Genomic DNA, 72,089 nt, shown 5'->3' on the forward strand with positions numbered 1-72,089 from the left:
AATAGATTAATGGAGTAACTGTACACTACAACGTCGAACCGATTATATAGCTGTTTGCGCTAAGAACTGTACTACACATGACAGCTACGAACTTGTCAATCAAAGTAAGTAAGCCATGAAATCACGAGACTAACCAATGCAATGAACCAAAGTCAATAGCTAGCCATTCTCGCGAGCCTGTGTATTATCAGCTCCCGCGAGAATGTAAAGTTGCCGTAAAGAGGACTGGTGGTTTTACGGCACGGCCACCAAAATTTTGCATCTTCACCATTTTTTCTTACTTAAAATCAAATCGAGTGTTGGAGATTCTTATCGTATTTCTAATCAGCAAGGATACCTATCACAAAATTGATATTTAAAAAAAGAAAAGTGACAGACTCTGATGATAAAAAGGTGACAATAATGACATCAATTACCAATAAACAATGGTTAATGATGATGGCATTGTGGAAAACGGTGGTGGTGGTGGTGGTGGTGGTGGTGGTGGTGGTGGTGGTGGTGATGATGATGATGATGATGATGATGATGATGATGATGATGATGATGATGATGATGAGGAGGAGGAGGAGGAGGAGGAGAACGATGGACAACACAGTAATGGTACCCAACTACATCGCATGTATTACGACCTATAACAGGCTACATGATGCATTAGATTTTCGGAATGTTTTCGAATTAAATTTGCCAGACCCTTGGAAGACAGTCATTTCTCCAGATTCCATTAATCGACATTTGTGTCATTCTACAGTATGTCGCCTACATTATGACAGATTACGTGTTTGTCAGCTGACGAATGATCTTCATAATTTGAATATCTCAAATGCTTGACTAAGGAGTGAATAGGCAGCAACCAAACTGCCGAATACTTGGGTCTCAGAGCTCTAGTACAGCAAACTCGTGGGTGGACCAAGTGTCATAGGTCATAGGCTGGGGTCAGACTTTTCGGCGGGGGGGGGGGAGAAATTGCGGGCCATGAAAAAATTGAGGGTTCAAGGGGGGGGGGGGCATTGAAATTCTGGTGGTCTGAAATATGTTGCTCATGATTTAAGCTAAATTAAACCTAAGGAGCGGTCGTTTAGTTAATAAAAAATATTCTCGCGGCTTCCCCGAAATACCTTCTAAAAGTTATATTCACTGATGAGTTGGGTGACAACCATGCGAATGTATTTGTGCATGCCTTCCTATGTCTGTCTGTCTGTCTGTCTGTGTCTGTCTGTATCTCTATCTCTATCTCTCTCTGTCTCTGTCTCTGTCTCTGTCTCCCTTTCACGTTCGCTCTCTCTGTCTGTCTCTCTCTTGCTCTGTGGAGACTTTTTTTGAACATTCAAACCTCAGGAGCAGTCGTTTACACCCCTCGACACCCCCTCCCCACTAGCTATCATGGGGGTGCTGTTTCTGCCCAGAATCAATTATATTGAAAGAGAAAACCCTGCTGACTAAGTATCTCCAAGTATATTTTAAAGCCTAATGTGAGACCTTTTTCGCCAATCCCACATATACTTGTAAAGAAATCTCTCATTGTTAAGTATGGACGCTGAAGTTGATTTCCACTGTTAGGTTAATGTAGTGTACCATACTGTACATCTCCGACATGGAGGAGGGGGAGAGGTTATATTGTATAATTACTGTGTAGCCGGGAGGGGTGGCTACGAAAATTCTTGGGTTCATTTCGGGGGGGGGGGGGGCATGAAATTTTTGAGAGCATGAAGGGGGGTTGCGAAAATTGTTTTGACCAAAATAATCCCCCCCCCCACTCCCGCCGTTAATTCTGACCCCAGCCTTATATATGTTCCAGCATCATATTAATCGCCCTCGAGCGCCATAACTCCCTCTTCATTGATCTATCAAACAAACAAGTGGTTCAACCTGAACAGGTTCTTATTGGCATACATCCTGACGTGGAAATATTCCTAAAATTCACATGGGTACCAATACTCAGTTGGTGTTCTATAGAGAAATATGATTATTGTTGATGTACGACTGACACGTGTTCCTAAGAAGGTAACAACCCGACAGTGATCCAAATAAGCCAACCCCAAGTTTTGACCCACAAAGATTATGATCTTGACCTAGGATGACGAATAAGAACAGCTGTTACCATAGTGACTATGAAGACATTTCAGGGTAGCATATATGAAAATTATGTCTTATATACGTTGCAACTATTCCTTCTAACGTCCACGAGAAATTGATTTCTCTAATAAAAATATATCTGTATATCTGGAATCTAGCTTTCCTCTTCAAAGTGTGAAGATGGCTTCTTATTTATATCTAATCAATCATCCTAAATATTTATGACCCTCGTGGATTTGTTCTTTTCTCTCTATCTAATTGTATTCTCTCGCTGACCATGATTTGTAGATTGAAGACATGACCTTGGTGCAGATCAGATTACTGCTACATGCTTTATTTACCACTACAACCATGGCAGCAACAATGCTGAGAATAAGTCATTTAATAGGTCAAACATGCATAGGCTGATATCACCAAATAAAAAAGTTGTACATTTAAGAAAACATGTCTGTCTATAAACTGCTTATTTTTCCTTGAGAGCCAGGATGACATGATTGGTTACATTCACATGTGAGCGATAATAAAGTTGTCACTAGTTTACTATTTGAGTTGGGAATGTCTTGATCAATATTCACAGTGACATTCAAATCCATAAAACATGGAAATTGACACTTGTGTTTGAAAAGAAAGGCGCCATTCAGTTTTTACATGTGCCCTTCAAAGCGAAGGTCAAGGTCAATAGCTACGAGAAAGGCAAACTGTGAAGTACAATTCTATATTATGACACTAGTTCTTTAACAAACTATAAATCGTTTGACCTTGACTTTGAATGTACGTCTGAGTGCAAAGTAAAGTAATTTCTTGAAGATTGACCAATGAAAGTCCTTGATGTTGCATCGATTATAATCGCTGAGTAGTCGATAGTCATACGATATGTTACAATCGCACCAGTAGACGAGATGTACTTGCATTGGCATTGGGATTTGAAACTACTTTCTTTAAGTGATAGAGCCCATAGTATGTGTTATGTTCATAAATCTACATTTAAGTCTTGCGCTGGTATTTAAAGTGTCAACAAAATTCAAACATTAAGCCCAATAATTGATAAACAGAGACTTTCTTATGGCTTTATTTATGCGGTTTCACATCACAATTGTTCGAGTATAGTTTGATGCGAGGATGAATCACTCCATAGTAAACGTCAAACACATTTAGAAACAATCCAAATAACTTGTTAGACAACTTATATGGAGTCGTAACTTGTGAATTACAGCTGACTACACCTTGATCAAACAATTCTTTAACCATGAATTAATGAGGCAAAATTTTTTTTTAAAATGAAATGTTTCCTGTAACCCGACCGACCCTACTTTAAGGTGTCAACCCTAAACAATTTTTATATTTAAAAGAGGTAACTAGTGAGACTTTACTTCTTTTTCCGTGCAAAACGTTTTTACACATTCAAAAAAGGTAAAAATGGCGAGAATGTAAATTAACACTTCTTTATCTAAAAAGGTCAAGATTTACATCTTTACATCAGCTATTCTTTCGTTCAAAAATGTAAGTTGGAATTATACAAGACAGTCTTCATATTGTGTTCGTCTACTTCACGTCTTCATTGACTTTTTTTACACCTTGTCCTTGCCCAACTATCATAAAAGTATTGCGACAAATGAGTATCTTGTCTTTGTGTCGGAAGCAATTTCTCAACAATAAAAATAGAAAATAAATAAATAAAACTCCGGCTTACCCTACCCTATTTTCTGAAGTCATGTTATCGGAAGCAAATTTTGTCTATGCCTGATGAGGTATACTTAACCTCCAATATTGCTAATATGTCTTAGTTTTGAACTGAAAATGATAGACTGCTAAAATTGATTTATTCAATATACCTTAAGAGAAAGGGGGATGTTATGTTCAAATGATATCCCAAAGTCGTACAAATAAAGCAATACCAACAACCAGGAACCTATGTAATACCAACAACCAGGAACCTATGTAATACCAACAACCAAGAACCTATGTAATACCAACAACCAAGAACCTATGTAATACCAATAACCAGGAACCTATGTAATACCAACAACCAGGAACCTATGTAATACCAACAACCAGGAACCTATGTAATACCAACAACCAGGAACCTATGTAATACCAACAACCAGGAACCTATGTAATACCAACAACCAGGAACCTATGTAATACCAACAACCAGGAACCTATGTAATACCAACAACCAGGAACCTATGTAATACCAACAACCAGGAACCTATGTACATGTACAGATGATATAACACTTGGTCAAAGACTACAATGTTAGGTGTATACATCCTCCGCAATCTTAATAAACGGGTACAACAAGGATACTTTTTCGTTTGCATTCATTGCGAAGGTTGTTTAAATAATTGGTATTAGAGCTAGCTACTGCTATTGATAATGTAGGAAGTCATGCAAACTACCTTTTCTTAGTGAGACAGGAAAGGGCCACTTGCTTCCAAAATTCTCCTTTGGTTAGTCATAACCTTTTTTTAAAAAAGAAGCAAAACAAAATTGTTTTTTTTTGCTGATTACGTAATGTCAATAAATATTTAGCCAATCGAACATTCACTATTTACAGACTTGATTAAAAGTAAACGTTGACAAAGCAAAGCACAGAGATAACTTACGAGATAATATGTCCTGTTGCAATGATTAACATGGTAACACTTTAAGATGTCCAACGGCCCAAATCAAAACACATGATGTTGAACATTATCGTGTGGAATGATAATGAAATAAACTACATAGCACGATATCCATCATAGCAGCTTGACATTTATTAGTGATGAGTAGACGTATTAATGAGATCTTTTAAGGCCTGAGATATGGCATAGATGTATATAACAGACAACTGTGAAGATGTTAGATGGGAAGCTGAACCCTTAACTCTCAAGGCGTTATGAGACATAACACAAACGCATACAACTTTGATGTTATATATATATATATATATATATATATATATATATATATATATATTTGCAATTTAATGTGGTGTTTAATGTGATATATATATATATATATATATATATATATATATATATATATATATATATATATATATATATATATATATATATATATATATATATATATATATATATATATATATATTGTTATGAAAGCGATCCTAATAACTTTAACCACACCCTTGGTTGATGGGGTCAGTCTCAACTTTAGGTTGCAAGTCAATGGCTTCGTTGGTTACATAACTTACGAGACACATGTATAATAACATGAATTAGTTTTACTTTTAACTTACAGTTTAAGCTTTAACTAATTGGTTGATTTGACTTGTTAGTGTCTGTAATTACTTAAAGTACTGTCTGACTTAGTCGATAACAATGTCTGAGTGTGTTTTTTCAATCAAAATGTCATTGTCTGTTACGGTACAATGGATTTTTAAAAGAAAGCTAGTGTGCATGCCCTGGAGATGCCAGTGGCTGCAAATTGTGACTTTTGTGTTTAGGAGGAAAGTGGTTTCGATTTTCGTTTGAAAAGCAGCCATTATTGTCCAATATGAGTTGTTGTTAAAGCAATTTAGTTCAATATTACCAAAGCAAATAATACAAATTATAAAAACAGATATGATTTCAACATTTCTAAAGGGTGTTTAACTGAAGCTGGTTATAGAATTTTAGTACCATGACTTGCGTTGGTCAGCTCTGGTATTTGTATGTCGGTCAACAAAAAAAATCGCCCTGGTCAACCGATGAAACTACATTGTTGGTGGTTTTTGTTTCAGTTGTTATCATGTTTGTTTTTTGTTTGTTGCTTTTCCTTTGTGGGCAAATTCTCTTGGGGCATGTTCGACCACTATTAAGGGCAATAGCTGGGGTATTCTTCTTTTGTAAAACAGAGAAAACTGTTTGTCACGGATCTCAACAATAAACGTGCCTTGTGGTGTACTTGGGAAAAGTTGTACAAAAGACATTGAAAAAATAAAGCCTCTCCAGGTTGTGTGGTCCAATGTACCCAGTTATCCTCTATTGACTCATTGAACGGTGTACAATTGATTTTATTTCACTCTTCGATGCTCGAAACGGATAGGAAAAACACACCAATTAACAGGGGAGATGTAACAGAAGAGACATTTAGCCAACATGTACGGATCATGAATTCGTTTTTTACAATGTAAAGGCCGACGAAAACAGTAGTTGATTTGTTACCGGCTTAGTTTACATGGGCTCGGAAGAGGTAGTGTTTGCCCAAGGCGGCTTCGTTGAATTGCCAGCGTTGGATTACTATGCCAAAGGAATTAACCCTGGGCTTAAGTTGACTTCTACTTCCTAACTGTAAGGACATACTACTATAAACTATCGCACATAGAATGGCATGTCTTGTAGCCGATGTAATGGACCACTACAATACCCTTATTGTGCACACAAAGTATAGACACACCGGTGTTGATCAAGTCCGGTCCTTGCTATTCCTAGAATAAGCACACAGCCACATGCAATTTAAGCGTCAATTGATACGCATACGTCCTCCTGCGCATAATGCAAGTCAAAAAACACATGTACACTTGTAGTGGCATTTTAATAGCAGTCAATTGTCAAGTTTAGAGGCAATAAAATTTTAAACTTAAACTTAAGTTCCACTTAAATCAGTCGGACAATTTTCGAAGCACCAGATTGATGAACACTCTTTTGCAATAAAAATCACGAGACCTGAAACAAGAAATCTGTCTGGCTAGACACAAATCTTACTAACAATGCAGCATTTTATCGGCTGGCTAAACAATCTCACCGACAGCGCTACATTTTATCGTCTGTTGGTAAGATTTTGTTGAGCCAGACGATAAAATGTAGCAGTGTTAGTAAGATTTTTGTTGAGCCAGACAAATGTTTGTTTCAAGCCTCGTGGTTTTTATTAAAAGATGGCCCACAATGGGAACTGTGGGGATTGTGAACTGTCTATCTGTCCACAGCCATTCCTAGATCCTGGGCCATTTCGATTTATATCCAAACATGGCACAAAGACGAAACATTATGGTGAGCATGCGCACACAGTATGGACCTCATCAAATCTTAGTGACCGTCATATTTGGCAGCAATATTTTGTTAATTCACTCACTATCTCAACGTTTGAAATGCATTTGAAATTCAAATTTGCTCAACTACATTTATCACATGTGAACTTTTTAATGACCTTGACCTTCAAATTCACAGTGAGGTCATTATTGAGGCGTTGTGCAAAGGGAAAAACACTATGCGCAAGATATCAGACATCGAAAAACGGCTGTAGTCTACAAATTGCACATCTTAGAATTGATACTAAATTCACCCTGACTTTGACCTTCATGGAATATTTTCAGAATCATGACTTGTGTAGTAGCAAAAAGAAAGCGTTTAATACAATCGCGTCCTGTCTACAATCGACTATTATTGTTCAATCATATACAGCTGCAGACGGGCAAGTGAATGGATCGCCTATGCTAACTAGTTCAACTGAACTAATTGTATAGATAGATTTCATTCATAAACTTGACACAATGTTTTCAAAACAACAGGACACCACTTCCTTTTAAAAGTAGTTTCAAAGTCAAGGTGGTCCTCAGCCAACTCTGTTATAGTGAATAATTAGTCTTATATACTCATTGAATGTACATAATGAAAGTGGGATAAAGAGATCTTTCAGTGAAGTCACGGCTATACTACTTGGTCCAAGTTAGTGCAAAATCTAGGCTATTCAACAAGGCAAGTGTACTAAAAGTGGGTCAGATGTTCATGGGATCAGGAATAAACTATACAGTCATGTATATCTAATGTGAAAGTCTTCAACTGTCAAAAAAAAGCTAGTTGACACAGATTTGATTACAGTGTAACCATCGTGACCCAGTTTGGTGTCGACTGAATAGCCTTAGTATGTTTATGATAAGAATACACCTTGATGCAATCAATTTAGTAAAACATGGGATTCACACACTTGGATGTCCACAGCTGTAATTCGAATACCGATATTTCTACCCTAGCTGTGTACAGTTTAAATAAAAGTTAACATACACCTACATGTTTAACGTTTTTGTCACAAAGATTTTGTCACAAATCGTGCAACTTCTAAAGCAGGCTAGAGGAATTCATTTAAGGGTTATGTGAGGAAGTAATGGTCATAAGATAATTCGGACTATTAATTAATATGACTTAGTGGAATGACATGATGAGAACGGTTTTCTTTACATTTTCAGTACGTTGTAAAAATTTGTCTTCAAGTTGCTATAACTTTTTTGGGAACTTTTAGCCAGAGGACCAACCATTATCATGGAAGAAATTTTGTGTACAGTTGAGCTGTGATCGAAGTGGAATGATCATACGAGAACGGTTGTAGTTGCATCATGCATTTGTTTTGTCGTTACGAAACATTCAACCCGGGGTCATATAACGATGTGTTACAAACACTGGCAACGTTTGTCTCGAATAAAAGGTAGGGTTGACTTTCCAAGTTTATTATGTGGGAGAAACGCAGACTGGTTCTTTTAAATCATATGATGATGGATGGGGCATATAATCCTTGATTTACTTCGGTGTCTATTATATTGTGCGGGGATGTTTAAAGGTCAAATTGTAACTTAATATTTCAAAGTCAAACAATTGACCTGCTGTGACCCTAAATCTTGCGAACGTTATATGTTCTTTGTGTAAACTTGGAAGATGCACGCTGTACTTGTATCGATATAGTCTTTACGAAGGTCCATTACACACACATGGCTTAGCGCGGTTCAAGATTACAACCCTATGTCTAAATAGTTACAAATAAATCGTGTCAAAATGGCGTCAAGAAGACACATTAGAAGTAGCGCGACGAAACCTATTTATTTCACGTTTAAGAACAAAGTTGTAAAATGCTTGATAACGCCCACGTGTTGATAATGCTATCACGACCCGAACCATCGAATAGGTTCAGTGGAGACAATTAAACATACTACACCATCAAATCTTTTCCGCCGAATAAAATACAACATTCTCCTTTTAAGGTAAGTAGTTTTGGCATATACGTTTCACTTTAGACGTAAATCATACTGAACTATCTCAATTTCTATATTTGTACCTAAATTTCGGTTCGAAGAAGAACATTTTCCGTCTTTTTTCAACTAGTAACTTTGTTCGTTGATCACGCACAGTCAAGTGAAAAATCAAAGTGGGTCAAATGAAGTGGAAGCACAGATCATCGAGCATTAAAAGGAACTTTCATAGTACTTGTGGTCACAGTAGCAACTTTAAAGACGACGAAAGGGGGGGGTAGGAATGAAAACACAATCATTGAATCAAAGAGACAGGGGGAGAAGGAGACAAAAACAGATAGAGACAAATGAGCAGAAGTGAACACAGGCAGATGAGAGAAGGATAGACACAGAAACAGACAGACATATAGGCAGGCAGACAGACAGACAGACAGACAGACAGACAGACAGACAGACAGACAGACAGACAGACAGACAGACAGACAGACAGAAAGACAGAAAGACAGACAGACAGACAGACGTGTTGAAAATATACAACGATTAGTCGACACTGTGACCCTGTCTTTACTCAGAGTTTCACGTTCTTGCGATCAGCAAACAACTGAGGATTGAACGTTACTTGATGAGGTGACGTGAAAGGTCATACCATCGCTGCGCTGGTTGCTTTTAATGAAGTTTGTACTGTAAATAACTGAATTAGTTCTGCCTTGTTTATCTCATCTTACTAGCCTTCAAACATAGATGGAAACCAGTGAAGTATGTATACTAGGAGCACACACTTACGTAATCATAGGCAAGTCATGGTCATCCAGAGGTTACCTAAGACCATTTCAAATTACATTTCTTCAAATTTAGTCGAATTAGCTGTTTTGACCAGTATACGGCTATTAACAAATCACCGTGAATACTACAGAAATGTATGTATGCACATTGGTTACCCTAGTAGTAACGTAATCTAAAACTCTCCACCCCAAAGATTCTTAAAAATTCACTTGTTTACGCATTTTCTCGTGTCTGTGTGACCTTATATGTCCCCTTATGAATAATAAGCTTATTCTGGAAAAGTTCTTCTGGTAAAAGTAAAATAACAGACATTCTGTTTCTATTCATCAGCGGCACATCACATCATAACACTATCCGTGCCAAGTATGTTCACAGTGCAACATGTATATATTCGGTTACAGTGGAACAATCTATATATCGATTTTCCATGGAGATAACCAGGGTGTATTGATAGGACGGGTCAATGAACTCTTTAAGAAATCGTCAGTTTTAGGTTCAGTTTCATTATGGTTAATATATAATAACACACACACACACACACACACACACACACACACACACACACACACACACACACACACACACATATATATATATATATATATATATATATATATATATATATATATATATATATATATATATATATATATATATATATAACTCGGTGAGTATCAATCTGCTAAGACAGTGCTCTATACCGCAGTGGCAGAGCGTAATAGTTTTGCTATGTATATATATATATATATATATATATATATATATATATATATATATATATATATATATATATATATATATATATATACAACCTGGTTGAATTTTGTCTATGTTCGGAACCCCATTCCCCTCATACATTTTATGTATATATAAATAATGTGTGTGTGTGTGTGTGTGTGTGTGTGTGTGTGTGAGAGAGAGAGAGAGAGAGAGAGAGAGAGAGAGAAATAGTGTATGTGTATGTATGTGTATGTGTGTGTGTGTGTGTGTGTATATACATACATACATTAACATCTGGCATGTCAACTAATTAACATGCAGGGTCTCACTTCAATAGCGACTGCCTCATCGTCAGCAAAAACTAGTTTTTGTAGGCAACAGCTGCAAAGAGCTGCCTGGTTGACTTAACCTTGAAAACAATTCTATGTGTGCTGTATGTCCATTTGATATTATAATAACCTTAAATCCGACGTATGCATTCACTACCATGATTACATTCAGTAAGGATTTTTTGCCAATAGATAACATTGGCGGCCATAGCATAGCAAATGTTACAACCTCTGGCACATTAAAAAGCAAACAAATACGTAATTAAACAACAATAGAAAAAACAACAAACAGATAACCAAGTAGGCCCTGTCACAGACGACAAAACAATGATTGTGTCTATGCAATACGTACACGTCAAATTACCACGTGATTTGGTGCATGCGGTAGGGGATGGGGCGCGATCTTTTCTGTAATTTCCTGGTAAAACACATCGACTTAACTACGGGAGATTACCGAAATTCACTGACTTTCTCAAGCCTAATTCTATTTTAATGAAAGTCATTAAATTCTGAATGGTCGGAACTATCTCAAGGGAGGAATTGGCCAAAGAATGAGTTGCATGGCCATATTAATGGTCTTTTCAGTAGCTCTGTACTATACAGCTTCAATCAACATTATTATCGCATTAAACACCCCGGGAGAAATGTGCTAACTCCGCGGGAACCAATGTCACAACAAGGTAGTGTGTCCTTGTAAAAGGCGATCTCCTCAGAGGAGTCTCCTGTAGTATTATTCAGCCGTGTCGGGATGAGTACTCAGTCACGCGGAACAGCAAAACAAGTGGCTGAAAACAATGTGGGTCTATTACACCTACGTTTTTACAGGAAGCAGGGAGGCCGAATCTTGCTTAAATCAATACAGTCACATCCTTCAAACTAACAGTTACAAAACCATCAATCATAAAAGTTTGTCAAGAAGTCAAGGTAGTTTAATTAGATATTGTTACGTTATCCAAACTCTTTGATCAGTTAACCTTACTGAAAAAGTCAAGTGTTTTAGCACTTAGTAAATCTCTTATCGGTTATCCCTTTGAAATTCCGAGACATGTTTCAACAAAGTATACCAAATGTTGGCTGAAAATAATTCGCTAGATAAGTTCACAGTTAAAGGGGGTACATGGAAAAACATTCATCAAACGTGTGGTTGGCTGCATATTGTCCGATAATGGAGGTATAAGGTCTCCCTTTATACCGCTATAGTTCGATAAAATATAACCAATGAACTGAAACCGAATGTCTGGCTTCTTGTATCATTTACCAAACTTTCCTTTTTTTGTAATTAACCTGCACATACCTCGACACAACGGTTGTTCTGTAAACGGCAGTCCTACCAAATTCCATGACTCCATTCTAAAATACAAAAATCCACTGCCTCGAGTGCACTTCTCAATGAAATAGACCACATGTGCAACTTCGAAGTTACACTTGCTAGTACACATGTAACTCTGACAAAATGGCCGAAAGGGTCATTGGACACGGACAGGAAATGTCTGTGCCATAAAATGCACCCCACAACTTGGGTTGAGACTCTTCCTACGGGCATCTACGACTGCTATCTAAATCGCGTGATTAATGCATCAACGTTCATGATCGCAGGAAGTGTGCACGTCCCCACCGCAACACTTAACATGTAACTGGTGACTGGCCGTGGCTCGGCGTCGGGTGAATGAATGGATTGATGGAAGAATGCATAAATGACATATTATTATACTTACGAAGATGGGTTCCATCGCCTTTGATTGAAAACCAACATTCGTCTTATCTGATCACTTGGTTAAAATTCATCCGAGTTCCGTTACAAGGTTAAGAAAACTTCAAGGCACAGTTAGTTAGCTGCAAATGGCATTCCTCGCGGACCTTCGATCTGGACGATGTTAATAGACACCCAGTAGGAACGTTAACATACTGACAGAATAGTCCAGGCGTACGGGCCATCGGTCATACTATTTTAAGATCACCGAGTCCACTCGGTACCATAAATCACGGCGGAACCACAACGTAAACAGACCGAGTGCGATCGATGGTTGCTGTGACAGACACGTTAACAGTACAACCGTGTGTCTTGTAATAGGAGACACCTTAAACTAGGGGTAGTCTGACCTACGCAAGCTTCTCCCGCGCTGTTCGTGTCCCGCCGGGGTCAAATCCCGGTGGCTCGTGAAGGGAAGGGTACTAGAAAAAGTAAATACGGTCGATTTCCCAGCCCACCTCTTCTGCTTACGTCTATAACTTCTTGGATGACAGCGATGATTATTGCTGGCTACTACTGATCCTGTCAGTGTACACACAACTGGTGAATCCTCCGTTCGTAGTAGTATTCCATGTTTTTTCTGTATGCTTTGGTGACCACAAGACTAAACTGTAGAGGCAGTGAAGCAAATCGGCGATACCGGAACCGAAGATTCGATATTGTGTCTGTCAAATGTCACGTGCATCAGAACCTCCGTTCCAGACACAGTGCCCAAGGCCAATTTTATCAAATGCTGCAAATTTCCGGAATAGAGGGTATTTTATCCCTTTTGTAGGTTGAGGGAGTATTGAAGTGAGGGGCGGGATTTATCACCGGTGTATCACAACTCTCAATGACGAGAAGACGTATTTCACAACTGCCAACGAAGGTAGATTGGGTCCCCGGTACACAGAGGCCCGCACAGAGGTGACATTATTGACGTAACAAGTAACACCACGTGTGGAAATCTAATGAAAATAATGTTTCCTCCGAACGATATAGTTACGCTTTTTGTTCGCTAATCTATTGCTGCATGTACGCCTCGTTTGGCCTTTGCAAGTCAAATACAAAGTCCGTGAAAAGGGTTGCAGAGAATGACCCCTGCTTAACATCAACATAACACGCGCCTAAACTCCCTTTGATCACCTCGGATGGGAGACGAAGACAAAGATTTTATTGTCTAGTTTTACATGACAATAGAAAATAACAAAGGTGAAAGAGTATTTGCAAAAAACCTATGAACGGAAAAGATGCAGTTGCACAATTGAAACAAAACAACTGTTTCGTCAGTATCGTCAAACTCTTTCCAAATTGAGCTTTTAGGATGATTCCATCTCAATGTGTCCTCCGATGCGTTATTAATCACCCAGTATCTCGGAAAAGTTCGTCCGTCTTCGGTTTGCTTTACAAATGTTACATAATCCTTACTGAATTTCAAATTTAATCTCCTCCTACGACCATTAACACGATTAAGTTCAATAAGAAGGGAAACAAGTGAATTAACGAACATTGTTGTGTGTCAAAGAATGAATGACATTCGTTTAACTCCACTAAATTTATGTACTGTTATGTATCTTGATTTGGGGGAAATGAAACCATGGCTTACTACTAATAAAATGGTGGGGTGACAGACAGGTTTTGACGGTACGGGCCCACCCAGTGTTGTAGGGATGGTATAGAGACATGCAAATTACATTCACGCACATTTATTTAGTGAACATTGTTGTATACAATCCACTCCACAAATTTAAGATAGTCACGAGAGAGTTGAACAAAAAACTCTCATTACACTACATGAATCTAATGGGGATCCCAGGGTTGTTGGCAAAGAAAGGTTTTCTTTATATTTCCACCGTTTTGAATACTGCTGAGACACATCGAACAATTGATCTAAAAGCATCTACAGCTATCCATACTGTGCTATGAGGTCTACGAATTTGTTTCACTAACAATGTATTAACTTGATTAGGAGAATTACTAAGAATGGATAGTTGGTGAATCCGGGAGTGAATGGTTGAGGGGGAGGGGGCAAGGAAGACCAAGAAGGGAGAGTGAGTGAGTGAGTGAGTGAGTGAGTGAGTGAGTGAGTGAGTGAGTGAGTGAGTGAGTGAGTGAGTGAGTGAGTGAGTGAGTGAGTGAGTGAGTGAGTGAGTGAGTGAGTGAGTGAGTGAGTGAGTAAAATGTAATTGGGTAAATTGATTAATTGTCTTGACCACTGTAATATGAGCGTCCACATACAAGTTCACCTTTCTAGCTTTGAGAATATATATGGGATAGTTTTATTTATTTAGAATCACGAATAAAGACATACTTTGATTGCATATCGTCGTCAAAAGCTCGAGTTGTGCGCTAATAGACAATTGAGGGCGCTGTCACTGATAGTAGCACTTCTCTCTGTCATTGAAGTGTGCGTATTCTTCAGAAGCTGTAGTCCCACTTTGTGATGTTCAAGTTTACCCTGTGTGTGTCACCAATTCCTTGATGTAATGTTAAGTTCAATCTTTTTTTCTAAATTTCTTCATGATCATGAATATTTGTAAATAATAATTCTTTTGTAGTGGAGTTTGGCGCCATATAAATCTCATTGATTGGTTGGTTGATTGATTGATTGATTGATTGATTGATTGATTGATTGATTGATTGATTGATTGATTGATTGATTGATTTGTCGTAATAGGAAGTTTCCTTACTCTACGTCAATTCAAATGTAACGACCGATCTCCAGTTACCTGGCTCCAATAACTCGTTGAGTTAGATAATTTGTAGATAATTTGCCAGCAAAACCAGTGAATCAACTCATATATGAACTAATACAGGAATCGAAGCTCAATGAGTACCCCAATCAAAAGTCAGGGAGGCAGGCAGTAAATCGATAGATCGAACGGTCAATCAATCAATTAATCAATCAATCAATCAATCAATCAATCAATCAATCAATCAATCAATCAGCTAGTTATTCCTTCATTCAGTCAACCAATAACTTTATCAATCAATAGATCGATCAATTGATAAGGTAAACTTGACCAAAAGCGAGCCTGATTTTATAATCGCTGCACAAGCTTGAATTTTTTACCACACAATGTCATTTTTATCAACCCTGCAGCTGAGCTCGCACCCTCTCTAAAATATGAGTTATAAGAATTAGCTATCATTGATAGTCTATACTAAGTACGTCAGGCAACTGTCCATCCGTCACCCAAAAAGAAAGAAACACGTTTTGAGAAAGTAAATGATTTGATTCGACGATCAATCTGAGTCTTGGTATATACCGATCGTTCACTTTGTGTACCATGACACGGCTGTAAATATTCAATCACCAAATAACCTGGCAACTTGACAGGCAAGCAGACAATTTATACCACGGTATCCGGACTGTTCACAATAGATGTTTACGATTGATACACCCATGGGACATAAAATGTAAAAGCCTGAGAACGCAAAGCTGGATTTGACGTGACACGGCAACAGGTAGTTCTATTTGACTAGACAAGGGACACAAATTTACTTAAATCAGCGAACGTGCATGTGCATAATGTTTGTACTTGTTTTCAAACGTTTCGGGTCATTCACATTGCCTTTTAAACTCTTGCTGCTCATCATTAATGTACCATAAGCAAGGCGACGAATTCGCAGGAAAACTCGAACACTTTAAAAAGATAAAACTCAACAACTTGAACACTAGGTCTATCGCACGGTAAGAATATGCAGATACACGTAAACTATCGTCAGTACAATAGAGGTGTCAAATTCTCTACCTTGACCATAGTGGAGGGTCTACGCCTTGGCGTAGTTTCAACTTTCTGCAAACACAATTCAACTATTCTTTCTACTTGCTCCCCTATACCGTTTATGAAATCATTACCTATTGGTAACATGGGAATGGACTCCAAACAAAACAAAATGTGTTCCGCTCAGTTTGACTTTATTGTATTTGTTGTTCGTGATTGTTTGAATGGTTGAACGAGTTCTGATGCCACAGCTATGTCTATACCACCACGAACATGCCGAGGTGTGTAACCTGATACACAGGCGTGGTATTACATTCAGATTGACCACGTTAGCAGTAATTATCGTTTTGTAACACCTTTACACTCTGGGTGTCAATTCCGTGACAGGTTTGGAAAGAAGAAAGTTAAACACTTGACGTGAGAGGAGAGACAATATTTACTACTGCGATCCAGTGTCATAGAAAGCTATTGAAAGTAGAAGAAAGCAAAGTGCATGGTAATTGAAAGTTGAAGTGTTTTTGACTGGGCCATTTCCTCTACTTAGGTGACTTAATCGGTTTTTGTTTCATCGTACATTCTGTACAAACGGCACCTACGGAACCTAAAATGATATGTTACCCATCATGCATGTGGCCAGCGCAAATCGCAACACGCATGCACGCACACACGCACGTTTCCATCCATCCATCCATCCATCCATCCATCCATCCATCCATCCATCCACACCCACCCACCCACCCACATACATACATACATACATACATACATACATACATACATACATACATACATACATACATACATACATACATACATACATACGTACATACGTACATACATACATACATACATACATACATACATACATACATACATACATACATACATACATACATACATACATACATGGCCATTATCTGATGATTGATAAAGTGACAGGAAACATGCATTGGAAATGAAGACGAAGTGCTCTTTATTACGGATTATCCTTTTAATACTAAAAAATACTGTTCATTTTTTCCTAACACTGTTTAGCTTCAAGACAGATTTTCAGACCATGAACCCCGATACAAAATTCCACTACATTACATTACATTACATTATGAGCAATAATCCCTTTCGCACTACTTGATGTGTATATCGCTGAAACACTCAGCTGAATTCGAAACAACCGTTGTTTTTGAATGTCCATATATTTTACTTCTGATTTGTAACTAAATGCCTGTAATTTCCGGTATTGTAACTAATACGTTGTCCGGCGTTTGTTGTTCGTTTGTTTTGTTCGTTCGTTCATTCGTTTATTTTTGCTGTTTTAGTTCAACCTAATAGAAGAATGATATTCCTGAGTTGTCAAGTAAAGCATAAACTGAACATAAAGTCAACAACGAAAAAAAATAAGAAATAAATAAAAGGCTTTGTTGCTTGCATTTTGGTTGCAATATGTAATAATAAGTTTTGTTTTCACATTAGGAAATTGTATCAAATTGTGTATACTTTGAGTAACAACAAACACAAAATAGCATGAATAAATAAAAACAAATGATTTAATCATTTATGAATTATATCGTCTGTGGCGCTCTAATACATCGTTTTCAGGAGTAAAGAACAACCGAACAACCAAAACATTAAACATGGCGGCTTTAGCAGATGAGCCAAGTGCAGGCGGATTTGTTTTTGACAACTGCAGACGGTAAGCCTTAAAATCTAACTCTCCAAATGTTGCGATATGTAATCTACAGACGATGAACTTTCTTTTGACCACCAAATTATTTCGTACGGTTGGATAACTTCAGCAGTGGGTGTGCTGAACCATGCCATCATCTCGCATGATGAGTTGCACTTTTGTTTGTGATAGACGCATGTAGTAATACTACTAGTATGTATTGCTACTGGGTACCATCGATGTATTAAACTTTGTCACTTGCACTGCTAAATTTGCAATTTTGCAAGATTAATAAGTTAGACTTCATACATTTTAGAACTTCATTACCATATATTTTTGAATATTGTTAGTTCTCGTGTGTTTTATTTCATGAATTAGAAATGCATTTGTTGAGAAAAAAGGAAACCATCTACCAAAAGCCAGGAAAACGGGAACAACTATAGTTGGTATAGTTTTTAAGGTAAGAAAATGTAAAATGTAAATTTTAAGACTGACAAAAAGTGTATACTGTTTTTGCCTCAATGCTAGGGAGTAGAACCCGTAAAAAAAATACATTGTGAACCTAATGTTGATGATGAATGGCATTTGTACTGCAGCTGACATTTCCACAGTAATGCAGCTCTGGATGTATGCACTGCGTCTTCTCCCCACTGCTCTCCGCTATGGTTCTTTCCTATCTCAAACGGCGAGACTGCAAACACATTTCATTTGCACCGATTTTGGGAATGAAAACCACCCATACCCTTGCTAATGACTATATAAAATACAGAAATGAACTTTAAATCATTAAATTCAACCTGCATCTTGTCTATTCTGTCAATTATTGTCTTACATTTGCTCGAGCCACAAAGTGGACAACGATAAGTCATGCAAACAGATTAGCTCAATATTGCACATGCGCACAACCTTGTACATGTTTAAAGCACCTATCATATCATACGTTTTGCAGCTCACACAAATGTAAGACAAGAATTGACCGAATAGACAAGACATAGATAGAATTTAATGATCCGAAGTTGCTTCCTGTACATTTTAGCTAACAGTAATGCTCTATTCTTGGTTCATATACTAGAAATTTGAATATTTCTTAGAAAGTCCCTGAAATTATTAACTTTATTTACCCCATGGGGGAAAATGAAAAATGAGAAATAATCAGTCAGAAAACTTCTGAATTCCCACTGTCATACTAGTGAACTTTCTATCCCAAGGATTTGTATTTGTGAAATGGAACTTTATAAAGTTAACACAGAACTCAGTACAGTGGCCATTCATAGTTTCCCATTAATTGTTACAAAAGATATGATGAACATCTCATGACATTCTGTGATTTCCTCAGCAATTAATCTGTTTTGATTATCTGTTCTACATGATTTTAGGATGGGATTGTACTTGGAGCTGATACCAGGGCCACAGAGGATACAATTGTAGCTGATAAGAATTGCTCCAAGATTCATTACATTGCACCAAATATTTAGTAAGTACAGTACAGTGTCACTGAAATCTTTAAAAACGGTCATCAAGTTGGTAAATCATATGAAATAGTTCTTGTTTCACAACCAAGACTTCTAATTATTGGCAACCCTTACTGGGTGTGCTGTCAAGTATTCTATGAAACTGTTAAACTAAAACAAATGTACTAGGTTTCTTCAAACAGTTATCCTTGTACTTTTGTAGATAACAAATATGTTATATTGTCATCACTGATATTGTGTTGTGTTTTTAACTTATAGTTGCTGTGGAGCTGGTACAGCAGCAGACACAGAAATGACAACCCTACTAATATCTTCAAATCTTGAACTTCATCGCCTGTCAACTGGAAGAACAGCTAGAGTTTGTGTAGCCAACAGAATGCTTAAACAAATGTTATTCAGGTGAGAGAATGTCTAGTGTAATCCAATCGGATTAAAATCCGATGTAGTGTACATGTCGCGATTTCTTTTTGGCTATTACGTTTACTATTGTTTGTTCTTTTGTGAGCACAATACCATAGGTTTTCCCAGCCATACGAGAGCAATGAGTGAATTCACTCAACCAATCAAAATGCGTAATGCGCCAAAACATACAGGTACAGTTCTTCAAAGAACTGTGTTCGAAAAGAGCATGATCACAGAGCACAGTCAACAATGTTATCGATATTGTTTGGTGGTTCTCTTTCTTTAATTTCAAAGGTGGAGTGTTATATTGTAAGATGGATTCTGGTTGGCTACTCATAAGTACAAGATTGGGTTTGAGGGAAACCTATGGTATTGTGTTAGATGTATGTAACAAGCGCTCACAAAAGAACAAATGACAGTAAACATAACAGCCAAAAAGAAATCGCGATGTGTACACTACATCAGATTTTAATCAGATTGAGTGCAGTCCAAAGCCATGTCATGACAAAATATTGGTTATATGTTGTAATCAACATATTTATATACCCCCATTTGTTTACCAACAGTTTCATACTGTAGAGTAACACATGTGATTTTGGTCATGCCTGTTACCAGAAAGTATGGTAGACAGACAAGTAATATGAGTGATGTAACATAAAAAAGTCTCCTTTCCAGGCATTGCCATTGTAATCTATAGTGTTTCATTAACAGCGCTGACGTGAAGGTGTTTTGGGAATCCTGAATATACCACATACAATGTATCATTCTACTTATGTTGTCAGAATAACTGTTGGAACTGCAATACAAAATATACATCTCATGATATCTCTCTTTATTTCTTATAAGGCTAGGTATAAAGGTTATCTACTTCTTGGTACAAAGGGTATATATCAACTGCCATAGTACTGGGTGGTGTAGAACCAACAAATACTTACATATCTTTGTATTTCTTGTATCCCTAGGTACAAGGGGTATATATCAACTGCCTTGGTACTGGGAGGTGTAGATCCCACAAATTTGTATTTCTTATACCCCTAGGTACAAGGGGTATATATCAGATGCCTTGGTACTGGGTGGTGAAGATCCCACAAATACTTACATATCTTTATATTCCATATATCCCTAGGTACAAAGGGTATATATCAGCTGCCTTGGTACTGGGTGGTGTAGATCCAACAGGTCCTCATCTATACAGCATTCATCCACATGGTTCTACTGATAAACTTCCCTATGTTACTATGGGGTCTGGTTCACTAGCTGCCATGTCTGTCTTTGAAAGCAGATATAAACCAAATATGGAGGTAGGAGAGAAAACTTGTATATGATTGTGTGTGTGTGTGTGTGTGTGTGTGTGTGCGTGTGTCTGCCTGCGTGTGGGTGTATGTGTCACTGTATGTTGAGATGTGGGAGTTTGTTGCAGTGTACACTATTGTTCCTGTGCTTATATGCACACATACTTACACCAGTTAGTATCAGTGATATTCTAATATGTGCAAAAACCTCTTGGAGTCAGTTTGAAGATGAAGTGCTTTGAAATGTTGGCCTGTTCAAGATTGAGGTCTTATTACAGCATCCTACATTATTCGTATTGATAGTTTAATAGCATATAATATCTGTTGACCAACAAGATCCACGGATAACAGTGTTAGGTAATACTGTAAATTCTGAAGAATCTTGAAATCAGACTTAGTATAAAAAAAAACAGCATACATTATCTATATCATAGCAAACATGGTGTGTATATTTCTGATTTACAATTCCAGAGGGACGAAGCTGTAAAAATGGTTCGTGATGCAGTAGCAGCTGGTGTATTCAATGATTTAGGATCAGGTAGTAACATAGATATCACTGTTATCACTAAGGACAAGGTGGATTATATCAGACCATATGATGAAGCCAACAAGAAGGGAGTTAGGTATGTAGCAATCAATGTCATGTCATTGTTAAAGGGTTATACTTTCCATGTATTGTTTTTGATAATTATTATAACCACCTATGTTTATCAATGACATCATTGTAGATGCTAGGCTGGTACGATTTTGCAACTTTTTGAGGGTGATTTTACCGATTACTTGATGAATGCAGACATTCCTTGAGTATTGAATAGGTATATGTCTATATCGATCCTGTGTTTAGGGAACTTTCAGATAGAATAGTGGGCCTATGTTTAGAGATTTTTTGTGAAAAATTAACGTAACTTATTAGGGGTGTACCTTCACTTTTTGCTTTCACCTTCATATGGGAGTACAACCTCCCAGGATTGAATCCATTCTGATTATCGCATTATAATACAACCTACGTACAACAATCTGTATGGTTATGGAAGTTGCTTGGTCCTTGTGTAGTCAAACATGTGCGTATAAACAGTGCCCTCAAGTGACTCAAAAGTATAATCTTAGGTGCCCTCATATGATGCTTCTTTTGAAAATTGCCAATGTTGGTAACCGGAATATGGTGTATTGTGTCAAGCATGTTAACCACCATATTAACAGATACCTGCATAATCTACTGTCAATCTTACTTTTGGTACATGTAAATGATGTTGCTGTTTCTATGGAAACAATATTGAAGAAATGGCATTGTGTACTTTCTTTATGATTGTGGTTTTCAGCCAAAAAACTAAACTGGACTAGTTTGAAGTTCTCACTAGTTAAAAGAGTCAGTTTATAACATTTCAAAAGTGTGTGAAATTTTTTAAATGTCAAAAATCACCACATTTTGTGCACCTCTCCCCCATCAGTAAATTTAAAGTAAAATTTTGCAAAAGTTGTTAGTCAATATGTCAATGTTTCTACCTTTCTTTTACCTATTACAGACAAGGTGACTACAGATACAAAAAGGGTACCACAGCAGTCTTATCAGAAACAGTCAAGAAGATCAACTTTGAAGTCACCAGTGAATCTGTTGAAGCCATGGAAACCTAGAACAAATTATTACATTAGTACATTTGAATATTTTCCCCCCCATTTGTTTTTTACCCAAACGTGAACAGCTTTTGTATGGTCTGGTCTGTATGCAAGTATGCATGCTGACAACCTTGCAGTTTTCATTTCCTGTATTTCAGTTAGTGTCAAATCCTGAAAATTTGAATTTAATTAGAATATAACAAGCTATTTTGTATGTACATGTCTGAAAACCAAATATACAAAGGAATCATTGCAAAAAGACACATGTCAGTGTAGCTACTCCTGCATAAATAAAATGTTCTGTGAAATATTCTGTCGCCAAGACCTTTTCAGTTTATTTTTTCCAGAAACAGGTACTTATACCATTAGATGAAGTACTTCAATATCTCAGCATATTCTAAGCTCAGGTCAATGGTCTTTCTTTCAATGTTCTTTTACATCATATGCACATATGGTATCAAGAAGTGAAGCATATAAACATATGGAAATGAATGGACAATACTGGGTCTTACTGTTTTTTCGGTTACCGAGCTACTGTACTCGTCAACGTTGTATTCGTTTCTTTCAAATAAGACTTTATTGTACACAAACTGAACATGTATAGTCATGTAGAGTTGTCAGAAATAAATCTGTTTAAAATGTCAAAGTGAGTTACAGCAAATGTTTCATTTTCATGGTTGGTTGAATGACCTCAAATGTTATGAATTATGAAAGTTATAATGCATAATCAGAACAGCATATAATGTTTGGCCTATGGCTGAGCCTCCTGATAGCAAATTGCACAAAATTTGTAAAGAGATTTGCAGCATTTTAGGCAATGGTATCTCATTCTCCAAATCTGACCTTATTTTTCTGCTGTGACTGGACAGTGCTGTAAACAAGGCTGGTGTTTATGACAATGTGGTCTCTTCATCAGCATGCAAGCTTATCCACACAATGTACATGGATCAGTCCCTAGTCAATCTGATTAAAATCTGTTATATTAAGTTTGGTAGTTGATTGATTATAAATCGTATTACCTTAATTTTGTTTGCATAGTCCTATACAATAGTAAGTTTCACTTTCATCATGATCACAGCCCTACATATATCAACAAATAGATGATAGCTCAAATGAAAGTATAAATTTATACATTAGCCAAAAAGGATTGTTTCTGGTCAGGACACTTTAAAAATGGTGTGACAATGTAAAATTGTTATACAAACCTGTCCTTCAGTCTACTCTTTTTGACAGTTACTGTTCTTTTTATTTAGTACTTTAGAGCAAGTGTGTATGTGTGGCAGATGTCATTTGCTTGTTCATGATTGGCTGTCTTCACTGAAGTAGGGAAGGTTACTGAAATGAAATGAAATTAATTTCTACATCTGTTGAAATACAAATAATTTTGCGTAAACTTGTCATAATACATAACACTTTGTCATGTATGGTGGGTACATATGTCAAACACCAAGCCACTGAACCCCGACCCTTACAACACACACACACACACACACACACACACACACACACACACACACACACACATATGTACTCCCCTCAGGATAATGGTAGATAAATGCAATTGTGATATATGCAAAATTAAGTAATTATTTCTTACACCTAGACAAAAAATGGTTACTGCTATAAAGGCCTAATAAAAAATTGTGTGATTCCAATTACGCTCAATTTTAGAATAGGTGGGGGTAGGTAGATTTTTTTTCATGTGCGAGTGTCTAGTTCAGGTAGTTGTGTTTTCCGTTGTTTTTTCATATGGTCTCTGTACGTGTTATTGGTTTCTTCCCATCAGATGTACAGCCATTACAGATTGGGAGAACAGTTTTATATTGTCTTCTTAAGTTGATGTCAGTTTTCGCATCCACTATTTCTGGCAAAACTTCACAATTGTCGTGATTTTATCATTTTTTTCTCAAATACGTAAAAAAAAGGTTTAGGGTCGACAGTGAAAAACAAGGTGGTGTCGGGTAACCGGAACTACACAATATTTGTATTAGGTCTAAACAGAATAAGCTATCAACCATGATATCAATATGTTGAACACCATTGTCCATTTCAAATTCTAGCCAACATGTTCTGATGGAAAATAACAGAAGTAAACCTTATTTCAGTGCTTAACTTTATTATTTAATTTGACCCGTAATACTTAAGTAGGTGTCGATTTCCTGCTAGTTTCGACAGTTCTACCCATCAATAAATTGTCTTTTAGTCCAAGTATTTATTGGACATTTTTCAGAGAATTGATAACTGGTTCTGCAATTTAAAATAAAATGTCCATGTTTTAGGCGTAAAAAAAATTGTGTTGACTGTTGTTCCAATTACATTCAATTTTAAAATAGATGGGGTAGGTAGATTTTTTTATTTTATTTTATTATATATTTTTTTCATGTGTGAGTGTCTAGTTCAGGTTTTCCATTGTTTTCCAAATGGTATCTGTGTTGTCTATGTCTTCCTATCAGATGCACAGCCATTACAGATTTTGAAGAATACTTTTATAAGTTGTCTTTTTAAGTTGATGTCACCCGCACCCACTGTTTCATGCGAGACTTCACACGATTTTCGCGATTTTATTATTATTTTTCTCGAATACGTAAAAAAAAGTTTAGGGTCGGCGTGAAAATCTAGGTGCGGTCGGGTAACCGGAACCAAACAACTTTTTTTATTTGGCCCTATAATACTTCAAAATAAAATGATCCAACGTACCTACCCCAGCCTGAGGCCTGGCCTTGGGATCCATGGCCTTGTACATCCCCTCCAGTACAACTCCAACCACCCCTAATTTGAATAGTACATCCCAGTTACCTTCGTTGACGAGGTGGCACATTGCATTGTGGGTACAGGAGGAGCTAGCAATAGCAGCCCATTGAAATTCCATTCTCAGCTGTACCTTGGTAGTACTTCCAGTTGTCAAAATTACACCAAGTTTAAGATCATTTTGCTGTCATTGCCAGCCACCGAGAATTGAAGGTGTGATACACAATACATAGTCGCTGAAGCTTTCTTGGTTTGCGTCATTTTTTCTCATTTTCAAAGGTAAGTTGTTAGCGTTGTTGGTCGCCATGGTATATGTATTATTCGCTGCTCACCGTGTGTGCTACACGTTCACCGGCGTTTCGTGATCGGATGTCAACAACATGAAGCCATACGGACACACACACACTCGTACACGTACAGGATACGTGTGAATAATGAGTATGGCATTTTTTGTAAGCTTTGTATTGAAGAATGACTGAGCAAAGAACTGTGTGTTAACGTATGCGTAGAAAATTGTATATATATGTACGCAAATGGGAACGAGCACTCGATCGAGGTACGTTACATGTTGCTTGCATGACGCCGTTCCGTTGACAAGTCTGTGATATATATCTGAATACCATACTACGGTGACGGTAGAACCGACAGCTGAGGAACATTTCCCCGTTGTCATAACGTTACTACCTGTTGTTGAAGGAAGAACTGATAAAGGCGGCGTCAATGTCTGAGGGAGGTGTCATCACGGACACCCCTTACATCTGACAAGCTGTGTACATGTACAGTCTGTAGCAGATATGAATTGGTCACTGTATGTCTGTCTCAAAATAGATTTGAAAGTTTACCAATGTGGACATTGTGAAGGTACTTTGTAACGCTATAATGGTACAGGTTATCAGCACCAGTCACGATTTTCCTGTTGTTTATACACTTATGTACACAATTATTTCAACAGTTTCTTCAAGTTCTACACTGTCTGAAAATAATGCAATGAGTTTGGCAAATATTTTTCTACAGTTTAAATGCATGTATACATACCTAACAAATATCAAAATTTACACAGAGCTAATTTTTCTAAACTATGAAAATTATTATATACATGCATGCATATATACTAGAATGATGTTAAAGAATATTTGAAAATTAAAAGTTACTCAGAGAAATGCTGCAAGTGAAATAACTTTTTATAAATAATTGATATATTACAGCATTACAGATTATGTATAATTTATGAGTTGGTTTGTCCAAAACTAGGCCATGTTTTATCATCTTTGTGTTGAATGGTAGGGGTGTGTGTTTTAGAAGGTTTGCAAAGGTAATGTTTTTAACATAAATCATATGTTTTTTTACCCAAAAAATCTTTCAAGTTCAGCTACATGACATGAAAAGAGTGATATATTAGAATCTACAATAGACAATTCAGTTTTGCAACAGTTGTTACTTCACATAATTTACATACAAAAACCATTGTGTACATGTACCAGGTCATATTGTTATTGTGGAATCGTCCGCAGTTATTTTTTAGAATTAGAAATATGACAAAAGTGTTGTGACTGACTGACATCATGCAAACTGTAGCACTGTTACCCCACAACTGTCATTTTATTTCCAAGTGATTTATCGTTTGATGGTTTGTTTGTTTTTTAAACTATGGCTGGCCCCTGCCATGTTTAGAACTGTTGGGTTTGTCATATTTTAGCATGTAGCACTTTTATTTGTTGTTACAGTGTTACACCATTTTTTGGGGTTGTTGAATATTTAAAGCATGAAAATTGTTGGTATATATTTTTTTAGGTTTGAAATATAAATTATAAGAAAGCTGGTGAGTCTGATTGACATTGATCGACATGTGACAGTTACTATGGCGATGATAACTATTCAAGGTTTGGCCTTAGAAAAGAGCCTTGGCATGGCTCTGACAATAAGTACCTATAAATCACAATTCAGAAATTGAAATTCAGATTTGCCAAAAATTGCTGAAAACAAAGAATTTAGTTGACTTGCTGAGGTGACTTAGCAGAGCTGAGGAATACCAGCAATGACCACGTTATAATGGTGCCTTTGAAAGTGAAAGTGTTGCCACCCCCAGATTACACAATTATGCAACACAACAAAAAATTGTGTCAGTATGTGGCCTGGTACATTTTAGGTGTGTTCCCCCACCCACACAAAGGATTCCTGGTGGCTTTGAGAAAGTTTGTTGAGTCCATTGGCCACTATTTACACAATGAATACTTAATACAACCTTTACAAGTACCTTTGACATTCACTGTGTAAACCAAACTCTGCATGTATTGTGTATAGTATTGTATCAGTGTGTCCCAGAAACGGTTTTCATTTTGTTGACCCTCTACAAGGTCATCGTAAAATGATCTAAGGTTAGATAAAAAGACATTCAGATGAACTACAATACAATACTGTCTTTGTGTAAATATCTTCTCTCTCTCCAAGTGATTTACAGCTTGGTACTTTTCTAACCATAGCTGTCTTTTCTCATGACTTGCATGGCCATCTGTTACACTTTTAAACATGTAGCACTCATTTGGTGCTATGCCAATTTTAGGTACTTTAACAGAGAACATGTAACTTGAAGTGGACGAAAAGGAAATTGGAATTTTAAACTTAAGGACATAATTAAGTGGATTCAAAAAATGAGTGCACACATGTATACAAATGTACAGCATTTGCAATAGATGAGTGATTTTCTTGTATCGCATTGAATCATCAAATCATATAATGCAAAAGTTGAGGATTATAATATCATTCAAGTAAAAGTGCACACAAACAAATATACATCATTTGTGATACAAAGGTCACTTTCCTACATCCCATTGAGTTGACATTATATAATTTATAATGCAAAATTGAAGATTATTATTATTCATTTATGTTAATCACTCACTTGAGTGAGTATTCAAGTGTTCTGATCTTATATCCAAATTTTTATCAATGTATCTACCTCACATCTTGCATTGTGTATTCACATCTAATGCAAAAGGCAACAAGGTAATTTAGTATTCATTTATGTAAATAATAGACTAAGTAATGCATATAGTACTGATGTTCAATTTGATGGTAATGATAGTATCAGTGTAGCATATTATCAGCCTCATATCTTGCACTACATACATGAAACGGAAATATGCAAAAGCTACATAAAATACGGCCTCATATCTTGCACCATATAGATGAAACAGGAATCCCAAGATCTACAAAGGCTGCATAAATTACAGCCTGTTGCAAGTTTATAGTGTTCACCAGTTCTGTTTCAAATAAATTACAACCCTGCACAAACCAATAAGAAACTGCAAGTATTACGCTTTAAGATAGCAAAATGGAATTTATACAGTTGTTTGTGACATTTTGTCTCAAATGGGAAGAACAACCAGCCATCATCATCATCATCATGCAGACATCAAAACATTGGCACCCACATATCTGCGTCTAGTTGCAGTTTATTTCATTTTCAGGCAATTTAGCAAGAAATTGCCATTTTGGGAATGTGCAGTTTCTTATTGGTTTCTGCCTGGTTGTACCAAACAAAGCCAGTAAACAAACAGTAACTTCTCTAATGGACTGTTACATGGTATAGACATGCTTAATTGTCATAGATAAGGATGTTAAAATATCATCTCTCTTCTCAGCTCTAGTTTCAATAGCATGAATAGACTCGGAGTGGATTTCGCAACCGGATGTCGAGTACATGCATCCAACTACTGACCAGGTTTTTAATACACATATCCATTGTCTGTTTATATTGTAATACTACTTGTATGAGATAATCAGATGACCTTTAGGAATGTCTGGGGTCATGGGGCATTTAAAGACCATTGATATGGCCCTCAGCTGTCTGGTAGAACAAAAGGACACAACTCTCAGTTGTTATACAGTGTACCTGTTCACACCCACTTCAAAATCGAAGTAGTCCTGTGGGAATAGGATAGGATCAAACCATGGAGTGTATAGGAAAGAGATAAACTAGTATACACACCATAAGGAGTCTTCTTATCTCAGTTTTTTCAGAATTAGAAATGTGTTATTAAATTGAGTTCACTTGATATGGCAATACAGTTACTGTGCGGAATACAGATTATTTGTTATCAATGAAGAAAATCAACCATCAGCTTAGAAAGGCAAAGTTCATATTAAGATCAAAATTTTGATGTGAAAACCAATTGTCTGGTAGAGCTATAGAACAAAAAAATGCTACACTGATATGATGTTACGAAAGTGCAAACATGGGAACGAATCACAGGCCTTTAGTACCAGTTAATAATTCATACTTTCCTATCTTTTTTGGGGTCATTTTTTTCTCTCTCTTTTAAATTTTTGTTTTAGATTGCCCAATTATATTAACAAGAAATCTGTGGCAGTTTATCATATCACTTCACAATATCTACAGTTTAGTCTCTTTTCCTACGTCCCTGTACCTTGTTCATCAGACTGTCATTAATGAATGGCGCATGTACATGATTATCAGTCCCAGTAATCTGTAAATTACAGTGTGATTTTCCATTTGGATTGAAGATCATTGCATGGTATTTTAGTATAATACCCACACCATAGGGATGTACAAATCTAATCTGTCTCTTGATGGAATGAAGACATTTTTGAATGTATGATGACAAATAAATATCACACTCGATGCAATTCCTAGATTCTTTTCATTTCATTTTGATTTTGGTTTTGATGATCTGATTCTGCTGCTACGATAACATACAATTGAAATATTGTCTTGTTTTTCCACAGTTTGTCTCTTCATATATGTCACCTTATTCATAGTACTCCCTTAATTTATACCTAAATATTAGTAATTTAACATTTTCAGTGTGCTCGTTAATGATAGCCAAATTTTGTTGTTGTGAGTCAAAATGATAAAAACTGGCATAGTAAGAGTGTCACCACATAGTAAGAGATAGGGGAACACCAAATGTTGGTGCGTCATTAGAAATTTTGTTCGTCAGTGGTGTGTGTGTCAGTGGTCAAATTGGCTTAGAGGCACAATTTATTTTATAAAATTATATTTTAAATCAAATCAGAGTCTAGCAAAAATTAGAACAATATGGTAAACAGAAGTATTAAAACCTTTTAATTTATTGAAAAATTGTCATGGATACAGAAATTAAGATATGAAGTGTGAAATATTCTTGCTGTTATGAAAACAATTTTTCATGATCTCAATCTAGATTGGATCCACCCTGGATATTATCTGTTTTCAATAAAATGATATCTGCAGAATAATAAATTATTAATTTGTACAACCATATTCATGCAGTATCAGTATCAGTTGTTGCTTGGAACCCTCCAGTGGCTGTCGCCTTGGCAACAGAGGACTACGAGCAGTGAGGACACTGAACTCAAGTCGTATGCAAATAAGCAGCTATGTTAGTAACTAGGCGACTTGCAAAAATGACACAGATACAAGAGATATCATTTGTATACATATAATTTAAAACTGATGAAAATATGAATGTATATATGTATGAGGTCCTATACTGATTATATAATATGATATTATTAATATGTTATGTAAATTACTTCAGTATTGTAAAGAAATTATTGTACAAAAATAAAAAAATATTATTTCTCTAAGATCACCTTTCATACAGATACACCATATCTTGCTAAGTTATATTTTATAGGTGATTGAACCATACAAAATCAACAAATTATCAAAGGGGTGTGGCTTAGTGTGGGTGTTGAAATATCCTAGTGTTGATTGACATGTCAGTACTTGATAGATGTCCACTAAGGAACAGACTAGCAAGTGATACTTCAGTAGCTGCCTTATCAGATGCAGTAAATATTACATGTAACCTCAAAACAAGTACAAATCAGACATAATTATCATTCAATTAATTATAATGCATTTAATTGGATTCATGGAATAATTTGTTTCTTGTAATGTACGGTACTATCATCCATTATTACTTAATTGCTGTATATTCTACATGTATTTATCAGGAAAAATCAACTTTATTATAAATATCAGTTCTCAAATTTAACTTTCGGGCTTGGTAGTCAAATTTATCCAAGTGAACTGTTTTATCTGCAGTTTTCTATTGATTTCCATCTTAAACATTTGGTAGTCCAGATGGTATGTTTAGTCTGGGTGTTTAGTAGTCTGTGTGTCCTGGACTACTGCTAATTTGGTTGTCTAGATACCATATTTAGTAGTGTTCTGGACTACTGCTGATTTGGTTGTCTAGATACATGTACAATGTTTAGTAGTCTATGTATCCTGGACTACTGCTAATTTGGTAGTCTAGATACAATGTTTAGTAGTCTGTGTGTCCTGGACTACTGCTAATTTGGTTGTCTAGATACAATGTTTTGTAGTCTGTGTCTTGCACTTCTGCTAATTTGGTAGTCTAGATACAATGTTTAGTAGTCTAAGTACCCTAGACTAAGTGCTGATTTGGTGGTCTAGATTGCTAGATGCCACGTTTGGTCATCTGTACATGTATGTCCTGGACTACTGCTAATTTCAAGACCTGTTTATAAACATGTCAACAATACTATATTTATAGATAATATTTTTTTTACATATACGCAGTGAAAACAAATGTTATTCCAAGTTTGAACCATTTTTTGACTTGAAGATAAAACTTGATACACGATTATGATACATGTTACGTTTGTATTTTCCAATGATATTATGATCAAAAATAACGTGTATACCTTGTAATTTGGAAAAAAAATCAATACTTGAAAGAAATGAATTTGTACGGTATTTGTATATCTTGATAGGCAATTTGCCAAGTAACTTAATTTTACCATTACAAATGAAAACCATTGATGCAAAAATAGATTGCTGTTTGTTTATAGCCTGTAATGAAATTTTATTGATCACATTTTCACATCAAGAATATGTCAATATAGTGAGGCAAGTGCTAGTGATACGTTTTCTGTAACAAGTGTCTAGTTAGTTGTAACCATGAATCCACACTGTCTTGTTTTACGATGGGTTTCCCTTTGATTTCCTGGGAAAAGACCCATAATATTTCTAATTGTTATGCAAATTGTTATGCAAATTCTCCAAGACTGTTATTACTGCTAACCTAGATATTTCACAGTCTTCAGCTCATTCTCAAAGACTAATTTTTACTAATTACCAGACTGGTACATAGTGTTCATGTACACGAAGGCATTTTTAATTGTCATTACTTATTTTCACATTTTTGTTTACCATCGAACTAAGCAAAAATAAGTCTTTTAGTGAAAATTTCAAATTTTACAGAATTTTCAGGAGAACACAGCTGCTTTATCACAGTAAGATAAAAAGCTAAAAATAATGTACATTTTATGGAGAGTATCTGTGTAAAAGTTCAGATTAACATCTAAAACAGTTGTCTGGCATAGCTTACAACAATTAATCTATTACAAAGGAATAATCAGGTGTAATCCGGCCTTATGCCATGGCTTCACTAATACAAGAACCTGGGATTCATACATTGGGCTTTAAAAAGGTACAGGTTTGTGTTAGGTTAGGATTGAAATTTGGATATGAAAGACAGTTGTCTACCAGGGCTCAGTATTATTATTCTAGAACAGTTAATCCAATACAAAGGAGTAATCCTATGTAATCCTTATGGCTCCACTGATAAGATAACACACATGAGAAAATGTATATGAAACCCAGGACACTTAGAGTGAACTTATGTCATGTTACTTGTACCATACATCCTGAATATTTATCCACAAGCAAAGAAAAGAAAATGGAGCGTAGAATACATTTCAAAGTGTTAATGTCTTACAAATAATATAATGGTATTTACAACACACCGTACCTCATGTCTCTACGCTATGGATGAGGATTGGGTGTGGATGAAGATTGGGTATTTAGTTTGGATTTTTAATTTACAAAACAATTTTAGCATGACTTTATACTTGAAAAATCAACACGAATAAACATTGACCTAGTCAGTGTTTGTAACTCAATACATTGGCATTGCCAAAAGCTAAAAACAAAATGTGTAAAAAGTTTGTTATTGTATACTGTACAATAAGAAAGGTAATGATTGGACAAAAGTATTGATCTTTTGCAATGTATTGAGTTACAAACAAGGACTTTGTCAATGTTTTTTTCACATTGATTTTTGAAGTAGGAAGCCTTGATAAAATTGTTTTATAAATTAAGAATCCAAAATGAATACCCAATCCTCATCCATATGTCCACTGGAATGAGGATCACATGCAATAATATCACATTTATGAACTCATGTTATTATGACATGTTCTTCTGCTTTGTAGTCAGATATTTCCATTTCTAAGAACTGCCACAAATATAGAAGTCCATATAAACCAATACCTTATCATGTTGACATGTATATAATGATACATTTTGACAGGTTTTATGTAACATTAGAATTATGTATTTTTATAACCTCAAATCTTCACATCCGTATAAAGCCACCCTCCTACCCAAGTACATGCATCTATAATCTAATTGCATTCACATAAATCACAAAATCCAGACTCTGATATCAAATCTTCACATCCATATAATTTATAAAGCCATCCACCTACCCAAGTACATGCATCTATAATCTAATTGCATTCACACAAATCACTAAATCCAGACTCTCATATCAAATCTTCACATCCATATAAAACTATCCACCTACCCAAGTATCTGCACCTATAATCTAATTGCATTCACATAAATCACTAAATGCAGACTGTGATATCAAATCTTCACATCCGTATAAGGCCATCGACCTACCCAAGTACGTGTACCTTAATCTAATTGCATTCACATAAATAACTAAATCCATAGATAATCTAAGATTTATAAAATGTGACCTGAACTTTTGATAAAACAATTTTGTCATTGATATCGAGGCACCTAAATATCAGTTGAACCATGATAGAATAACCTTTCATAGATAATGAAGTGTAAGTTTTATCAAGACATCAACAAATTAATGTGAATCCATTTACCTGTAATACCAGTTTATACACCTACAACGAAGCAATTGTGGAATTTAAAGTTTTTACACAAATATCTGACAGATTGATCATAGGAAAGTATTAATTTTGTTAAGTGTGAGTGATTGAGGTACTTAATTTTTCACAAGCAAACATGGGTTTGTGTGATATACATTAGTGTGTGGGAGGATGTTTTTACAACATATCATCATACGTACATGTAATCTACTTCAACAGTTACTTGGAACCAGAACTTTATAAGGGTGATTTACTGATATACTATTTTTATAGTACAGATCTGTGTTCATTTAACGGATTTAAAAGGTCACTTCTAGGGCAAACATCTGTTACATGACTCCCCATATTATTTGGTATAGTTACTTAATGACTTATTATAAATTGTCATAGTTCACTAAATGAATATAGAAAACCATTCACTCACAAACTGGTGTGGTTAAAGACTTTAGTGGTTAAACTGCTGTGGTTATAAAGGCTTAAGCTCAATGAGAAAGGGCAGTCTGTGTTCGAGACTTGGCTATAGTAGTATACATGTATTATGTAGATGAATCTTTTTATGCATATTTTATTGAAGATAAGTGTACCGTGCACAACTAAAAACAAAGTCTTGAGACAGACGTGGTAGCATGTATGTGGTTTACTAGTTGACATACAGTTTGAGTGTGATAGTTGACAAGTTTCAGACCTTGTGATTGCAAATCATAATAGAGAGGTTTAGATACACGTTAGATCGTGTATGCGTACAGGAGCCGGACCGTTCAGGCGTACACAGTATGAGGCATACAAAGTTGTGTTTAGTTTCATGTTCAGAACACAATCATGAAAGACAGTGGAATTTGTGCATGCGAGCGTTGGCATCTTCTGTCTGGAAGGCCACGCACATATGACTTTGTTTTCTAAACATGTTGGTAGTTTTGTCACTTTTCCCGCAACTACCCAAACGCAAAACCGAACATTAAGTTTAAGGTTATGCTTTCGAACTTCGATATTAAAAATACGACTAGTAATAGAAGAAAAATGACAAAAACATCACACATATTTAGTTACATGTAGACCACCATTTTGACGTAGCATCGTCTGATACAGAACGTGTGGGTTGCTTTGAATCATGTGACAATGAAATAAATACGTACATCTAAACCTCTCTAATGAAAGTGGAAACAAAACGAAACATAACTAAAATGGTAAAGAAATATTGTTTGAACTATGGAGATGAGATGAAGATTAGTATGACCAGTGTTCTTCTTTGCCATTGTCCCAGAAGGTGATATAACCAGGCATTTTTTCCTGTTTTTATTTCAGAATTATAGCTTATTGACTTAAAATCAGGATGACAGAGGATGAACAACCAATGGATACACAGCCTAGTAATGCAGGAAATGACATTCATGGAACTCTTGCTAATTTCAGCATAGAGAAGAAGATAGGACGTGGCCAGTTCAGTGTGGTTTACAGGGCAACCAATCTTATAGACAATAGTGTAGTAGCACTGAAGAAAGTACAAGTAAGTATAGAGTATGTGATTGGTAAACAAAGCTGTCAGAATAATGATATTGAGCAGCAAAAAATGTAATAATGATATACTAGTGCACATTATAAAGCACCATTCATACTGCAGACTGCGATCTTAGTGCTTTGCAATTATTATCCCTGGCACATACATATTGGCGCAATAGCGCAATAAAGTATTTCCCTCAACTCCTTGGGGAGCATACAACCCACTACAGCCGATGTAAGCACACAGGTTTAAAGCATTCACATGACAATGTCCATCCTACCAGGTCCCGAATTATACAGCTGGGTTGACTGAACCGCAATCATGGTTCAAACCCAAGGATTTTTAGCCATTCAGAAACAAATGGCAGCAGTGAGGCTCGAACCTGCAACCTGTAGATTGCAAGCTCGCCACTGTAACCATTTGACCATCATGACTCTATTTACCATCAAGCCCAGCCAGCTTTAGCATTCTAACTTGAAATACAGGGTTTTTTTTCAGTATCTATCTAGCTCTCACTTTAGTCTCAGTGATGTTGTCATTTATATCACTCTTGTTTCTTCAAGAATTTCATAGATTCATTCTGACTTTAGGCATCTCTGGCCAGCTACTGTCAGCTCAGTGCTAGAACTTAGAAGCAGAATCAAGTTGCTTCTGATTATCACAAAGAACTGTAACATGCATTCACATGGACCAGCTAGATCTCTTCAACAGCTTTTACTTTCCTTTACAATATCTCATGTATAAAACATTGTACTGCAATTCAAAGGATATGTTAAGTTAATATCGGAAATATATTGTCACTATCCTGTATCTTTGTTGAAGGAAAACAGCTGCATAGTTTGATGAATATAGGCTAGATTTACGCCAACAATACACCTATATAGTACTGTTCTACATAAATGCCATTAATATGCCCTCAAGTAACAAACAAAAATTTGTTGTGGGCGAAAATGATAAATACCAGGTTTGCTTGTGAGTCATCATACAGTATAGTAAGGGACAGAGGAGACCAAACTGAAATTACTGTAAATTAGGGGTGTGTCAAATTCAAATTAGCTTCGAGATCACACTAGTCACCACATAGTAAGGGGATAGGAGAACAAGAAATTTAATATGGTACATCAGTGACATGTCAAATTGGCTTAAAAGGACGACAGGTTACATTCGGGGGGGGGGGGGGGGGGGGGGCACCAATAACAAGAAATTGCTGTGAATCAGTGGTGTTTCAATTCAGCTTCGTGGGCACACTAGATGTCTGTGACGTCTAGTGTACAGTAACAGTCATATATTTACATGTGTAATTAAGCTTCACCAGGTATAACTACTGAGATAAAAGTCATGACTTTATATAACACCTAGTGCACAATGCAAGGCTAATAATTAGTGTTCATTTATGGTAATTACAATGACAAGGAAAATAGCCAAAAATAAGCAATTTCAGAGTATAGTGAGTTGTATGAATGTGATGTCTTCACATTTCACTGTAAATATTACAGGAGTGCTTTAAAATGTTATATTTACAATAAGTTTTGTTTTAATTCATGAACTGAATATTCAGCCTGGAATCATTTCATATGTGATTTTGCAACAACAATTGCAGAAGAATTTAGTGTACGTGTATCTGTGTATGTAAAGCTGGACACACAATAGCATGTGCCTGTGTCGGTTTGGAGGTGGGGGTGGGGGTTAGGATTAATCATTCTCATGATACCTCAAGCATATTAAGACAACATTTTTGGCATTCCATACCATGGTAACCAATAGCAATTTTCTCTGTATCACCAATTTTTGTTTCTTCATTTTTTGGTTACCTCGGAGAAACACATGCCAAAGTTACTACTGTAAGTAAACAATGCATTGTTTTCATGCATTATAACAGTAGTTGTTTGTTTAATCATCATAATACTTAGGGGCATGTGACTATTTTACATCATCAATAGGTTATGTCTGTTAAGCCTGTGATTGTTGCCTGGAGTGTTCTACAAATTTCATAAATATGTACTGTATTTTGTTCTGTAGATTTTTGAGATGATGGACGCCAAGGCAAGACAAGACTGTATTAAAGAAATTGATCTCCTCAAAGTAAGTTGTATTTGTCAAGTGTATATTATATAAAAAACAAAATATTCACATTATGTGTCTCAGGATATCATGCTGAAGTTTTGGGAAATCTGAAATACAAATTTTATGTAATGTAACAACTAGTTATTTTGTTATTGTTATGTTATTGTGCTAGCAAATTGTTATTACACTTTTAATGGTGAAATCGTAGGAAATTTGCAAAACAAGAAAAAATGAGGAAACATTGTTACATGTATAGTATTTGTTAATTTGCAATAGTGTTATATGCGTTATTTTTACTTGAACTATACTTTTCATAAAACAGAATCACACTACTTATCAAGGCATTTGGAAATCCCAAGTTAATCAGTAAATTTGTCGAATGGAACCATTACCTTATAAAGACCTGTGATAATCCAGATTATTTGGCTAAATCATTGAAATGATAGAATCCAATATTAATACGTTTGCATTTGCCAAAGCAAAGAAAAGCTTATTTGTGTTGATATTTTTCTTGTACTAGTTCCAAACCAAGTATATGTTATCTAAATCACTCAGCCTTCTTCACTTATACAGTTGACATCTGCATCCAGCCGTGAAAAACGTCAATAAATAATCACTTTATGATGAAATATCCAATGATTCCATTATTTATAAGTAGTCGTTACTGTTACTATGGTGATGAATCACATTAATATGTTACCTATCTATCTTCTTTTCTTTCTGCAGCAATTAAATCACCCAAACGTCATAAAATATTTAGCATCATTCATAGAAGATAATGAATTGAATATTGTTTTAGAGTTAGCTGATGCAGGGGATCTATCAAGAATGATCAAGGTAATAAATTAAAATGTTCAAGTATCTCAGGACTTTGCAGAATGATACTCATACAGTTTACTAATTATCAAAGTGGCCATTTGGATGAGGATTGGCCATTTATTTTAGATTTTTAATTTATAAAACAATTTGATCATGGTTTCCTACTTGAAATATCAATGTGAAAAAAACAAATACCAAGTCCTTGTTTGTAACCCAATAAATTGCAAACAATTACTACATGTGTAAAAATGTGTATTATTGTACATACAATAACAAAAATATTTTTGGACATGTTTTTTTAGCTTTTGCAAACAAAGACTAAGTCAATGTTTTCCACATTAATTTTTCAAGTAGGAAGCCATGATAAAATTGCTTTATGAATTAAAAAACCAAAGTAAATATCCAATCCTCATCCAATACGGCCACTTTGAAGAGCTTATTATTATTGGAAGCGGTTGTATCGTCTTGACGTTACTGCCATTCTTTTCAAAACTGATTTTCAGTTCTTTGGTCATTACACTGTACTTGGACTGATCCCTATTTTATCTAACAAACTCATCCCAATGTACCAATTCTGATTAAAATCTGATTTACAAGATTGTTAGTTGTTCAATTTGATCTGATTATCTTTAGTTTGCATCATCCTAAATGTAGTATTACCAATACATGTTTATGTTGAAGTGGCAATCAAGATGAACATGTGAAAAGGTTATCCAAAAAGAATGATTAAACATTGGGTGCAATGTGTTTGAAATTGGATATTTAGGTGAACAAGATGTTCAATTCGGTAATTTTATTTTTGTTTGAATCATACTCTGTGCTACTTGTTTATCTTTACATCATGATTGCCTCTTTAAATCGCTTAATAGCTGACTAGTTGTTTATTTTGATATTATCATCCTTGTTTTTGCTTAATTGTATTTTGTATTATATATGTTTTTATCATGATTGCCACTCAAAATCTAACGTAAAAACCAGTTAGTTGTTCAGTTCGATCGTACAACCTTTATATTTGCTTGATATTACTTTATATTATGTGATGATGTTTATGTCTTGATGGCCACTGTAATAAATAGATTTGACCAACTAGTCCACATCTAGTTCTAAGTCACATTTAAACCAAATTACAAAAGTTGTAGACTTCGTACAAATTTACATAATTAGTAAATATCCAATTTCATTCAAACCTGGCACAAAGATGACATAGCGTATTGGACATATGCATGTCACTTTCAATTTTCTTCTGTTAATCATACTGATGTATAGTATTTAAGGGGAAACAGTGTGCTCTACAAAGTCTTGCTTCTACTTTGCTGTGGTAAAGCGTTCAAAAAAAATACAGACGTGTATATTTATCATGGTGGCATATGTTGCATTCAAATCTGTCTCCTTGAGAAAGCCTTATGTGCAAAATTAGTCACAAAATGTAGCCATTTGTATACTCAATTACCATAGATACTCATATTATGGTGACATTGAGGTATCATTAAAATTGATAAGTACACTCTGAAGGACAGTATTTATGATAGTCATTTGTAACTATGGCAACACATTGCTATATTTATTGGATCAGACCTTGCTACATAATACTGCAGGGACTAAAGTCTCACTTTACTGAAATATTTATTGCTCATTCACTACCTAAAAGTTATAAAGCCCCCCCCCCCCCAAAAAAAAAAATACACAATGTATTTTCACTACTGTTTGATAAATGTTTTCACTCCTTCATTAATACTGGTAAACAATGTCCTGTGGGACTACAATTAACTTAACAAGAATACCTGATGAAGCAGTATTAAACTTTAAAGGCCCACTTAGGAGAAAGATTATAGCTGTGAAAAATAGTTGTCTGGCAGAAAAAGTAGGTCCAGAACAAAAGAATAATCCTATGTAATCCTGATAAGATAACACTGATGCGATAACTTAGGATTGAAACCTGGCCTTTAATGCTGACACCTCGATCCAAGTCAACGTTATGACTAAAGTTAAAGGTACTTGATAAAATGTATATCTCACTGTAACAGAAACTGTTTGCAATGTACGTATGTATATGTATGTTGGCCACAAAATAAAATCATACCAACTTTTTTCTCAAATACCAGTATAAAATCTGTAAATAAACCTCAAAATAAGAATGCCAACAACTATTTTCAGTGTATGTTACATACTTGAAAATATTATTCAGTATGCCATGGCTCTATCTCCTCAAAGAAATTGTGTGATTCTAACTAAGCTAGGATACATAACTGTGTATGAATTGTACCAATAACTTTAGCATTGTAATTAACCATTTTACATAATGGTTACTCAGACTGAATTATTATCTCCTATCTGTCAACAGCATTTCAAAAAACAGAAACGACTCATACCAGAAAGGACAATTTGGAAATATTTTGTACAGTTATGCAGTGCTTTGGAACACATGCACTCAAGGAGGGTTATGCATCGAGGTATAGTAGTCCATATCAATTGTATTGTTGTAGATTTTAAGTCTTGATCAAAGATGAATAATGATAACAGAATAGAAAGTGCCAATATTTCAAGTTTTAACACTCAGAGGCATGTATGTCTTCGGGACGGGGGTGGGGTAAAAAACTTGCAGATTTTACACAACTGATAATAGATATATGAGAATAGAGCATATTTATCAGACATTTCATTTTCAGTAGTACTGGAATTGAGGATTTTAAAAGTCATCGAGGATAGAGCAAGAAAATAGAGGAGTGATTTAATACTTACATTTCGGATTTTTTGACTTGTAAAAATGTCTAGAGATTTAATACTCTAGTGTAGTAATGAAGAGAAATCTCAATTTGGAAACCTGTGTGAAGAAAACAGATTAAGATGTGCCAAATCTGATCATGCACATCAGACACAATCACTTGGAAATCCATGAAAAATGGTTTCCGCACAAAGATTTATCGTGCCAGCCTTCCTGTCCAACAAATTACAGTAGCATCATCTAAATCACTGAGCTATGTCTGGATTCATCTTAAGTAGTGGGGTTGAATAGGAAATGAATGTATTTGTAGGGTTTCCATGGTAACCTGGCAAAGTAGTACTATCCAGTGTGATAATTTGATTCAAGTGTGCCACTGCCGATTTCCATCTTAAATCGATTTTCTATTATTATGCCAGGCAGTTCTTATTCTGTTAAGGATTCCAGTCCCTGCCAGACAAATTGACACAAAAGGAACTCCCTAGATACTGATAGATAGATAATACATTCTGAAGTCATGCATTGATGCTGGGTTGAGATTGAAAGAGCATTTCTGTCATAGATGTTGTGTTTGTCTGTGAAAATAGAACAAGATATAGAGACAGTCTCAAGTCCAGAATTTCATGGTTTCTAGGTTCTTGTCAAAATTCGATATCAAAGTCACATTCAAGAAAAAAACCTAGTTCTAAATGTATAACAATTTGAAGACACAATTGTTGTAAACAATATTCAATACTGATCCAAAATATTCATTTGCGTTGCCTAAATTAAACTGAGGGGTCACAGTTTTCAATTTTTTAGACACACCCCAGGACATACCCCATTACACTTACCTCATCAGAAGTGATCTGTGCATCTTCCAGTGCCCATATATTTTGGGATGTTTACAAGCAAGAGGTAGACACTGAAATTCAAAAGTTTTGAATAAACACAAATACTTAGGATGATAGTGTAAATTGAAGTACTATTCTAACAAGTTCTTTGTCTTACCTTTATTCCTCAGACATCAAACCTGCCAATGTGTTCATCACAGCAGCTGGTGTTGTCAAATTAGGTGATTTAGGGTTAGGTCGTTTCTTCAGTTCCAAGACGACGGCAGCACATTCCTTAGTTGGCACTCCATATTACATGTCACCAGAAAGAATTCATGAAAACGGTTATAATTTCAAATCTGATATCTGGTCTTTAGGATGCCTGCTTTATGAGGTAAGTTTGTTACCAGAAAGAATTCATGAAAACGGTTATAATTTCAAATCTGATATCTGGTCTTTAGGATGCCTGCTTTATGAGGTAAGTTTGTTACCAGAAAGGATTCATGAAAACAGTTATAATTTCAAATCTGATATCTGGTCTTTAGGATGCCTGCTTTATGAGGTAAGTTTGTCACCAGAAAGGAATCATGAAAACGGTTATAATTTCAAATCTGATATCTGGTCTTTCGGATGCCTGCTTTATGAGGTAAGTTTGTCACCAGAAAGAATTAATGAAAACGGTTATAATTTCAAATCTGATATCTGGTCTTTAGGATGCCTGCTTTATGAGGTAAGTTTGTCACCAGAAAGGAATCATGAAAACGGTTATAATTTCAAATCTGATATCTGGTCTTTAGGATGCCTGCTTTATGAGGTAAGTTTGTCACCAGAAAGGAATCATGAAAACGGTTATAATTTCAAATCTGATATCTGGTCTTTAGGATGCCTACTTTATGAGGTAAGTTTGTCACCAGAAAGAATTCATGAAAACAGTTATAATTTCAAATCTGATATCTGGTCTTTAGGATGCCTGCTTTATGAGGTAAGTTTGTTATTTGAGTTCAAAGTCAAAAACTTCATTGTCTGCATGTAAAGAAAATTGTCTTGAGATATCACAACAACTAAGAAAGACAAATATTTCACACATTGCTGAAAACAATATATTTAGATGTTATTCCCCAATAATTGTCATTGTTCAGCCAAGGAAAATACCTAAGGGACCGAAGGGAGTTTTGTCACAACAAGTCACTAGATGAGTAGTGACAAAACCCTTAGATCACAAGAAATTAGAATGAAGAAAAATATTGGAGAATACCATAATTATACCAGCGCAAGTAATATCAAAGAAAATCTGGGGCAGGTGATGGCAATTATGAACATTTTGACTCATTTTGAACACAGCAGAACCAGTGACGTAAACATGTGTTGTCATGACATAGACGCTCATTGTCATGACATAGATGCACGTTGTCGTGACGTAGAAAAACCAGAATATAAATTCCATATTTTTTTTTGTTCAACTTGGCTTGTGCGTGGTATAATAGATTACAGTAGAATGGAGTTCTGAAATAACAATAACTTTAAACACTGTTACTCAGAATTTGAAATATCCACTGCTAATGGAAGGTTTTCGTAAGCAAATTCTCCTTGCTAAGGCCTAAACTAAAAATATGTTGCTCTTTTCAAAAAGAATTTCATTGACACATACCAATTCTACGTTGATGCAGTATATGAAATACATTTTGTATTCCCTGTATATTCCAGGACAATATAACTATTATTTCACATCAATTTGTACCAACAAACAATTATTCCATGATATTTGTTTTCATATCATATTCATGAGCAAATTGAGGAAGTGTGCAATTTGTGTCTGTCAAATTGTCTCTTCACTTTTAAAATAATGTTTATGTTTTCTTTGTAGAGGTATTTTGTTAAGGAGAGTACTTATCAGTAGTGAAAATTAGTGACTTCAATACATTTCTTGATTTTCTCCTTTTTTCGAAATTGTATGTTTCTTTATGTCTCAGCGTATTTTTGTTTTGTGATATAATTTTAACTTTAGTAAGTTCCACAGAAAGCATAATTAAATTATAAAATTAGAACAACTCAGAACTTAACTGTGTGAAAATAAGCCATTGAGAGAGAGATTAATAAAACAGCTGCAATGTTGTTACTATACCAGTTTGATTTGTTTATATTTTCTCCATACAGATGGCAGCCTTACAGTCTCCATTCTATGGTGATAAGATGAATTTATATTCCCTTTGTAAAAAGATTGAACAATGTGACTATCCACCACTGCCATCTGAACATTATTCTGAAGAGGTAAGTGTTATGGGGTGTGTCCTAGGGTGTGTCTTGGGGTTTGACTCTGTAAAAAGATTGAACAATGCGACTATCCACCATTGCCAGCTGAACATTATTCTGAAGAGGTAAGTGTCATGGGGTGTGTCCTAGGGTGTGCCTTGGGGTTTGACTATAAAAAGTTAAAACCATCCACCATTGCCAGAATAACACATCTTAGGGGTAGATCCAGGGATGTGTCCTGGGGTTTGACCTTGAAAAAGATCAAAACCATCAACCACTGCTAGGTGAACACTATTCTGAAGAGGTAAGTGTTATGGGGTATGTCCAGGGGTGTGTCTTGGGGTTTGACTCTAAAACTATCAGAACAATGTGCTTAAATCCATAATTGCCAGCAGAATATCAGGGTTAATGTCAAAGAGTCTTACATCTGCCAATTTTTAATGGAATTGGAAAAACTTCATCACTGAAATCAAGAAATTACATACAAAAATAGAAAGCAATGTAATAATGCATGTCTTAAAAAAACCACAACATATTTGACTACTACTAGTGCCTTGTTAAAATTCATCATTAAGCCATGTCACACATCAATGCCAATCCTGCTGAAGCATACAACAGTGTCTTACACCTGATGTTTTAACGTCATTCCTAAAACCAGGAGACTGTTTCATTATTCACGTGCACAGAAAGATTTCAATGTACTTTAGTATTTGAAAGACAAACATTGAAATAACTCAATGTCGCATATGTGAAAGCATTGCTAATTCCATAGCCTTTTTGTTATGCGTGACTGTACTTATACTCTTGAGGCAGGAAATTCTTGACTCACTTTACTTAATTTACTAATGTTACCATGGTAACACTTCACTCTTATTGCTTATTTAATGAAGTCTCAAAATCCTAACACTTGTCATACAATGTTTTTGAAATTTCCCACCATGAGGTGAATTTAAAAGCGAGTTTACCAGTGAAATTTTGATAATTGGGGGAAAATAAGGTGAAAATAATGACCCCTGGTGTATTACATAATTCCTGGTCTTACATCTAATAGTTTGTACTGCTTGATTGCACATTTCATTTACTGTAATTGCCTTCATACAATTGTGTTCCCAATTACTGTTGTTGCTGGACATGGCGGATACACACGTTATCAAATAAAATGTTCATTCTCCATTAGATGTATTCCAAGGCTTGCCCACAAGAGTTTTAAATGCAATCTAATTAATGTTTGATGAAGAAAGACGCTCCACTCATTATTTTGTACATTCTTTTTGTATACATCACATTTAGTTTTCTTGTCCTTTTCATTCTTGTTTTTTTAATTTGTTATGCATTCATCTCTGTCAAAATCACCTTGAGAAAGGATGTTGTCACCAATTCAGATTGCAAGTAAGAGGGGAAAATCCATGCAGGCTTATTTAATTTTTGCCTTCAGTACACCTGTTTTGATTACTGCATACGTTTAATATATTGCATACTTGAAACTTGCTACACTATTTTCACAAAATTTGGGGTGATAAAATAGCACTTCAGTAACTTTGAAATCTTGTAAAGAAGCTCTACTGTACTTGACATTTGTTCAGCCATTTAAAAAAAATTCCTCCAAGGGTTTATGGGAACAGTTCTGGTGATGACATAACATTACTAAAATGAAATCTTGTAAAGAAGCTCTACTGCACTTGACATTTGTTCAGCCATTTAAAAAAAATTCCTCCAAGGGTTTATGGGAACAGTTCTGGTGATGACATAACATTACTAAAATGAAATCTTGTAAAGAAGCTCTACTGCATTGACATGTATTCAGCCATTTTTAAAAAAATTCCTCCAAGGGTTTATGGGAACAATTCTGGTGATGACATAACATTACTAAATTGAAATCTTGTAAACAAGCTCTACTGCACTTGACATGTGTTCAGCCATGGTTCCCTGCAAGGGTTTATGGGAAAACTTCTGGTGATAACACCACATTAACCACAATCTCTTCATCTTGACACTTGAGATGGAAGAAGTCACCGAGGTGCCATTTTATCACCCAGAATCATATTTAAGTTGATAGCAATAATCAATAAAAGTGTCATAAAGGTAGAAATATAAAGTCTGACTTGACTATCCTTTAATGTAACTATAATTTTTCAGTCGTTTCAAACCGTTTTTATTTTTGTTTTTCAGTTACGAAACTTAGTAGCAATGTGTATTAATCCAGACCCAGAACAAAGGCCAGATATTGCGTATGCATACGACATAGCCAAGAAAATGCACAGTGTACAACAGCAGCACCAGCAATAAACAACATAGGAACTAATTGTGTTAGTACCACCATCACTTCTCTATAAAACTTCTTCAACTTTCTCAATCAATATGATTCAAATATGAAATGTTTAGGACTTCAGATGTTGCATGTACTTTGGCAGGATGATTTCAAAGCAATTTCTTTTGTTTAATCAAGGAAAAGTCTTGGCTTCTGCAGAGTAATTTTCTATACATCTACATGGTGTGATCATGTGATTACATAGTGTCGTCATGTGACTTGTGGGGTCAGGTGACTGGTCATGTGACTTTATTTACATTACAATACACATGCAAGCATCAGATGTTTATGAGGAGAGACACAAAGCTTAACACAAATGACTGAGGTAATATGCATTTCTATATATTTTTTGTCAATTTCATAGATGTCAGTTTCGGTTTACTTATGCAGATTAAGTAAATTTCTGATCAATAGAGTAACCCAACTTTGATTATCTATCACAATCTCTGTTTCATTTCACCATGAGTCCAGTATTTAATACAAAGGGTCGTTTTGTATGTTTTCTAGTGTTTATAAAAACTTGGAAGTAACATGGCAGTCTTTACAGAAAATGCAAAATATATCTAAAGAAAGACTTTCTATTAGAAGTAATCTACTTGATTTAACACAAATATTTAAGCCACAGCAAATTAACGTGTATTAAAGTGGCCATATAGATGAAGATTAGGTATCTATTTTTAATTTTTATTTTATAAAACAATTTTATCATGGCTTCCTACTTAAAAAATCAATGTGAAACAACATAGACCAAGTCTGTGTTTGTAACTCCATTCACTGTAAAAATCTATTTAAAAAAAAAAAGAAACCCAAAAACCCAACCATATAGAATGTTTGTTATCGAATGTACAATAACAAATATTTTACACATTTATTTATGTTTTGCAATTTATAGAGTTACTAACAAGGACTTGGCATATGTTGTTTCATGTTCATTTTTCAAGTAGGAAGCCATGATAAAGTAGTTTTATAAATTAAAAATCCAAAATAAATACCCAATCCTCATCCATATGATCACTTTAAAAAGTCATCAATTTGTCAAATCTTTTGTTATTTCAAAATACCTGTGAGAGAGTTGATTTAAACATTTGAACCATATCAAAGACTTAGTTCTTACATTGTTTGTGCCTATATTTTCTTTCCATACCAGCTGTGCCGTTGAGAGTGATACTATCACAGAGAATCTATAGTAATAAAAATTAGCTCCATTTCACTTAAAGGGGAACTCCTCTCCAGGAAATAGACATTTTCAGAAAGTATGGGTTCTTGATAGTCATTTCATGATTTTACATCACTTACAACTATTTGCAATTTCAGAAAAACATCAAGTTGATCTTGTGCATATATAGGGTATCTTTGCTATGGGCTATTGCATCATGGGAGATAGTTGAAATATGTCATTCAGTGGTTGAACATGAAATGCTATGTGTTTGTATGTATACATGCACAGTGATTTCTATGAAATACGTAATATTAGACCAATCCTAGCTTGCTTGTCAGATTTGAACAAGTGTATTCACCCATCACTTTTTTCATGACCTTGTTGATTTAGCATAAGAAATACACCCCCCCCCCCCACCCCATCCAATCTTGCACCTTGAGAGGGTTTGACCAAAATAAATGTATAAAAATTACAAATTTATTGTTAAGTTAATGTAAACACCTCGGCAACCCCTACCAACCTGTCATGCCCCTCCATTTCTGTAAAGTAAATCTCCCCCACTATTGATATGATGAAGGTTATATTGGAGGACTTCAAAAGTCAGCAAAAAGAGAGTAAAATGAAGAAAAAAGAAAATATTTTCAGAGTTAATTTGAAATGGGAAGTGGGAGCACTGCCTTTATGTATGTATATATATCTGACAAATGCAATATTTCTCTCTCTATTTTAAAGGCGTGGTTTTTATGTGTGTTGTTGATTTGGGATAATATTGATCAAATGGTGATTTTTACCCGTTTTTGTGACATTCTTTCTCTGTAGTGTAACGCACACACACATGTCATCGTACATCAGAACCTTAGTTTCTGTCGGAAGCATAGAATTGGAATGAAAAAGAATACTTCATAAAGTTTTACCGTTTTTTCATCTCTCTTTGAAATTTATACTTAATGTGTATTTTTGTCATTTTAACAGATACTGCTTCTTTATGAATTTTTTACTTAAAAGTAGGAGGGACTCACCTTCAAGTTCTATCAATAAATTACATGTCTAAATATTTGGTACTCAGTATGATAAGTATCATTTTGGATCAGTGTATTATAATTATTCAAAGGTTAATTTATTCGTGTCAGCTGGTCAGTGTAAATCTGTGTTACTTCTACAGTAAATTCCAGTGCATTTTTCTTTCAAACAATACTTGATGTATTTTCACATTTGAAAAGATATGTACTAGTATTGTATGCTCTTTTTTAAAGCTTTTTTTGTGTGCATATTTTGCATTTTCTTTTGTATGTTATTGCAGACTGCCATTATAGTGATCTGAGATGTAAATGAACTATGAACCCTTCTACAATTTAGATGTCAATTTTTGTCAGTTTTACTTCTTGTGGCTGAATAGGGTCCAGTCAGTTTATACGATAGTTGTTTATATTATCCAGCTCAGACTGGTTCCATCCAGTTCAAACTGGTTCCATCCAGTTCAGATCAATTCAGATTGATTTCAAGGAGGTCTATCCAGTTTTAACCAGTTCTGCAGCCAGTTTACACTGGTTCTGAAGAAAAGTTCATTCTAACAGATTCTGGGAATTACTCCTTCAATTTTTTAGTCAGTTTAAAAGAAAACCAGTTCTTTCTGGTTCAAACTGGTGTTAAGAATACCAGGTGGGTTAGTTTTGCAGAAATGTTCTTCTTATTGCTTGTGGAGTCTTGATATTTTCACATTTTGACTTTTCTATCATGAAAAAAAATTGTGAGAAAATAAAATAAACAATACTAGTGACAGGATATTAGCATTACTACTATATAACTTTTTTGTGCTCAATTAATATGTATATTGACTTTGAATTGTATACAGTGTATATTGTGTGATTCTGTATAGCTAAAATAAAAATGTAAAGTAAAAAATGGCTCTTTGGATTAAATTTGTGTGTGTGTATGTGTGTGTGTGTGAACATATTTACCACAAAAGAAACCAAGTTTATAGTGCTCACACAGTGCTATGTTTGCCAGGCCTGGGTGACTCTGGGATAGCCTGTGGACTGACAGGGAAGGCCTTGACAGTTCCACAGCAACATGATATAGAGCGTGCAACATAGCCCTGTCACATAGTCCCAAACCCAAATGGATTTCTGTAGCATTTGTGTGTGTTTGTGTGTATTTGTCTGCATAACAGGAAATCACTGGGAGCAATTCCCAGCACAAAAAAAAAGAATTTTTTTTTAAATAAATAAAAAAGTTTATAGTGTTCTGCATGGGTATGGTGTATGATATGCTTGTGGTAGTATGTAGGTGTGTCTGTTGTGAAATATAATGTCGCAACACAAGTTTTCATGATTATTTCGTAATTTGTAATGTGTCTTTGGGGCGCCCTAGCTTGAATATGGGTTTGGTGGCGACAACCACAGCTTTATTCAATTTTCATTTGCTTCTGCATCAGGTCACGGATAAACAGCGCCGCCTAGTGGTCATATAGCAGATGTTGAACGAACACCAAGCAGAGTGTTATGGCCCTTTTGTTAGTCTATAGATAACCAATATTTGCAAACCTTTTGTTTCAAGCGACCGCAAAACTTTAAAAATAATTAGATTTGCAAAAAGATAAGCTTGAAATCGGAGCTCATCAGCGCAGGGAAAAGTCACGTGATCATTGCCTGCTTGTTTGCTGGGTGGTGTAGTGATTTATTATCCGATAACCAGATTTATTTTTGTACAACTTCTAGGATGGGTTACGTATATTTCCTTAAACCATAATCGTCATTTTTTTTTCATGAAGTTTTGAATATTTCACGAAAAAAATGCACGCGTACGGTTCATCACGCTTCACAATCTTTGGTTTATTTTTTTAAGTAATTTGTACATGTTTCAAAGTGCAAAATGCATTTTCTCCCGTAAGCATGTATACGAGATGACGAACACAATAAGTCCCAACGTATTGCTATATATGATTGACTGTTACTGTTAAACTGTTCGGTAAGTTTTACCCACAAATGAATTTGAGCAATTGAAGTGAGCAAACTTGCTACAAGTCAATCCTTCATCGATTATATATATGTATATAGCTGTTTAGGTTATTAAAATAGATGAAACCCTTTAATTAATCAAATTACTGTAAGTGGTCAGATGAATTTCTTAAAATGGAGTGTTTGTGAGGGTAATTTGCATATTCACACATGACCCTAATTTAGTATAGGATCAATTACTTACCATGTTTACATTGTCATTGTGAAGTGTAGTGCGCCCTCAGTCTTACCCCCTAATCTAACGGTATTTATCATGGCGATGATGTTTACCGATACGGGTGATACGAGAGAATAGGTGGAATCTCTAGACCCCCAAACTGAGATGGAATCGAATCACCTAGGTGATTTTTTTACAGAACAAGTTATGCACTTCTATTATATGTGTACATTTTTTTTATCAGTATGTGTACATACCTTATGTTCGCATCAGTCGTTGACGTCAATTCCCGATGTTTCGCATTCACTCTCTGACAAATGACAAATGAAAGCAAATACATGTAGAATATACTAATTTTTCTTTTATTGGGGACAGATTAGAGGAATTCCATCAATGACTTGAGCAGTCTGCGTTGGATGTTGTAATACAACATCCAACAACAATATCCAACAACTTGTATATTAATACATGTGGAAGTCTGCTAAATGTTTGTGCTGAATAACTTAGGAAATATCGTTTTTGTAAAATCGTTATTTACAGAGTGTCATAGTTTATGCATGGGATTATAACCCACCTGGTAGTCGGCACAGGCACTTTAAAAAAAATCTTGATGTAAAAGCATTTATCACTGAATTCCCAAGACCCAGATTCCTGGTATTCCTATGCATGAAAACTTGGGGAGATTTGGAACCACTTTACTTTCTGAGCCCAAACAATATGCCATATAAGAAACTTGTTATACCTCGAAGTACAGACAAGTAACACTTGCCTGTCTGTAAACAAGTCAAATCTAAACAATAGATTCAAAAGGTATGACGCGAAAAGACGACTCACCTTTTCTGCTGACGTAAACCTTTCCTTTGCATTGATATGCTAATTCGATACATCAATACACCGCGGTGTATTATCATATTGCAGGTCGGCAGCAAAACACCGAGCATCTCAGGGACGTTTACACCGACTCAGTGTGTTCAAAACTCGTCAAATCATACGACCAATAAAGCACCGACTATGAAGGTCCTGGTGTGTGTGCTTTTATTAGCCTTTGTCGGCGTTATCCTGGCTGAAGATGCCGCAAAACCTGATGCGCCAGCTAAAAAGGTAAGGTTTACAACAAGCCACGAAGGTGATATTATAAGAACGGTAGCGAAAGAAAATGGCGAGTTCCTTTGTCAGAACCAGTGAAAGTCGCCAAGTAGTGTTAAGATTATAAGAATAGATGTTATATTTTCTTTTCGCTGGAATGGTTAACATAATATGTTTACCTAAAATGTGTGAAACATGTTTACGACGTCAAAAAATGTTACCTAGAAATCTTACACAAGAAAGAACAACGTCTGAGCTTCGGACTCGACTTCGATAGTAGCATGAACGTCTGCCATTTTGTTTTGCATTAGCTTAATATTTTAAAACCCGCTGAAAGTATTTTTTTACTCGACACGCACGACTAAAATGCAGTGCCTGGCAAATCTCTCAATAAGACAGCTGTTGTTTATTTTGTTATCCCTGTTTGTTGAGTCGCGTATTACAGTTCGTTTCAAGTTTCGGGGAGCAGTATAAACCCTGTACTTTGGCCGTCTGACGTGGAGGGAGAAAATCCTACTTCCGAAGTTCCATGGGGTTAATCTACGCCAGGCCCTTTTGATAATATTCTCTGATAAAATTAAAACATAAGTACAAAATACAAACGATTGAACCAGAAAAATTATTTTTAAATCATAGCATATCTTTCTTCACGTTTATCAAAAGACGCGGGCGTCAAATATTTTATCTCGAAGCTAATATACTTATTCTTATCTAGTCAAGATGCCAACGTGGCATATTATCATCTCTAACTCGATGAAGGATAACACCAGACTACGCTTGTCCATTTTGCATAAACATAATAGTTTATTGTAAACTGTATAAATCTAGGAAAGTGGTGTGACAATACGTGTACTTTGTTTACTTCATTTGACCGTGGATATGTCTTACTGACAAAACAAGGTTATGTAATGAATACCAAAATATATTGTTGCCTGGCGTATTTTCAGTTCATTACACAATAGAAAAGTTCTGTCTATAGTCACTGTACAGTGGTCTGAAGTTCCACTGAATACTGTAGTGTATACAATCGTTTTCGTAATCGGTTTTAATTTGTACCAGGGAACCACAGACAGTGCCGCGTACTCATAGGAGTATATATATATACTTGTCTGTGTGGTCCCTCGAAATATTTGGGTTAGAATTGTACATGTGATGTTCCGATGATATTATTTATAGCACATCCTTGCCTGTGTTTATAGACAAGCAGAATCCGTTCTAACACTCTGACCACTTTTTAGTCATCGTTGCATGCAGGAATTTATGATTTGACCGAAAATTTATATTGAAAGTAATTTACATCAAATATATCGTCTTTGTCGAAACTGTAAAGAACATAATTGTTTGAAATCTTTATTTTTTGTATATCATTCCGTAAAAAATCAAACAAACCAGAAGTTGCAGAACAAATTGAACCTTCATTGAAGTACAGTCCCTCTATCATAGAAGGAATGTGGTGGACGTTGAATCTCTCAGACATCCCGTTAGTCGTCAAAAGTCCCAGTTTGTCACATGTACAACGATTAGGAGTTTTCAAACCACATCCTCCCTGAATGTGGCCAAAATATATCATTATGTAAAGAGTCGCAATTTTGGATAACTAAACTCTCAGACCAGCGAACAACTTATTTTGTGGTCTGAGCCAAGATTCAAAAACTGCCTCGTCTGGAAATGAAACCGAATATTGCAAAATCCCTAAGGCATCTCTTTAGCCTTCACAATCTGTGGTAATGCAACAATTCAGAGTTTTGAAAACATAGCCTCCCTGAATGTAGCCAACATGTATAAGAGCATATTAGAATCCCCTTCAGCTTGATTTATTATTGAAATGGGTATTAGTTGCTTGGCAACAAATGTTTTCAAAATAAAATAAGAGATGTCGCAAGTTAAGAGGAGATTTTCAATTTTTTTTACCGACCAGACATTCACAACCTATAATACTTATATATAAACGCCACGCAGAGTAGAACAGTCGCCTTTGAAAATCCCCCGGCAGTATAACAAACATACAATCATATAAACACCATTCACCCCCAGACTATAGACGGAGCATTCTCCGACGAACTATTTCGACTACGTGACAAGTGCAATCATCGATTCATTGTAGTTAGAGTCGGTTGACGTTTCACACGAAAACATCACGTAATATATGTACCTTTCAGACCACAATCTACGTTTTGAGACCACTAAAGATCATCGAGTCTTTGAAGTGAACCAGTATTGTATCAGTGTATGCCAACTATTGTCTGACGTTAGTCATGAACCGACTCGCGGTATAATTGTACCTGAATTGAGGCTCCGTATTCGTTTTTTGTATAGCTAAATTTTGCCAAATTGGAGCAAATTTATTCAGAAACAGCTACAGAGTCCACGCAGTATCGTTGTTAAGTAGTGGTAAAGTCGTCGCAGCAATTTTAATAACAGTTGCCCCTCAGTTACAGAACACATATTATACCATATCTTAACACCGAATCACAGTATGCGTAGGTGTCGGGTGTAGTACAGAGCGACTCTTTTCAAGTCGTGAAAACAGTTTGAAATGGGATAAATAACATAAAATGCCTGCCTACGAAAGCTCAACAGAGCAAACGTTCTTATATATATATATATATATATATATATATATATATATATATATATATATATATATATATATATATATATATATATATATATATATATATATATAACGTATTAATACGCGTACGCCCCAACATATGTATGACAAGCGATCACTGTTCTTTGTAGCTTTCATACAGTCCTCGCCCTTGAAAACCTACGTGCCTTTTTCAATCTAAATATGTTGATGTTTAAAACACAATTTTTAGGCTACACAATTGATAACTGGGTTTCGTTTACAAATCAACATAGTGAAAGTGATAGGGTCGGCTGAAATGATTCAATATTATGTAAATGATAATACCATGATATATGGTAATCGTTACTCGTTGGGGTTTTTTTTATGTGTGACTCAATTTGCATATATGTTTCTTTGGTAGGCCGTCGGTGAAAAGAAAGAAGTCCGTCGCGTTCACCACATGACGGTAGATGAGAAAAAGAAACTTGCCGAGCGCAAAAAAGAGTACCTGAATTCTCACCCAGAAATGAAGCTTGATCCCGAAGTCGTCCACCAAGAACGTCGGCTGATGAGAGAACGTAAAGATAAGATAATGCAGATTAAAAAGTCTGACCTGTCAATTGAAGAGAAAAGGGCACAGTTGAAGGAACTGAAGAAAGAGTTTGCAAAACACCGCAAGGCTCTCGTAAAAAGTTCCAAAGGCGGGATGCGTAAGAGGCTTACACCTGAACAAAAACGTGCCATGGCTGCCCAAAAGAAAGGAGGTGCTGTGCAGGGCGCCATCACCGACAAGCAAGTTCGTATCGCCCAGAAGAAGGCCGGGATGCAAAAAGCAAAAAATATATTACAGCGTCCACTAGGTGCCAAGAAGAGCAGTATGAAAAAGACCATGAAAACGGGAAAGTAATAGGCGGTAAAACAGCAAGCTGAGTTTTATACTTCCAAATTATTTCATTTGAACGACTGAGTATAAAGACCCATGTCAATCAAGTTTAATAGGTGATAGACAGAAGTTGCGTTTTTTTATCGTTTTACATGGATTTCTTATATTTCAAAGCGCTCTTTGTCTTCTATTCTCAGTCTCAGTGTAGTTTGAATTAAAATGCAAAAAATGCCACAGCAGTTGTTTTGAGTGAGACATTAAAGGCCAAGGTTTCAATCCCAGGTTCTCACATTAGTGTTATCTTATCAGTGGAGACATAAGGATAACACACGTTCATTATTTTTTTCTTAGACTAGCTTTTTCTACAACCCTGCCAGATAACTGGGTATTTATTTTTCAAGTCTAGGTTATAATTGCAAGTGCACTGAAAGAAATGAAATTTCGACTTGTCGATAGTTGTCTCCCGAAATATATATGTTATGCCATTATTCTTACCCATCCAATATTATGTACATTTTAAAACTGACTTATTTACGTAGCCTTGGCAACAGTTCACCAGGGCATTTATTTTCCTCGTTCGCATAAAATATTATATTTTCTTCTGATGTATTGATTCAAACTAATAGTTTAACGTCAGACCACTGTAATGATCTGAGGTTTGATACAAGGTGCACAAGAATTGTACACGTCACAGTATATGCATATTTACGAGAATTTGCAATTGTCAAGTACAAACTCTACGTTAGATATATATTTTTACATCAATTGTACACTTTCTATAAATGCATGTAAGGTATACTGTATGTAATCTTAGGAATTAAAGGACTTTCACTTAAACTTTAAATCATGGTGAATTTTGTTTGTTGTGTCTAACTTCATGATCGATGTCGACGAATGTTCAATTTCAAGTTGTACCCTAGTCCGTTAGCATCTTCCGACCACAAGGGGGCGGGCTTCGATATAAAATCCCCTTCCTTGAAAACGGACGAACCAGTCATTTACAAGTCAAGATACATTTTAATAGTTAAACAGTGGCTAAAACTGAATATTTCGAATGTTTTCTCAGTCATTAATATACGTAATAATAGTACTGTGTAGACTTCTTCATCGTAAGAAATATCGAAATCCAGACGGTATGTTATATCCCGAAGTTTATAGAAAACCAACCCACAGCAATCAGCAGAATGAGTTTCTCATCGTGTGCACCCTCTACACCAAAGCTAATGGTCGTACGAACTTTGAATCAGATATGCGCGAGAACATCATAAACCAGAGATTAGGTAGACTGTAAAATCACAGACAAGAAATTGTCTGTGGTAAAATACGTAACCGGGGCGTCCTTTATTCATCCCGTCCCTTCTATTGTGAATCCATGGAAAGCTGTGAAAAGAGCGCCCACAACGGCTGGTCTGTCAGTCTAAGGATGGTGTAGTCTATACCCAGCAGACACACCTTTATTTAGGAAATTACAGGAATATTTACAAATTGAATGAAACTTCACATGCGATTTCTTTCAAACAATTGAGTGTGCACACTATTGATGTGGTAGGCTTAATACAAGTATATATAAGCTATAATATGATATATTACACTTTTTATAAATTTCGTCGTTGATACCCAGCAGACACAGAAAGATAGGTCCAATTGTGACAATTTTTGATGGGACTGTCTTGTAAAGCTTGGAAATTATTGTCTGAATGGGTCTGAATAGTCTCAAAATTGACTTTAGAGAGTAAAAAACCTCCAGGGCTTCTAGGGGAAGACCCCCTAGGAACCCCCCCTCCACACACACACACATGAAGTGTATACATCCCAGTCTCAAGCTCTTCCCTCTACCTCTTACTGTCAAGATGCTATCAAACTATATTTCAAAAGTATTTCAACCCTGTGTAGTTGCTTTTTACATTGTCTTGTAAAGCTTGGAAATTATTGTCTGAAAGGGTCTGGCAAAATTGACTTTTCAGGGTAAAAAACCTCCAGGGCTTCTAGGGGAGGACCCCCATGAGAGATGTACATATCCCTTCTCAAGCTCTCCCCTTACCTTTCACTGTCAAGATGCTATTAAACTCCTTTTGGAATATATTTACCCTGTGTAGTCAATAATTATAATTATGACAGTGCTAATCCGGGATCTTATAAATAAAAGTAGATGCAAGACAGTCAAGCAGTCCACACTGAGACACAATGAAAAAATATCTGTCATGTGAATATTATATATGGGGGGGGGGGGGCATCATGTTTTAGAATTAAGTGATAGGGTGGGGTCAGCCTGATTTGGGTTTTACAGATAGGGGGGTCAGTGACTTTTTGTCGGCCCGATTTAAGAATCCATCACCCCCCCCCCCCAGGCTGGAGAAACTGACCGGTCCCTAAGGTCCGGTATATCATATCATAGTGCTTTACTAGGCCTGATGCATGTATAGTTTGCACACTAAATGGTTTGCAAGAAAAGTGTATTTCTTTTGTCTGTGAAATAATTTCCCATAATGCACCATATCTTTCTGTGTCTGCTGGGTATCAAAGACGAAATTTCTAAAAAGTGAAATATATCATGTTATAGCTTATATAGTACTGGACTAGGCCTAATAGGGGAATAGTGTGCTCACTCAACGGTTTAATTATTGTATGAAATAGTGAAATTTCCCATAATGCACCATATATTTATGTGTCTGCTGGATATAAAAGACGAAGTTTATTTAAAGTCACATATATAATATGATGGCTGATATATTATTGTACTAGGTACCAATTTTTTATAGCTTATATAATACTCTACTAGGCCCAATTGGTGATTGATGTGCACACTCAATGGTTTGAAATGAAAAAGGAAGGTAAAGTCCTTGTTTCTTGTTGTACAGTAATTTAACAGTAAGCTAGCGGGTTCGATGTTCAAGGTCAAAGGTCATATCTGTCTGCTTTGTGTTTGCCCCTTTTTATGTTAGTACTGGTCTGTGGTGGTAGGTACATGCATACATGCTCATTCTAACGGTGGGCATCTAGAAGAGTAGTCGTACTCCACTTTTCCCTCTCCACTATTTGGTAAGTTTTTTTTCTGGTCTTTATCCATAATGTACATACATACATATACATATGGATATACATACATACACGCGCGCGCGCACACACACACACACATACATACGTGCATGCATACATACATACATACATACATACATACATACTAGCTGCAATAATTGTAGCGTCTTGTTGCGGTTTTGTGGGTTTTTTCGTCTGTTTTGGTGACTTTTTAAGTTTTTGTGTTTAACCCGCACCTAACGTTAGGTGCGGGTTAAACACAAAAACTTAAAAAGTCACCAAAACAGACGAAAAAACCCACAAAACCACAAAACCGCAACAAGACGCTACAATTATTGCAGCTAACATACATACATACTGTGAGTCTGCTCATACCAAGACCATGGCTCACCTCTTAGTCATCTAGCGTTCTTGGTTGGTCATGGCATGGTGCACTCCTAGCTCTGGATTTATACGCTGCGGGGGTATGGATATGGGGTGTCGAAACCCCCCGCGCATCGTATCCAGAGCTAGTGCACATCCACGCACACTCCGATACCTCATCACAGTCACACGGGTGTTGATTTACATCAATGCATGTAATCTATAAATACAATATGTTGGCTCAGTTTTGAAACGTATTCTGTTAAATAACGCCCCCTTTAAATTTTAATCCTCTGACTGTTTCGAAAGGTAATTTAGTATCGCCAGAAAAGCTTCTGATCGTCTTCCGTATAACCTCTGACCTCGCATATGTATGCCATGCCAAACTGTCACTGGTCTGTGATGGCAGGTACGTGACGTGATATTAATAAAACATCGAGTCGTACAGGGTCGTAGACAATTTGTTTACATAAAGTGCAGTGTGCATAACAATGCTTTGTCTGTGTCCTCGCATGGATGTATTATTAACAATAGTCGCATTTGTTGTGATTTTGAGTTGTCTTTTTAAAATTGTTTTTCTGGTTTTTTAGCACAACTGAACTGAGGTTCAGTAGTGCTATAGGGATCGCCCGGCGTCTGTCTGTCTGTCTGTCTGTCTGTCTGTCTGTCTGTCTGTCTGTCTGTCTGTCTGTCTGTGTGTGTGTGTGTGTGTGTGTGTGTGTAAACAACTTAAACTCAAAAACTGCTGAACCGATTGCCATGATATTTGGTGGGTCCATTACTTTGGGTGTCTAGTTGGGAAATTGTTCAAATCAAAATGATCGCATCACAGATGTGTGATTTGGGTCAAAAAATGTTATTTTTGGTCAAAAAACTTAAACTCAGAAACTACTGGGCAGATTGGTGCGAAATTTGGTGGGAACATTCTTAAGGGGATGTAAAGTAAGATTTGTCCATGACGGGATGATTCCATCAGTGATATGCAAATTAGGGCTAAAAATGTGTCTTTTTGGTTAAAAATCTATAATTCCAAAACTACTGAGCAGATTGGGCTGAAATTTAATGGGAATGTATCTAGGGATGTATGGACAAAGAAATATTAAGCATACCATGATTCCATGAGTGATATGCAAATTAGGTGTAAAAATGTTCATTTTTGGTCAAAAACTTATATCTCAAAAAGTACTTGGTCACCGAGTCTGAAATTTGGTGAGATGTTTCTGCATGTTATTCTTCAAAACATTTTGACAAAATTGGCCCTAGCTACCATGACCACGCCCTTAGCAACAACCAAATGGCAGTATATTTTGGTCAAATAACATCATATGGTAGGCAAATGAATAAACATTCAAAAAATGTATGCAAATACCGTAGCAACCATGACCACGCCCATAGCAACAGCCAAACGGTCGTGTATTTCACAAAGATAACAACTGGGATTAATAGACAATTGAATAAACGTTCAAAAATGTATGTAAATTTGCCTAGCAACAAGACCACGCCCATAGCAACAGCCAAATAATCATGTATATTGCAAAGATAACAGGAATAGAAAGACAAATGAATAAACATTCAAAAAATGTATGCAAATGTGCCTAGCAACAAGACCACGCCCATAGCATCAGCCAAATGATCACATATATTGCAAAGATAACAAAGGGGATTAATAGACAATTGAATAAACATTCAAAAAAATGTATGTAAATATGCCTAGCAACAAGGCCACGCCCATAGCAACAGCCAAATAATCACATATATTGCAAAGATAACAACAGGAATAGAAGACAAATGAATAAACATTCAAAAATGTATGCAAGTGTGCCTAGCAACAAGACCACGCCCATAGCAACAGCCAAATGATCACATATATTGTGAAGATAACAATGGAGATTAATAGACAATTGAATAAACATTCAAAAAATGTATGTAAATATGCCTAGCAACAAGACCACATCCATAGCAACATCCAAATGATAGCATATATCGTAAAGATAGCAATTACATGGTTGGATAGGCAACTGGATAGTCATTCACCAAATGAACACTTATTGTTCGCATGTTAGCATTTTTAAAAACTGTACAGTTTTGCTACAACGCCATTGGCGGTATTTTTTTTCGTTCTGTCGTTTAACCGGAATTTGAACAAACGTATGACAATTAAACAACAACAAACACTAGTCACTGACACTACAAGTATATTGCAGCCATGCTGCACCCAGATGCTACAAGCTACAGGCCTATACAGGGGAATATGTCCATAGCCAGACCAGTCCAAATGTACAAAAATAAATATGTCCTGGTACGACATAAACACACATAGAAAATACAAAGAAAAGTTAAGCAAGAGATCATTTCAAAATAGCAAAAGAAAATTGAGGTCAGAATGACAAACAAAATACCAACCTTCAAGAACAAAGTGAAATATCAGTGTTTGATATATAGTTGTTGTTTGTCAACATGTGTTTGAATATACTAATATCACCATTATTCAGCATTATATTTATATTCTGCAACTTGGAACAACACCTGACATGTTGCCATATGTTCTAGTGAATCAGCGGGGTAGGTCCAACTCGGCCCATTGCCAACTCGGCCCAGGGGATTACCAACTTGGCCCAAGTGATTGCCAACTCGGCCCATTGCCAACTCGGCCCAGGTGATTGCCAACTCGGCCCACATGATTGCCAATACGTTTTTTTTTATACCTCCATGGTGATACCAACTCGGCCCACTGTGTCGTACGTTAATTTGTCATCATAGAAATGATATTCTGAACAAGCAGATACAGAAGACAAACCAAGGTCCATCCAGACTGAGCCTAGTCCTACTGCACTCCTGCACTTTTAAGGTACACAGGGACGAATCGCCTCAACTATTTTGGACTATGAACTTTTTATAGCAAAGTCATGAACGTCAAAGAGGAGAAACAGGAATCACAATCGTATTGAACTTGAGGCGAGTTGAAACTTGGACTAGTTCAACTGGGACGAACAGAGTGGGCCGAGTTGGTGGGGCGAGTTGGCAGAGTGTGGGCCAAGTTGGTGGGGCGAGTTGGCAGAGGGTGGGGCGAGTTGGCAAAGAGTGGGTCGAGTTGGACGTGCACCTGAATCAGCCTGTATCAAATTATTAGTGTATAGCTGTTTGTTCACCAATGACATGAAACATTCAGTAATATAATATGCAGACAGCCAACACTGAAAGCAGCACATCATGTGAATTAATGTTTGAATCATTACCATTTGCAATGGCGTCACATATAATGATACAGTCAAAGACTATAGGCTCATGACAAGCAAAGGCAGAGTATGTATAATAATAATACACATACAAAATTAATACATATAAATACAAATGTACTTTAATAACTTTTTAAAAAGGCAACAGTTACCCTGCTCTTTTAATGAAGAAGCTGAGCACTCACTGTGTGAAATATGGAAGCATTAGCATATGCCAAATTATCATCACAAACTTTTTAAAATGTGGGTTCATAAAGCTGTAGAATTACATGTTTCTTGATGCTTTTATTTTAGTAGACCATATTGTGATCCACTGCTCCTGATTGAGTATATTACATGATTCAAGCTAAACGTGAACTATACAAGCTAGCTAATGATATGATGAGGTTTATATAGATTATAAAAATATCATGAAAATACTAACTTTGTGGTATTTTATTTCAGGTGTTTGTGATATTCAAATGCATATGAAAAGATACAGTGCTCTACTATATATATACAAGTTTCTTGGTGAAGGCCGAGATTCATACATCATTATTGATCAGTCACCTGTAACTGTAGCAACTCTAAAAAACGATCCAAAGTTGGAGATAGCCACATTATTTCTGGAAAATATACTACCAAACGTACCAATTACTATGCCAGGATATCAAAGAAATGTACTTGAACTTGAATCTGTACTGAAATATCTGTGTATTTTGTGCCAGCTTGTCTTACGAGAGCCGATTCAGAGCATATGTGGTCATCGCTTTTGTAACACTTGTGTACAGGAGTTCATACACCAGTAAGTTTTCATTCCAATCTAATGACTTTGTTAAACGCTTACTTGTAAAGTCAATATTACGAGAAGGGAAGAAGCTACTTCATGTCATTGTATACTCTTATTGCCTGGCTATGAAAACACTAGTACATGTATTGAACACATATTGCCTGGCCTATATTCGGGCTATAGCACCCGTTCATTACCCCCTCATGACTATGAGTTACCAGAATCACATGCGGTTTCCCTTGGCCATCAGCCTCGGGAAATAGCATGTGATTCTGGTAACTCACAGTCCCTTGGGGAAATGAACGGGTGCTTAGCCCGAATATAGGCCAGGCAATATGTGTTTTATAATATACCTTATGCTGTTAACTCGTGGTGGCAGACGACAACCTCAGAAGCTGCCATTTTGACCTGCTGTGAACTCGCGCTGGTCACGTGACCATGTAATAGTTGATGGAACTATTTCCTCTAGGGAAATAGTCATTCTATTTTCCTATCACATGACTGATTCTAGTGAATCATGGCACTGCATTATCACTAGGTATATTATAACTATGTCTATTACCCCAAAGGTGTTATGCTGCAACTACCATTTTCCCAAGGCTGAGGGCGAAGGGAAATTGTAGCTAGATAACAATACCTGGCGTAATATGACATCTGCTAGCCCAAATAAGGCCAGGCAATAAGTATTTTAATATATTTAATACATTCTTTTCATAGTCCAATGCTATATAACTTGCCCTAGGGAACGTTATATGACTAGTACACGGAATATGCAAATTAGGGTCACTATGGGCCACTAGTCCATACCACATGACACTGAAGATTATATAAAAACAATGTGTTATGATGATACATATACAATGGAGTTATGATGTGTCTTCATAGTGGTAATTTAAAATTCTCTTGAAAATGAAAGAAGGGGTATATTCATTTAAGATATGTAGATCTTTTGTTTGCAAGTGATTTTGACTTCAAAACTTTCTGTGTTGGATTTACGTATTCATGCATACCAATGCTGTGAGCTCATTTTCTAAAAATCCCTTCACCTTTTTGTTTGTTTGGGTACACATTATTTGGGTAAATAGTTACACTAATGCTGAGAGACAAATCAGTAAACACCCCTAAAAATTTTGTATAAGTTTGAAAGTTTATATACATTTGCAGTTGCAACACCCTCTTGAATTTTTTTTAGATATAATATATTTATCACTGTTTTAGATTTATCATGATTAATCTGTATTTCACCAGCTGTATATGTTGTATGACGTATTAAAGAACAATTATCTTTTCTGTATATTGAAGGTCTACAGGACGTAATAAATGTCCAAAATGTATAGAGGAAGACCCTGATTCTGAAGATAGTGTCATTTGCCCTGAGGAGGTAAGGAGAAAGGAATTATAAAAGTACAATAAACAAGAAAAAACCTTCACACTCAATCATACAGTCATGCCTTGGATGACATGTCAATAGCATACTCTGTCAAAAAAACAAATTTTGAGTGGCTGAAGGTTGTTGATTATTAAACCCAAAAAGATAAAAATCGTCATATCAGATTATTAATAGTTGTATGACTTGGTCATAGAGCACTTTGCTTTGTATTTCAAATAACGTTTTCTCAGAAAATTCTGTAAACCCGCAACATGTTCACTCACGTCTGTCACTAACAGACTTTTTAATGCTCATAACTTGACCTTCATATCCTAAACAACATGAGATGACAATGATTTGACCCTGACCCAGTGTGATCAAACTCTAATGTTTAGGTCGGCTAAGTTGTTTGGTTTTTATCTTGTTACATTTTGTATTGTTGCTTGAATCGACTTGTGTGACTAGCTGACCAAATACTGCAGTTTTTAATCAGATTGTCTGCTTATCTTGATAATGTTGAATTTTAGCTCTGATAAACAGCTGAAACAATCAGTGATAGGATGACGTGATGTCACAGTTTCTCAAAATGAACACTGACAGGGCATACTTGCCTTTGTTATATCAGAAGCTAAATTCAGTTTTTTAGCGATACCAAACATGGTATAAATCACTTATCACACATTTATTTTATCAATAGAAATTGAAATGTCATTTGATTGGACCTTTCCTTTAAATCAACTTTTGTGACACAACTGTATATGTATTTAAACTCAAAAGTAAGGCAATCTTCAATCATCAATCATGAGAAGAAGCCTTGTGATATTGCTATGTCAAACACCAGTATTGCAAAATATCTGTTACACCACAGCATACTAATAACGCAGAGTTACTCAGCCTGTCACGTAGGTACGTAGTTTTGTATGCATGTCCTGACAGAGGACAAACATGTAGTACAAATATGTATTGTCAGTGCTGTAAATAATGTATATGTCTGGCAATTTGTGGCTCTTCCTTTGATATAAATCAATCATTCAATTCAAACTTTGCACAAAGGGTGATTTTTTTCAAATATCTCTCAAACCAAACAACCAAACAATTCCTTATATGTGATGTGCTTTTTTTTAAAGAGAGGTGTGTTTAACTATACTTAGAATGGTTGAGGCACTTTATCTTAGCTGGTGTCACAGTTATATATATATATATATATATATATATATATATATATATATATATATATATATATATATATATATATATATATATATATATATATATATATATATATATATATATATATATATATATATATATATAGTAATTGATGTATCATAGAGTGTTAACACTTGATAAAATGTACTGTATATTCTGATTATAGCAAATATAAATGTTTCCCTTGATCAATAGCTTTTCATACAGGCATAATTATTTACAATATGCACCTGTAGTGTGGAAAATTTAATAGCCCTGTTATGGTTTGGAAGTTGAAAATTTATCAGTCTAAACACATTTCCTATATAGTCCATACTGTTTATAATTACATTCTTTCCCAAACTGAGATCATCGGTGTTTTAGCTATGAAAGAATAAGGGTATTTCCATAACGTCAGCTTTTCATTCAATTATTTGCACCGTGGATAGTCTATTTTTACCATGTTTGGAAATGTATATATGTACCAGTAAATATTGGCGTCACGACAAGAAAAAATGGCATGTTTATTGAGTTTAGTTTCGTTTTGTATATTATACTAACAGTGATTGCATGTATTCAGTTTATTGTCAGCATTACTTCTAGCCTCATCAATCAAAAAAGATTAGTTATTGTATTCTTGGAAATGTTCTAACTCATGTTAACCTTTCACATTTCACTATTTACAGGTCAATCCTGACTATGCTATCAGACGAGAAATGAAAAGACTTCCCTCAAAATGTGTCAATCATGGCTGTTCATGGAAAGGATCTTTTTCAGAATATATGGTAAGTGGCGTTACATTTCAGCTGACAAAATTACTTGAAAGCAGATCAGGATTCAGTTTTGTTTTCAAAAAGTGGTTAGCTTGATTAAGAGATTAGACCATAAAAAACTGGGAAAAATGTCATTTTCAGCTCATTCAAAAGAATGATAATATCTGTGCGATTCTTGATGATCATACAAGACAGTATAAATTTCACTTCTTTATGTATAGAGGTTGTAAGAAAGATTAAAAATCTTAAGAAAAAAAACTAATGCTGTGTGGTATCGAATCATCTCGTTACCACTGTCTAGCTCAATCAATGAGAATCATGAACCAAAAGTTATTCATTTAAATAAGTAAACCCCCAACTGTTAGAATAGTGTAAACAATGTATAAGTAGCATCCTGAGATGGCAAATGTACCATTTTTGGACATTACATAACTGTTGTCATTTTGCCATCATTTTGTAATTACTAAATATGTCAATAACTTTCTTTCAGGAACATGAAAAAGATTGTAAATATTTGAAAGTAATGTGTCAAAATCAAGGCTGTTCAGTTAAAATCAGAAAATCTGATCTCAAAAAGCATCAGCTAGAAGAATGTGAGATGAGACTAATATACTGTGAACTCTGTGGAATTCAAAAACATTTTAAAGATCTCCAGGTAACAAATTTTACAGTGTATGAACATTTGTCCCTTTCCATTATCAGGAGATTTTTATTAAGTGACTCCTAAACTATAGTCTAGATGTGATACATTTGGGCTCATTTTCTCCGATATCTCTATCCACCGTATAGTCAAATGACTGCAGCTCTAGTATGACATTCCGTTCTTACCACTGGCAACGGTAGTTTAATTCTATCGGTGCGTTCATATACACATGATGACGTTATTGTGTCCTCAAGTGACTCACTTTCAGATTGGAGGTTGAGTTTGTAGTAAACTGAACAAAGTAACTTGATCACTTTTCGGTGTGTGATAAAGTACTACTGACATGCTCTGTAAACCCTTTTCCCCAGCAGGAGACTTGGCCAGATTTTTGGTAGATTATAATTCATTTGACTGTATGTGGAGAGAGAGATCATAGAAAATCAATCCATATGTATAACATCTAGACAAACTAAACTAATAAATACTATACCTCAAAGTTTTCTTGATGTTATGACTGATTTTAATATACCCTAATATTGTTTATCGCTAACATTAATAATATTTTTAAAATAAAAGAATGGATATTTTTTATCTTAAGGTACAATATGCAGATTTTAAATATAAATATATTATACTGTATTCTTTTTTTCATTAAATTATGTAATTGTCATTTTGGCCTGTGGTCTAAAAGACAAACAAACAAACAAACAAACAAACAAACAAACAAACAAACAAAAAGAAAGCAAAGATAAGATGACTTCCCATGAATAACAATCACTTAATTAGCTTAGTCTGAGCTTGTGTGATCAAACATATTTTTTTACATTTCAGATTCATCAGCTTACAGAATGTCCAAAGACACCTATTTCTTGCAAGTTTTGCTCAAAGAAAATATTAAGAGAAAAAGTAAGTAACTATACACAAGTAAAGACATGAAATGTGCAATCAATTTAATAACTAGAATTTGATATGTTGCATAATTCATTTTATTTTTACGAACTTCAAATATTATTCCTTGTGTAGTAGTGTGCATGTTTATATCATTAACTAAATGAAGAGTTGACACTTTCTAAGTGATGTTTGTGTGTTATATTTTTGGTGTCTATCTCAACATGAAACCTTGTGATCAGTCTCACTGATCTTGATACTTCATTTAATAGCGTTGTCTGGTCTATGAAAAAGAACTGAAACCTGTTTCTGTTTCAATCTATGTATAATTATTATACTTCAGTAGTTACATTACATTCTGTGTCTTATAATGAGATAACTAGTATCAAATTGTGATCATTGCATCAACTGTCTTTATTTATAGCTCCAACAACATACAGATATTAGAAGTGGTGATTGTAAAAGAAAAAGACAATACTGCAAGTTTCATGACATTGGATGTGATGAATTGGTGAGTTTAATTCTTGTAATTTTTCTGCATTACAATTTGATTTGAAAAGATCTTGAGAAAGACAAGATGTGAAATTTTTGTAGGACTTATATGTCCTAAAAATACACAATTTGCCTCATACTTCCAAAAGTTTAAAACAGACACCATTCAAGTGTCTATACCAATAGTGATATTATAGTGAGACTTTGATCTTTGGCCTTGGCAATTACGTTCAAGGCTAAATAGCCTGTGGCTAGGCACATTAGAAGGGCAGGTTGTTGTGCGACAGAGTGTGTGGAACGGTGGATAGAGAGAGAGGAGTCACTTCAGTTGTGGCTAAAATCAGAATACTTTATTTCACAGGATAATTAATGTTAAAACTCACCAGCATAGGAAGTGGGATGTAACTAATATTGGTGTAAGGGATATGTTGATAGATATATACAACATCTGTTTATGTAAGCGATGATATTACTGACATTTATGAGATGTACGAGAATATTCTTAAAGTTGAAATGACCTCTGATATCTCCGACATAGCCAACACTTGTCTCTTTACCATAACTCAAATATTTGAATACACAGACTCCACTCAAGTGTCTATACATCCGTATTGCCAGATATTGTGTGAAACTTTTGTCCCAAGAGACACCATTTAAGTGTCTGCATGCCCTTAAGCGTATGGAACTTCAGTGATTAGAAGTAAGCTTTCAAGTCATACACTAATCTTTGATCTTGGCCTTCATCTTCAAGATCAAATTAATTAACAATTTGTCAATAACCTTGGGAGCTTTGTTCATTGGGTACCATTCAATTGTCTGCACCAGTATATCAGAGGTAACCTTTTAGATAAGACACTAACTGATGACTTTGACATTTGTATTCAAGATCAGTTAGCAATTTACTGACTACATTCAATGTGTTCCATGAATAGATACATTTCAAATGTATGTATCGATAGTTTTACTTTAGAAATAAGATTTCTGTGTAAACTGACCTTTGACACAATTCACAATCTTTACATACTAAAGTATCAGAAAGAGTGTCTAGTCAGACTGACCTTCTGTCATACCAGACTCATATAAAAATATCTTTGAGTATAATTGATATCAATTATCTCCTCAATGTAGTGTATTGTGGTATTAAAATTCACATAATTTTATGTTTCAGACATTTCTATGTGTATGTTCTGAATTTTTTTTAGAAATGAATTGTTCACAGACAGCAATGCACAGTACATTAGAGTTAGGGGCTATGTTTTTTTTAATACAGAAGACTTATTTTCATACAAAATCATATTGTTTACCTCAGTTTGAATAAACGAAACTTACCTGTGTGTCATTCTACATCATTTTAAAATGAGGTTAATATTAGTATTTTATCGTAAGTAGTTGTTCAGCTGAAAACAACAGATGGCTATCCAATATTTTTTTCCTCATTCAGCCAGAAGATATTTATGAAATAAAAATTTGTCACTAGTTGTCTTGAAAACATAGTACCGGTAAATAAGCTTCTTGTGTCACTCGTATATTCTTCAGCTGAAGGAAGGAGAATGATTGGAAATAATGTGATATAGTTTAAAACATGAAGAAGAAAAAAAATTTTGAGTGTTCTACTATTTTATTTTTATTATTGTCTTGCAGATTGAAAACGGGAAGCAACCACAGCATGATTTAAAAGCATCCCAAGATCATATGAATCTTCTTTTGTACAAAGTATCAGATTATAATCATTTATCTGTTGATATAGAAGCAAAAAAGAAAGACTTCTTACAAATTTCAACTTTCATCGAACAGCATGAAGGCAAAATAAGTGCTTTGAGAGATCATACCACTAGACTCGAGGGTGACTTAAAAGAGACAGTTTCTAAATTGAAACGATCTCCTATAGAATATAAGGGGGGAGAAATATATCATTTAATTGAGGAAAGTGAGGCCTCAATTAAAGCTCTGAAAAATACTATAGCTGTTTTAGAAAGAAAGGTAACTACATATGAGGGAATAGTAGCTGTGTTAAATAGTGAAGTTGAAAGAAGTGCTGAGATTGTACAGTCGCTGAAAAGAGAGGAGAAGCGCACACGTGAACTTCTAGAAGCCATTGAAAGGAAAGTGAAAGCTCAAGACAGGATTATTGCCCTTAAGGATGTAGTCTTGGCTGAGCAAGACCTCAGAATACAATCTTTAGAAATGGTATCGTACGATGGTATTCTAACTTGGAGGATAACAGGTTTCGCAAGAAAGAGGCGTGATGCCATTTCAGGGCGCACTCTTTCAATTTATTCACCTTATTTCTTTACGAGTAGATTTGGGTATAAGATGTGTGCGAGAATTTATCTCAACGGTGATGGCATGGGAAAGGGAAATCACGCCTCCCTTTTCTTTGTCATAATGAAAGGAGAATATGATGCAATACTAAAATGGCCCTTCAGTCAGAAAGTCACTTTTATGTGGATAGATCAAAACAATAGGGATCATAGCATTGACGCCTTTAGGCCTGATCCTAACTCAAGTTCATTTAAACGCCCAACAGGTGACCTCAACATAGCATCAGGATGCCCATTGTTTATGCCTTTGAGTAAGATTGATACTGGGAGCGAGGCATTTGTGAAGGATGACACAGCATATCTAAGAATCATCGTAGATACAAGTGACTTGTGATCTGTTTGACTAAATTACAGAACATATTACAATGTTGTCAAATATCTATCAATATAGATATACATATATATCTATTGTACTAAACAGCAGAACTAGAATTTATAACAACAACGCTAACAACAACAGTTGGCTAGCTGTTCTGCAGTGTGGTCAAATCAGATTATTCGTCCAGTGTACACAAAATTGATAACCCTGAGGTTAACTATAACATAGATCCTGGAGTAAATAGTATTACTCTAAGGTCCATGGTTATAAGGTGATCAGAGGGTATAGGAATTGTACTGGCCAAGTTAGGAAACCAAAGGATAACTTTGGGCTGTGAAAAGAGTACAGCACTGGATAAAAGGATTGCAGATCCGCATGTAAGTGTTAGGATTACTGATACATTACCACTATACAGATGTATCCCTTCAGTTAGGAAAAATCCTCCATTTGAAGTATATAATGTATGTAATATGGAATGTAGAAATATCTTACAATTTTCGGTTAAAAATAAGGATGCCCTTCATATGTAATGCTCTCAACAATATCAGCACATTAAAATTCATAGCTCTCAATACATCAAAAAAAAAGAAAATATCTAATGAACTTGTTTCACATGTCTCATAAGAGCCCATTGTTATACACCTCTAAAGATGCCTACTAGATGACAGTGAATACTTTAGATTCCTTCCAAAGAAAAAATTATACTCTCTGGGTAGAAATTTTCATTCGTAACTTTCTTACTTAGATAGGTAATCAGAGTTAAGAGTAAATGTAATGATTCAAGTTAATCACATCACCCAATATATATATAGTTGTGTCTGTGATCTGTACATAAATTAGTTTTGTATTTCTTAAGTAGTTATTTTCAGGAGTTCAAATGCTTTATGACATGTTTCATTGCAATTT

The 72,089-nt window shown here is 35.5% G+C and overlaps 5 protein-coding genes across 5 annotated transcripts in view; 4 read left to right on the top strand and 1 right to left on the bottom strand.

Annotated features, from left to right (window-relative positions):
* The window catches only part of LOC144440881 (uncharacterized), a 64,492-nt gene extending 51,606 nt beyond the window's left edge, over window positions 1-12,886 (bottom strand). Inside the window, exon 1 of the mRNA XM_078130321.1 lies at window positions 12,561-12,886. Coding sequence (XP_077986447.1) covers window positions 12,561-12,598 — 38 coding nt within the window. The 5' untranslated portion in view covers window positions 12,599-12,886. The remainder of the gene's footprint in view (window positions 1-12,560) is intronic.
* Window positions 12,887-14,975: 2,089 nt separating this feature from the next.
* Window positions 14,976-23,369, top strand: LOC144440995 (proteasome subunit beta type-7-like). Its single transcript, XM_078130499.1, has 8 exons — window positions 14,976-15,057; window positions 17,899-17,992; window positions 18,344-18,425; window positions 19,342-19,439; window positions 19,696-19,836; window positions 20,966-21,140; window positions 21,603-21,754; window positions 22,655-23,369. Exons 2-8 carry the CDS (start codon window positions 17,934-17,936, stop codon window positions 22,761-22,763), a joined length of 816 nt encoding a protein of 271 aa, XP_077986625.1. The 5' UTR covers window positions 14,976-15,057; window positions 17,899-17,933; the 3' UTR covers window positions 22,764-23,369.
* A 2,316-nt stretch (window positions 23,370-25,685) lies between these two features.
* On the top strand, window positions 25,686-47,459 carry LOC144440937 (serine/threonine-protein kinase Nek7-like). Its single transcript, XM_078130407.1, has 8 exons — window positions 25,686-25,772; window positions 35,742-35,943; window positions 37,957-38,019; window positions 38,728-38,838; window positions 41,162-41,270; window positions 42,543-42,745; window positions 44,506-44,619; window positions 46,771-47,459. Exons 2-8 carry the CDS (start codon window positions 35,770-35,772, stop codon window positions 46,885-46,887), a joined length of 891 nt encoding a protein of 296 aa, XP_077986533.1. The 5' UTR covers window positions 25,686-25,772; window positions 35,742-35,769; the 3' UTR covers window positions 46,888-47,459.
* Window positions 47,460-52,150: 4,691 nt separating this feature from the next.
* On the top strand, window positions 52,151-56,608 carry LOC144440986 (uncharacterized). The gene is made up of 2 exons (XM_078130483.1): window positions 52,151-52,343; window positions 55,325-56,608. The coding sequence occupies exons 1-2, from the start codon at window positions 52,254-52,256 to the stop codon at window positions 55,808-55,810; spliced, it is 576 nt and encodes a 191-aa protein (XP_077986609.1). The 5' UTR covers window positions 52,151-52,253; the 3' UTR covers window positions 55,811-56,608.
* A 2,148-nt stretch (window positions 56,609-58,756) lies between these two features.
* On the top strand, window positions 58,757-71,977 carry LOC144440899 (TNF receptor-associated factor 2-like). Its single transcript, XM_078130346.1, has 8 exons — window positions 58,757-58,825; window positions 62,866-63,205; window positions 64,493-64,571; window positions 66,434-66,532; window positions 67,011-67,175; window positions 67,995-68,069; window positions 68,476-68,562; window positions 70,185-71,977. Exons 2-8 carry the CDS (start codon window positions 62,883-62,885, stop codon window positions 71,196-71,198), a joined length of 1,842 nt encoding a protein of 613 aa, XP_077986472.1. The 5' UTR covers window positions 58,757-58,825; window positions 62,866-62,882; the 3' UTR covers window positions 71,199-71,977.
* Window positions 71,978-72,089: the final 112 nt, after the last annotated feature.

Source organism: Glandiceps talaboti, chromosome 10 (assembly GCF_964340395.1).
Source record: "Glandiceps talaboti chromosome 10, keGlaTala1.1, whole genome shotgun sequence".
Classification (NCBI taxonomy): Eukaryota; Metazoa; Hemichordata; class Enteropneusta; family Spengelidae; genus Glandiceps; species Glandiceps talaboti.

Bases quoted from the DNA above. Each gene is read 5' to 3' on its own strand.
- LOC144440986 (XM_078130483.1), top strand. From the start codon at position 52,254: ATGAAGGTCCTGGTGTGTGTGCTTTTATTAGCCTTTGTCGGCGTTATC. The intron at 52,344-55,324 runs GTAAGGTTTACA...TTTCTTTGGTAG, and splicing joins CTGATGCGCCAGCTAAAAAG to GCCGTCGGTGAAAAGAAAGA.
- LOC144440899 (XM_078130346.1), top strand. From the start codon at position 62,883: ATGCATATGAAAAGATACAGTGCTCTACTATATATATACAAGTTTCTT. The intron at 63,206-64,492 runs GTAAGTTTTCAT...TGTATATTGAAG, and splicing joins GTACAGGAGTTCATACACCA to GTCTACAGGACGTAATAAAT. The intron at 64,572-66,433 runs GTAAGGAGAAAG...CACTATTTACAG, and splicing joins GTGTCATTTGCCCTGAGGAG to GTCAATCCTGACTATGCTAT.
- LOC144440937 (XM_078130407.1), top strand. From the start codon at position 35,770: ATGACAGAGGATGAACAACCAATGGATACACAGCCTAGTAATGCAGGA. The intron at 35,944-37,956 runs GTAAGTATAGAG...TTTGTTCTGTAG, and splicing joins TAGCACTGAAGAAAGTACAA to ATTTTTGAGATGATGGACGC. The intron at 38,020-38,727 runs GTAAGTTGTATT...TTCTTTCTGCAG, and splicing joins AAGAAATTGATCTCCTCAAA to CAATTAAATCACCCAAACGT.
- LOC144440995 (XM_078130499.1), top strand. From the start codon at position 17,934: ATGGCGGCTTTAGCAGATGAGCCAAGTGCAGGCGGATTTGTTTTTGAC. The intron at 17,993-18,343 runs GTAAGCCTTAAA...TTCATGAATTAG, and splicing joins GTTTTTGACAACTGCAGACG to AAATGCATTTGTTGAGAAAA. The intron at 19,837-20,965 runs GTGAGAGAATGT...ATATATCCCTAG, and splicing joins CTTAAACAAATGTTATTCAG to GTACAAAGGGTATATATCAG.